Genomic DNA, 59101 nt, shown 5'->3' with positions numbered 1-59101 from the left:
ACTAAGAAAACCAACAGAAAAATATTAGTACCTGAGAATGAACTAGTGGTGGTTTTGTTTGGTTTGGTTTTGGTTTGGTTTAGTTTTCTCAGATGCAGCCCTAAGATTCCATATAGTCTCCGGAATAATTTAGATTATATCCCATCTCTGTTTCTGGCCCCTGGGTTTTTCAGTATCTGATTCTCAGAAACAAGTTACAGATATAATTGTATGGTTTAATCTTCTGACATTTCGTTTAGTCGGGGTTACTGAGAAAAATGTATAGACCTTTCCACCATTATATTTACTCTTAATTACTTCATGTCCAATCTCATACCTGATTAAAAATAGTTAATGGATTTTCCAACAGTCATTATACTCCAGCAATCTCAAAATACCTGCATTGTTTTAATTTCGTAACATACAATGTGAACACACAGATACACACACACAAGCAGACACACTTACACACACTACTATTAAATGTACTGTGGCAATTATGGAAGATTTTTATAAAGACAGAAAAATCCAATTCAAATCATACTCCCTTAGAAAGCCATGTTTCCTGGCATATACAATCAGATTTTTAAACAAAATTGAGATCATTATGAACACATTTACACATAAAAGATTATGAAAAGAGGCATATACAATAATGGAAAGAAAACTTTGCATGCATAATTCTTTAAATCATAAACAACTCTGAATTGAAAGAAAGTATGCCTATATAATCCATCATATCCATGAAAATCCTTAGAAATGGACTTGACGAGGAATTCCCATTGTAACTCGGTGGGTTAAGATATAGTCTCTCTGAGGATGCGGGTTTGAACCCTGGCCTGGCTCAGTGGGTTAAGGATCCGGTGTTGCCACCGGCTGTGGTGTAGGTCTCAGGAGCAGCTTGGGTCCAGTATTGCTGTGGCTGTGGTGTGTATCCTTGCACCTGCAGCTCTGATTGGACCTCTAGCCTGGGAATTGACATATGCCTCAGGTATGGCCATGGAAAGAAAGAAAAAAGAAGAAAGAAAAGAAAAGAAATGGACTTTAAGAACAACAGGAGACCATTTTGAAGTTGTTAGCAAAAACTAGGAGTTTTCATATATCATTCATTACTAAAAAATACCATCGATTTTATACATTATCTCATATATTTTAAATGTTTACGAAGAACCTCCTTACAGAGTTGCAGAAATTGACATCACAGATATTAGGTTTTCCTGGCTGCAAAGCACATGCTCTCAGTAGGCTCCTGATTACAATGTAGTGAAATAAATCCTTCTTAAGAAATCATTGTCTCTTGGCTAATCTCATGGAATGCTAAAGTGTGTTTACAAACACTGGTTTACAGAATCAGGGCTCCACAGATTTCCAGAATTCTGAGCAATTGAGACGTCATCTAAGTCTCACTTCTAAAACAAAGTAGGGTTTCTACCTTGGTGGTGGATGACATGATAAGAAGGGTCACCAGATGTCAAAGAGGTCTGTTTCATTTGTTACAGATGAATACTGAACATGATTAACATCTGTGCGAAGAAAAATTGACATGGAGCATGGCTGCATTGCACAGTTCCAGGGCGGCAGTAGAAAATAGGAAAATTAATGATTCATGATGTTGTGCAACACAGCCGCTCCAGGGGGACACACTCTGTATCGGCCACATTCTAAGTGATATTTTACAGTATGTTGCTCAAGACACTATGCTTAAAAGCACAGATTGCTGTACACTCATTAGATGACTACTGTTGATTTATATTTCAATATAACATATAATAATCATACTCATCGGCTGAATTTTCTGCGACTTTATGAAGTTAATTTAATTGCCACTAAGCCAGCAAATGCAAAAGTAGAGGGGGATAAAGAATTAAGATGACTCAGTCATGTACTAGTTTATGTTCCTGAGGATGCCATGCACTTTCTTTTTAATCAAAAACCTCACATGGGAGTAAGTAGGGACCCAGTATTTCTTATCATTTGTTCCTTTGGGATTTTTTTGTTTGATTCTTTTGTTGCCATTTTCCTTCCTTGCTTTCTATAAAGCTAGAACACTCGTTAGGCTAAAATCAGTGAAATTAGTACAAATTTAATTTGGGGAAAAGTGATCTAAGTGACAACTGTTGATGTCTTTTTCTATTCTCCTCATTCTTGGCATACTGATCCCAATCCTAAGACATAAAAATGGTCTCTTGTAAGAGATATTATTGCGGCAAAGTTCGTATCATATGAAGTATTGCTAATAATAGTCTACCAGTTAAACTCAATAAACTGATGCATTCGCATTACTCAAATTGTTTGTTACCATTTTTTAGTTCTCCAGTACATACTAGGAGAATGTGGAGTTCTTCTTGTCTTCCAACTCACCCAAGTTTATTTTCCCCAGGCGTCTCCCTCTCTTTAGGGGATGCAATATTACCTTGGGTTACCTCCTTTGGGTTGGCTCCTTGTCATAGGTTAATTGACTATATAAAGTGTGAGTTTATTTCTGGCCCTCAATCCAGTTCCATCAATCTTTGTGTCGATTTTTGTGTCAGTGGTTTGTGTTTCATCTTCAGCATCTTTCATCAGTGCCATATAATCTTCAGAGTAGAGCTCTTTTACCTCCGTATGGAGAGAAACACCTGCAAAATGTTGCTTGCCAGAAGAGTACCCAAACGAGCTCTCAGAAATGATCGCTGCCTGTATCTTTGTTTCTATGGGGGAATCCCAGTTGCCTCCTGCTTCTCTGGGAGGTTCTCCAAGATCAGCAAATGGGTTTGATTCACACTACCTTCCAATTTCTGCCTCTCTGCTTAGACTCAGTGTATGTGAGATTTTGCACGGTTGCTTTAAGAGTGGAGTCTGTTTCCCTTAGTCATCCAGCTCTTTCATAGGCAAGCCTCTCTGGCTTTCAAAACTAAATATTCTGGGGCCTTTTTTTCCCAGTGGAGGAACCCTGGGCTGGGCTGAGGAGCCCAATGCAGCACTCAGAACCCTTGCTTTCTTGGGGAGAACCACTGCAATTGTCCTTATCCTCCCCTTTGCAGGTTGCCCACCTGGGCAGGTGGGTCCTAACTGTACCATGTCTCAGCCCCTCCCACCCATCTCATTGTGGTTCCTTCTTGATATCGTCAGTTGTGGAAAATCTTTGCTGCTAGTCAACATACTGTCATCATAGACATTTGCTCTGTAAATGGTTGTAATTTTGGTGTGTCCAGGGGAGAAGGTGAGCTCAGGGTTTTCCTAATCCGCCATCTTGGCTACATGTCAATGTGGAAATTTTTGTACATGTGTTTTGGGAAAGATATGTATGCATTTATCTGATATAAAAACAGGAATTTAAAATTGTATGGTCATGTGTGTGTATAAAATTTAGTAAATATCATCATACATTTTCTTTGAAATATGCGAATCCACACTTCCATCAACATGCTGTCATGGTGTGAGTCCTCTGGCTATTAAACATCATCACTAACATCGCCTTTTATTTTAATTTTAGCCATTATGCAGAATATTTTATTTCCCTGATGGCTTAATACATTTGATTATCCATTTAAAATAAAAATGTTCCCTAAAATAAAAATGCAAAGTGGAAAGCTGGTTAAATAGGACCAGCTTGATGGTGTTAGAACTCCTACAACCCATTCATCTCATGATGGCTACTTCCATTCTAGCTCAAATTGGCGTAGGGATGTCATGACCTCCATTAGTATGAATATAGTTCATTCATAAGCTTTTTTTTTTTATTATAGTATAGTCGATTTACAATACTGTGTCAGTGCTTGCTGTACAGCAGAGGGACCCAGTCATACATTCTTTTTCTCATGCTAGCTTCCATTACGTTCTACCCAAAGAGACTGGACGCATTTCCCTATACAGTACAGCAGGACCCCATTGCTTATTCATTCTAAATGTTATGGGTTGCATCTACCAAACCATCCATCCCACTCTCTCCCTGCTCTTCCCTGACAACCACAAGTCTGCTCTCCATGTCTGTAATCTCTCTGTTTAAGCACACCAATAGAATTGGGTCCTGCATTGATAGTTTCACATCAGTATAGATACCGAATGCAGTGGCAGCAATACATAATAAAGATTATCCAACTTAAGCCCATCTTTTTCTGGTAAACACTAAGTTCCAAAGAGTAAGAGTCATTTGTTGGAGGTCACAGTTGTAATGAACTGAAAGTACAGATTCAGACCCAATTTTATTCTTGCTTCTTTGATTCATAGCATGTTTCTGCAGATGATTTCAAACTAGTTTAAATCTGCCTCCTCTTAAGAGAGAGCTACACATCTATTGATGTAGTGAGTATTAATACATACATAGAGTCATCACATATATATAGGCACAGATATACGTACTACATTTCTTATTTATTTATTTATTTATTTATTTTTGTCTTTTTCCCTTTTCTGGGGCCGCTCCTACGGCATATGGAGGTTCCCAGGCTAGGGGTCAAATCGGAGCTGTAACTGCCAACCTACACCACAGCTCACAGCAATGCTGGATCCTTAACCCGCTAAGGAAGGCAGGGATCGAAACTGCAACCTCATGATTCCTAGTTGGATTTGTTAACCACTGAGTGACAACGGGAACTCCCATACTGCATCTCTATACTTTAAAAACATAATCTAAATATTCTTTAGAAAATTACATTATACCTGATCAAACAGAAATTTAAGTGTTTACCATCTGGATAATTTTCTTCAAATTGAAACACAAACTAGAATCCCCCAAAAATCTTATTTTCCTGGCCATGTGTAAAGGCTATTAAAATAGTATCTTTAAATAAAAGGGTAAAGAAAAAAAAGTACTAAGGAAGGGAGTTCCCACTGTGATGCAGTGCATTAAGGATCCGACATCACCACAGCTGTGGATTTGCTCCCTGGCCTGGGAACTTCCACATGCTATGGGTGCAGCTGAAAAAGAAAGAAAAAAAAATATTAAGGAATATCTCCTTTTCTTAAATATATATGTGAAAGATAGTCATTGAATCCAATTTTATGTAATATGAGTAGGTTTAATTTTTATAGATATGAATATGTTTAATATGTTTTTAATAAAGTAAATTGAGTGTGGAAGGACTTTGGACAATGATTAAGAGGTCCTTCCTGATATGTCAAATATTGAGTGGACAAAAAATATATTATTTGGGATATAAAATAAAATATTGAGTAAAAAATATATACATCTTTGTTTTAAAATTCTGTTCAATCAGTAATCAAAGGCAAGTAATCTGCTGATAATTACATGTTTTAATGTGTTGCTTTGTTCTTATGATGCCTTGAAGTACATAATATTCAGCATATGTTATAACTAAAGGGATATATAAAATTAGTAACCAAATTGAAATCCTTTTATATCTCATTGCCCTGTCCACCAGAAAAGAATGTCTCCGTGTTCTTTTCTTCACAACATAAAATAAAATGAGTAGTCTTTACAACCTGATCATAGTGTTATATTTTTCATAAATGGGTTAACTGGTAGTTTATTACGGTGAAGACAACACAAGCAATTAATTATGTTAATGGTACACAGTGACGATTAGTTAATATTTAGCTATCGACAATGACCAATGTTAAAATTATATTTACAGCATAGTCCCAGTTTATTTCACAGCTACACAGAGAGTAAATACCATTATATACAAATGAAATATAAAAGTAAATGCTACTTCCTTCTTCCTTTTACATGGAGCACGTATTTTTTTTAATAGTGATTCCTTTACAACTTAAACTGTACAGATTGGAACAAATCAAAGAAGATGGGAGTCCTCTTTTCCAGTGGCCTTTAGAGAAGGTCCAGGGGCAATCCTTCAACTCCCATCCATGCAGTTTCTGCAGAGTGGTCCGTGGTACCATATCTGTTCTCCCAAATGAGGGCAAGAAGGAAAATCCACAAACCGATGAGCAGTCCATGCGATGCTGTAGAAATCTAGAGCTGCTGACTCTGGGGTTACCTGCTGATGTAATTGGGGCAGAAAGGTGAGGAATAGGGGTCCAAGATGGTCTCTACATCTAACCATTGCTGTCTTGATACTTATTCAGCCAGTGCCAAAAGACATAAGCACAAATGGATTTTGTCTTAAATGGATACACTGGAATAAACTAAAATACAGGGAGAATTTTTTTATTTAAAAAATTAACAAAGCTCCTTTTCACATTGGTTTTTCCAAGGGACAGATTTAGTTATTCACTAATTATTTCTACATGGCATCACGAAGCCAAACTTTTTAAAATACCAAGTAGAAATATGGGTAAATAAGACAGATAAGGGCCTTGCACTTAGGGAACTCTGAGTTAGGAACTTTGCACTTATAGGACTTTTAAATTATTTTTATGTATTTATTCACTCCTTATTCACTTCTAAGTATTATGATGGAGCACTTATGGGTGACACCAGTACATAGGAAAGACCGAAACAAAGCTTTTAACCTACTAACACTCCCAAAGTCCCGTAAGCCCATTGTTTAAAACAAATATTGGAATATTTGGAAGATATGTTGAATTGATGTTAGGGCAAGGATTGCTCTGCCCAGGATATCTCTCTGAAGCATATATATGAACAGAGGAGAGGTAGAAAAAGCCCTCTGAAAATCAGCAAAGTGAACCTATCACTATCTTTGCATAGAATGGAGAAAAGATGAAGATCAATAATTACTGACCCCTACACTCAACTGGCGCACAAAGATAAGTCATGGGAAATATCTAGAAGTTGTATTGGTGAGACTAGAAGAATCTATGTCAAAATGCATGAACTTTAGCTCTCAGAATCTTTCAGTAAATACTTTGGGGTGAAAACACAAATTAGTGCCAATTACTTTCTTCATGGCATCTTTCACATCTTTATTCCTTAAGCTGTAGATCAGTGGGTTTAACATGGGAATGACCACTGTGTAGAAGATAGAGGCTATTTTGTCCGTGTCCATGGAGTAACTGGAGCTGGGTCTGAAATACATGAACAGGAGTGTGCCATGAAACACAGCCACAGCGGTTAAGTGGGAGGCACATGTGGAGAAGGCTTTGCGTCTCCCCTCGGCTGAGTTCATTCTAAGGATGGTGGTTAGGATGTAGCTGTAGGAGAGGAGGACAGTGACGATGCTACAGCCCACAACACAGCCAATAAAAGTGAACATCACAATCTCATTTATAGATGTATCTGAGCAGGAGAGGGCTAGCAAGGGTGGAATGTCACAGAAAAAGTGCTCGATGATATTGGAATTGCAGAAGGATAATCGAAATGTACAACAGGTGTGGATTGCTGAATCCACCAAGCCTACAATGTAGGCAGTAGCCACAAGCTGGGTACAGACTCTCCTGGACATGGCCACTGTATAAAGGAGTGGATTACAAATGGCTACATAACGGTCATAAGCCATGACAGCCAACATGAGACATTCCACATCTGCAAAGGTCCCAAAAAGGTACATCTGGACAGCACATAAATTGTACGGAATCCTCTTTTGCTCAGATAAGAAATCAGCCAGCATCTTGGGAGAGACAGAGGAGGAGTAGCAGACATCGCAGAAGGACAGATTGCTCAGGAAATAGTACATGGGTGTGTGGAGTCTGGGGTCCATCTGGATGAGCAGGATCATCCCTAGATTGGCCACCACGGTTATGCCATAAACCAGCAGGAAGAGCACAAAGAGCCCCTGCTGCACGTCCTGCCTGCTTGAAAGTCCCAGGAACGTGAACTCAGTGAACCTGGTGCAGTTCTCAGCCTCCATCGCTCAGACCTGGAAAGCCCTGTTGTGAAAGAGGAAATGGAAGTGGAGGGTAACATCATCTTACTATCTTAACTGTTCACCTACTAGTCTTTTCTCTATTTCAGTAATTAGAGAAAGATACAATGCTAGGACTGCATGAGGTAAACTTGACTCATTAAAATATATCCAATTTAATATAAATCAATAAATGATAATAATAATATCACTTACATTCATGTAGTGTTATACTGCTTGTGGCCCCGTTTTATTTAAATTAAATTATGCTAGTTTCACAGCAACATCGTAGTATTTAGGATCATTTTTGCTACTTCTCTCCCATATTAAGGAAGTGATGTCTTCAGAATCAAGGGAGTAGTTCTTCAATTAGTTGCTCCAGATAACCCACATCTTGCAACAAGATTGTTGTTCTTCTTTTAAATACCGTAAAGATACTGTTTGATCCTGTAACAGAGGAGCCTAGTATGAGAGGCACAAGTAACAGATATATAGTCCTTTTTTATTTCCTTATTGTCTACCATTCAAGTGGACAGAACTATAGCATGTTCCTGGGTGCATGTCCCTACTTCTCCATTCATCCCTCAGGTTCCGTTCAGGATCCACGAACAAAGGAAAGAGATATTTGGGGGATTCAGGATCCACTGGAGCAGGGAGGGAACCAAAGAAGATAGAGCGATTCTGTGAGCTCTGTTTTGGAGAACTCAGGTAGGAATACTCCAGGGCTCACCACGGTCCTCCTGGCACTCGTTGCTCAAGGGAAATTATGAAGAATATTGGAGCTTTAATTGCAGGGCTACTGGTAGGTCGGGTGGCACAGAGGCAAGAAAGACAGTGTGGTTTCCTGTGAGTCCTTCTGCCATAACAGACTGCAATCCACATGATGTAGTCACCAACAGATCAGACATATAAGAGGCTTGATAAGAAGACTCGAACGTTCACAATCCCCTACATCCAGAGAGATTCGTATCTGAACTGTGCTGCCACCTCCATTCTTTAGAAAGTATAATAAGTTATACTATTGCTTAATTGTCTCCTCTGATCCTATTGCTTGTATTTCTGAAATCTGCCTCCCTCTGGTTTAAATGAATTGGTGTTCCTTGAAATTTTTTGCCCCCTTGTTACATGCTACTCAACCGATTATCTTATGTGTAACATTATACATCCCCTTCTCTGTTCTTGGAGACTATCCATGAATTGGAGTTGAAAGTAGATAAAGAACTGAAAAAGAGTATCTGGGGAACGATCTGGTCATCAACGTGCAGGTCTCTAAACCCTTGGCTTAAACTTATTTGCGTATCTGCCCATGTAGACAGATCATTTATAAAATGGTTTCTTTTAAAAATTAAAACTTCAAAAAAATATGAAAGGATAGGTGACACATTGAAAACAATATGTCTGACCACCACATACTTGCTTTTTTTGTTGGTATTCCCTGCTCTCTCTATATAGACATATTTTCATTAAATAGACAAGGTAATGAAAATAAAAGTTTGTATAATATTTCATACACTTCTTTGGTTTTATAACATGCTTTCGGTTGAAAAGGACAGAATAACTAAAGGAATCTAAAATATAAATCTGAGAAACAGTAAAAAAAAATTACTAGTACCTGAATCAGAACTATGGAGTTTTTTGTGTGGCCTGCAGTTCTGTCTGTAGGAAGGTTCAGCGTTGTCTCCTGTCTGACTTAGATTATATAGCATATTTGATCCCTGGTTGAATGTTGAACACTTGGTCTCTGTGGAATAAGTGACAAATATAATAGCATGGTTTAACACCTGTTACTTCTTACACGCCAGGTGATTGAGAGAGAAGAAAAGAATTTCTTAAAAATTTTACTGTTTTTACATTTTTTCTAGTCCCTCTCTACCTTCCTGCCCAAGTTTACTTATTTACCAGTACTAAAATGAGTTCCATCAATGAGCATTCCTTATTTATCAGCTCAAAAATCCCTCTACTGGCATTTCATTTTATTTCCATAATTTAGAAAACAAATGCACACCCGTTCATGCTCACACTTGACATACACAAACTCTTAAAAGCATTTATATTTAAAATATTTATAAATATAGCAAGAAAAATGAGCATACTCATATTGCTTTTAAGAAAAACTAGTTTTGTTTTCTGTGTTAGGAGATTTTTGAACAAAAATGATGTCAGAATAAATATACTTTATTTGTAAATAAGTATTAGGAATCTAGTCAATGCATTTCTTTCTATTATTGTACGTTGATTCATTAATTCTATCCTCTGATAATAGCCACTTGGTTTATATACAATTTTCATATCATAGAAATGCTGATATGAAGAAAACTACATGTATGTAATTTATCAAGTCTTAATTTTTATAGGAAATGGGCTTTAAGAACAAAGATATTTGACTTTAAATACATGTATCTGGCCTTTTTTTCCCAGTTGGATGTTTATATTATTTAATTAGCATCACCTTTATATTTTATATTGTCACACATGTCCTGAGTTATCTCAGACAACCTCACTATATGATAGAAAAAATGAAACACAGAGATGATAAACTTCTACAGCTCTGTAGACACGAAGTTTGACTCCATAGAAATTGCTCACAATAGACTCCTGAATAGAGTGCAGTGATTCAAATTTGTCTTAAAAGATAACTCTCTTAAATAGTCTTGTAAAAATATGATAGTATCTTTATGTTAAAAGTAATGTTTGAAAACTCACACAATCAATGACCCAAAGAAGCCTCGATTTCTGAAAGGACCGGGAGACCATTCAAGCCCCACTTCTAAGTCAAGGTAAAATCTGAACAGTGCAGAGGAAAGCAATTAGGAAGGCTTGTCACATTAGGGGATGATCTGATTTATTTATATCATCTGGATACTTAAACGTAATTAACGTTGGCATGAAGAGAAATTGATGTGGAGAGGGCTTGCATTGGAAAGTTTAAGGAATCAAATAGAAAATAAAGAAATAGCTGTCCCTTGAAGTTGTGCAATGTAGCAACTTGGGGAATAATCTCTGTATAGTCCATTTGGTGGGCAAAATTTTATCTGTGTATGAAATACTGTCAAACACTAACAAGCATAGGTTGCTATGTGTTTTTTTGTTTTGTTTTGTTTCTGGTTTGTTTATTTGTTCTGATTTTTTAGGGCTGTACCTGCAGCATATGGAAGTTCCCAGGCTAGTGGTCAAATCAGAGTTGCAGCTGCAGGCCTACGCCATAGACACAGCAACATCTGATCTCTGTGAGGCCAGGGACTGAACCTGCATCCTCACGAAGGCAGTGTGAGATTCTTAACCCACTGAGCCACAATGAGAACTCCCATCCTGTGTTCTTTAAATGCATACAGTTTGTAAATGTTCCCCTAAATGTACAATAATCATGTACATTAGCTATACATCTTTAGTCTTACTGCAGTTAATTTTTGAAGACATGTAAATGTAAAATTTCTGTTTAAAAAAAGTGTGAAAAGCATGCACCAGTTGATGTATTATGATACTTCAGGTAGTTTCATATTTTTTCTAATGTTTACCTTGAACAGAGAGAAAAAATAGGGTTGGCAGAGATTTTTGTTTACTTTTTTTGTGTTGTTTACTTGTTTGTATTAAGTTGACATTTTCATTAAAATAGTAATGGGAAGAGGAGCAATAAATGTTTCTGAGAAGTATACATCTTTGCTTCTTACATTTGTACACATTCATTATGTGTGTCTGTGGGTATAGTGAGATATGAAAATTGGGATGTGGGTGGTAGTCTGATTTTTATTTTTTCTAGACTTAGGCATTATGGTACTTGGATACCATAAACATTGTGGCATGGACTTGGATTTACCTATACTATTATTTGAAAAAGACAAGAGCAAAATTGCATGTACAATGATATCACTCGCACAGTGATAAACAGTAGTGGTTCATTTATCCACTTTGATTAAAGCATAAATAGTTAAAATATTTAATATCCTTCTACAAATTACAAATGAGGTTTGTCAAACTCACATAGGTCTAACAAGATAATATTCTTATTTAGTTATTAGGTTACAGTGTTTATTTAACTGAGTAAGCTGGTATAAAGTGGTTAGGCTACAAATCCTCAGGGTTGATTCCTCACTTTTCCCATCCCATATTCTTTAAAATTAGCTATTTAAAAACCTACCTGGAATGAGCAAGTCTTTCTGTCTTTTCTCTCTGGTACATTCACAACAGGAAGATTGCATTTTATTTCTATCTAGTGATTGTCGGGAAATATCTCTAAAGCCTCAGATTGGATACTTCTGTGTTATGAGAACATAATTCATTACATTTCTGTTCCTCTAGTTCCCCTTGTGAATGGTGCATTAACTTCGGAAAAGGCTGAGTTTATAATTCTTCATTCTTTTCACCAATTTGATCAATGTCGTAAATTAACCAGAATTTAATTATATGCAAAATGGCCACCATACACCTACATTCTCCTCCAGTGAAAACAGATGGCTAATGAAATTGACATAGGTTCTCTACTAGTGATTTCCATCTCATCTTCATTTTTGATCCAGTTTCTTCCATTTCTGAAATATCTCCCTCACTTCCCATTTAGAGTTATGACAATCTTACTTACTGCTTTCTTTCATTAGTCTTTGTATGAACCCTGTTCCCCAAGTACATAACAATCACCCTATTTCAATGATTTTTTGATTGTGTAGCTGCAGAAAACTTTTCCCTTCTTCCCTTCTAAGTTCTTCGACTAGCTGAATAATTAAATTGCCATAAAACAGAGTAACAAGAAAAAAATTACTTTTCTATGTGTGGAGATCCCATTAAAAGAATGAGATGGGAGTTCCCGTCGTGGCGCAGTGGTTAACGAATCCGACTAGGAACCATGAGGTTGTGGGTTCGATCCCTGCCCTTGCTCAGTGGGTTAACGATCCGGCGTTGCCGTGAGCTGTGGTGTAGGTTGCAGACACGGCTCGGATCCCGCGTTGCTGTGGCTCTGGCGTAGGCTGGTGGCTACAGCTCCGATTCGACCCCTAGCCTGGGAACCTCTATATGCCGCGGGAGCGGCCCAAGAAATAGCAACAACAACAACAACAAAAAAAAAACAAAAGACAAAAAAAAAAAAAAAAAAAAAAAAGAATGAGATGAAAAGTGACTAAAGCAGATAATTTTTATTCCTTTTAGACAAGAAAACAATGCATTTGTGAAGAATTGACAGGACAAAGGGGTTTAGGCCCTGGGTAGTAATTAGTAAAGAACTAACAATGTTTAATTATATAGACTTCTTGGTCCTAAGTTCTCTGTTTCTGGTGATGTGAATATCTTTTAACTTCCCGGCACAGAGAGGAGAAATTTTTTTTTTTAATCTAATTTTTAGGGCTGCACCTGAGGCATAAGGGTCAAATGGGAGCTGTAGCTGCCTGGCTACACCACAGGCACAGCAACTCGGGATCCGAGGTGTGTCTGCAACCTATACCATAGTTCATGGCAATGCCAGATCTTTAACTCACAGAGCAAAGCCAGGGATCAAACCTGCATCCTAGTGAATACTAGTTGGGTTCTTAACCCCCTGAGCCACAACAGGAACTCTGAGGGGAAGATTTATTTCCTGATTTCTGGAGTACAAATGAAGGTCAGCATGTCCTTTTTCCATTGGCTTCTTTTTAAATAACTTTAATTGGAAGTCATTAATATGCCAAAGTGCTATATTTTGGGATAGCATATGCTGCTCTCTTTCAATTGTCTAACATCCATCACACATAGTACACTCTTTATTGAATTCTATACTTTATTTGTATACAGGCATACCTCATTTTATTGTGACTTGCAGATAGTTTTTTTTTTTTTTTTTTTACAAATTGAAGGTTTGTTTTAACCCTGCATCAAGCAAGTCTCAGTGCTGTTTTTTTCCAATAGAATTTACTCACTTCATGTCTCTGTATCACATTTTTTTTTTTCAGGGCTGCAATTGCAGGATGTGTAATTTCCCATACTAGGGGTTGAATTGGAGCTGCAGCTGCCAGCTTATGCCACAGCCATGGCAATATGGGATTGGAGCTGTATCTGTACCTATGCCACATCTCGTGGCAACACTGGATCATTTAGCCACTGAGGCCGGGGGTCGAACTTGCATTCTCAGGACACTGTGTCAGGTCTTTAACCCGCTGAGCCGCAATAGGAAATGCTAAAGACTCAGATGATGGTTAGCAATTTTTAAGCTATAAAATGTGGGTTTTTGTTTGTTTGTTTGTTTTGTTTTTTTTTGATTTTTAGGACCATACCCAAAACATATGGAGGTTCCCAGGCTAGAAGTCTAATCAGAGCTGCAGCTGCTGGCCTACTCCACAGCCACAGCAGCAAAAAGACCTGAACCGTGTCTTTGACCTACACTACAGCTCACGGCAATGCCAGATCCTTAACCCACTGAGCTAGGCCAGGGATCACACCCACGTCCTCATGGATATGAGTTGGGTTCATTACCAATGACCCACAATAGGAACACCTATAAAATAATTTTTAATTATGGTTTGTACATTTTTTAAACACAATGCTATTGCATACTTAAAAAACTACAGTGTAGTGTAAATCTAAATTTTTTTCATATGCATTGGGAACCAAAAAAAAAAAGATAAAACTCCCTTTATTGCAGTATTCACCATATTGTAGTGGTCTGGTACTGAACCCTTGATGTTTCTGAGGTCTGCCTCTACGTGACTTTGTACTTTCCTGCAATCCTTAGCATGAGATTTTCATAAGTAATGACTCAGTAAATGTGTGTTATTAAACATTTTCCTGTTGTGAAGCTGGTGAATGTTCTCTGTCTCTGGTGATATAAGGCTGGTAGATATTCCGCAAAATTAGAAATAAACAGCATTTGAAGATTGTATCTACTAGTATAATTCATATGAACAAGGACAATCTTCTATTTTAAAAATGTCTTGGGATAACACTTTCCAAAAAATAGCCAAGGTCTGTGTGTTCCCAAAATAGCTACTTTGTACACATAAAAACATAGTAGAGAATGGTGATGATCAGGAGCTGGAGGTGAAGGAACTGAGGAGATGTTGGTTACAAATTTGTGGGATGAACTAGTTCTGGAGATCTAACACACAGCATTTTGATTAATGTTACAATACTGCATTATATACTTTTAAGTTGCTAAGAGACTAGATCTTAAAAGTTCTCACCACTAAAAATAAACAATAATTATGTGAGGGATGCAGATGGTAGCTAAAGATATGGCAGTAATTGTATTCCAATGCATAAATGTATCAAATAAATACTGTACTGCACAATTCCAGGGAGCAAGGAAAATAAATAAGATGTTGCCCCTGAAGCTGTGCAACATGGCAGCCTTGGCAATTCTCTCCTTATTGGCTGTGTTCTGAGTGATAATTTATAATAGATGAGTCATTTCAGGATGCCAACAAGCACCCATTTCTATGTATTCTTTAAAATCGACTGCTGAATGTAACAGAAAATAATGTTTTACTCCTGGTTGTTCTGCGTTATTGTAATTAATTTAGTTCTTTACCATGAAGCAGGAAAATGCAAGATTTGCGTGTGTGTGCAAAGTAATTTACAAAGTGATAAGTATAAGCCAATGCATATTTACAAATATTATAAGAGGTCTGTTTATTCTGAACCTTCCTTGGGAACTAGATAGAAGCCTAAATTTTTTTCAGGGTCCTATAATGTTAGAACAAAATGTAGGCTAAAATCATTAAAATAAGATATTCTTTGATATGTGCTAAATGACGCCTTAGTAATATATTAATTTTTGCTTTATTGCAATTATTTGAGTGATGATGTCTATACAAATATACTTAATTTAATATTATAGGAGATATTTTGAGGCCAAGCCCAAACTAAGTAATTATAGTAATTTGCCACATATTAAATTGAACCAGCTAATGCATTTGTGTTACCTAAGAACTTTACCGCCATTATCAACTTCTCTGATTACGTATTTGAAGGATGGAGTTTGTCCTTGCTTCCTTTATTATGATTCCTTGTCAAACTCCTTTTCCCATCAGGTGCTTCTCTGTCTCCTGGGGTAACAAATCTCCTTGGGGTTCACTCTGTTGAGATAGGACCTAAATTTAGCTTCCTAAACACCACTGCCCCTGCAGACCATTTAGCATAACTTCTCTCCACCATGAGGGAATGAACTATAGTGACTACATTATTATTAAAAATTGGATAATTAACTTCCTAATGGGTTTTACATTTAATTGAAGTTGACTTTCTTACGTCATGGAGGAAAATCAGGTAGCTGGAATTTAATACATCAGAGACAAGCAAGTGAGAAAAAAAAGCTGTATCTACATGACTTGCCCTGTGCCACTGTGACTCTATATGTAAAACTTTATAGACAACTGTTTATTATAAACACCTGCCTTTAGAAAATAGTTGTGTGGCCCTGAGGCATGGACCAATATGTGTAAGTTCAGTCATGATAATCATACCAAGGAAAACCAGGTTCATTAAGCCTCCTTGTTGCTGGAAAAAAAAAACATTAGGTGTGCTCATAGCTTATATAATTCATCTCTGGACTTTTAATAAAAAGAGATAATTATTTACTAATTTATAAATGTTGCACTATAAATACATTACATTATTTAAAATATAAAAATAGACTAGACTTTTTGTGTATAAAAATGTTCTAAGGATAACAATGTATAAGCATAAAATTCTAAAGTTTCTTATAATCTCATGATGAACAGATTTTTTTGAAATATTTTTGATGTGTAATGCACATGCCGAGAATTAATAATAACTATATTGATATACATTTTCCAAAAAAATACACCTGTAGTCAAGAGACAAACAATGTAAAAATTTTTCAGAATCAGGAGTTTCTGTCATGGCTTAGTGGTTAACGAATCCGACTGGGAACCATGAGGTTGAGGGTTCGCTCCCTGGCCTCGCTCAGTAGGCTAAGGATCCTGTGTTGTAATGGCTGTGACATAGGCCGTGGCTACAGCTCTGATTAGACCCCTGATTAGACCCATGCCAGGTCCAGCCTATGCCATAGCCATAGCAATGCCATGTCTGCCACTTATACCTCAGCTTAGGGCAATGCCAGATCCTTAATCCACTGAGCGAGGCCAGGTATTGAACCCGCATCCTCATGGATACTAGTCGGGATCATTAACCATTGAGCCACAGTGGGAATTCCCTAAATCTAAATTTTATACACACATGTGTATACATACATTTTCAAACTCTGCTCTTATACACAAGATGAATATGTTTCTCTAACAAATGACATGTGCAAGAATTAGCATTACTAGCTAGCATTCCTGGTAATACAAAAGAGGAAAAAAATACTATACTGTCTATTAACATTAAAGTGGATAAATAATGACATAATTGCACAAAGAATTACTACACAACCCTGAGAATGAGTGTGCTGCAACTGCACGTGACAAGAGATGGATTGCACAAGTATGCAGTTGAGTGAAATGATACATACTGTAGGCATCCACTTATGTATGGTTCAAAAAAACACAAAATTAATTTACCATAACAAAAATCAAGAAATACACACTCTTGGTGGTAAGAGACCAGCAGTTTAGGAGGGAGCATATAGAAAGGCTTTGTTGATTCGGGAAATGTTTACATCTTGATCTGGGGTCCTGACTACAGGGGTAATTTTTTTTGAAAATGTATATTCATATAGTTATGATTTAAGTATTCTCTGTATGCACATTACACATCAAAAATATTTTCCAAAAGCAAAGTCATTTCATCATTAAACTATGGAAACTTTAGAATTTTATTATTATATATTGTTATCCCTAGACAATTTTACACACAAAAATTCCCAGTATATTTATGTTACATTATATAATATTATATTACATTATATCATATATTACTCCAGAGAATAATGTGGCACTAGATGATATCTTTATATCACTGAGACTGACACCCATCTTTGCTTGAACTTTATTCTAAATGTCTCATTCCTGCCATGATGCTGTTCAATATAGCACCGAGATGATAAATAAAATTTCAAAAGAGAATAAACTTCAAATGTGTTAATCAACAAAATAATACAACTAAAAAAGCATCCTCCACTTTTTTCTACTTTTATACATCCCCCTTCCAGGTCTGAGAATCCCAGAAAGAGTAGTACCCTGGAGTCTCATTGTCTTCCTTGGTTTTACTGGCAACCTACAATGTTTTTATTCAAAGGCATTTTATAAGGGGACCTAGATAGCCTTAGGTATTGAATGTCTTTTGTTTATTGTAGCAAACACTCAAAAGCACCCTTGATTCTTATATTGATTTTCAAATGCATGTCCTTGTCTTTGTTTACTAAACAAGCCACTTTCAGTGATTTAATCACCAGCAAACTACAGCATAGATATGCGAAGTTTTCCAATTTCTTCTCTCTCTCTCTCTTTTTTTTTTTTTTTTTTTTTTGCGCATTTTAGGGCCACACCTGCAGCATACAGAGGCTAAGGGTCCTATCTGAACTGCACCCGCCTGTCTGCACCAGAGCCACAGCAACACAGGATCTGAGCTGCATCTACGACCTACACCACAGCTCACAGCAATGCCAGAACCTTAACCCACTGAGCGAGGCCAGGGACCGAACCTGTGTCCTCATGAATGCTAGATGGGTTTGCTAACCGCTGAGTAATGATGGGAACTCCAAGTTTTCAAATATCTTCTAAAGGCCCGGAAAAGACCTTTTTGGTTCAATTATTTTTCAAAAAAAAATGTATCTGTAAGTCTTTATAAGTTTCTGCTACTTTTAGCATTCACAACCACTTTATGCATTTAGATATGAGATGTGGAGTTCTCATCGTGGCTCAGTGGTTAACGAATCCGACTAGGAACTATGAGATTGTGGGTTTGATCCCTGGCCTTGCTCAGTGGGTTAAGGATCTGGGGTTGCCGTGAGCCCTGGTGTAGGTCGCAGACCTGGCTTGGATCCCGCATTGCTGTGGCTCTGGTGTAGGTCAGCGGCTACAGTTCTGATTAGACCCCCAGCCTGGCAATCTACATATGCCACCGGAGCGGCCCTAGAAGAGGCAAAAAGACAAAAACAAAAACAAAAACAAAAACAGTATTTTTAAGATACATGCAAGAGCCTCAGTGATGTCTTTTGCCTCATATGAATATATGTTTAGTAAAAATTAACCTCTCTTGGCTTTCTTTCTTTCTCTTTTTTCTTTCTTTCTTTCTTTCTTCTTCCTTTCTTTCTTTCTTTCTTTCTTTCTTTCTTTCTTTCTTTCTTTCTTTCTTTCTTTCTTTCTTTCTTTCTTTCTTTCTTTCTTTTTCCCTCTTTCTCTCTTTCTCTCTTTCTCTCTCTCTTTCTCTCTCTCTTTCTCTGTTTCTTTTCTTTCCAGTTTGTGTCACAGACGCTGTGTAAATGTTTTGGGTAAGAAGGATGGGATACTTAGTATTTGAGCAAAAATGGTTGACAGTCTCATATTATAGGCAATGATTTAATCAAAGGGTGATATTAAACACAATGATTAAAGAAGATGTATGTAAACTATGAAAAGAAACATTTAATCAGAGCTGAGAAGTGGGAAGAGTTGATAGTTAATAATTATTGTAAATGATGTAATTTACCAGGCACTTGAATTGCTCTTTGTCATCTATCCATATTGGATTTTTTAATTCTAGAAAGGATAAAACTGTGTACCTCAAGACATCTGTAACTGTTGGACAAACTGCCTAGGAATTCTTTCCTTCCACAAATTAAGTATTTTTAGAACTGAGAATAAATATCTTTATCCAAAAAAGCCTTTTTCCTGCACACTAGATTTTGACATTTGTTTGTGGATTTTTAACCCTATGTCTTTTTGTACTTAATGAAAATTTTAAACCTTCTTAAGAATTATTTGTGTCCTTAGATAATTCGTATTTGTTTATTCCTCTAGATTATAGTATTTATTTTTATATAAGCTACTGGATTCTTCATGAAATGGAAAGTATTTAAAAGAAAAAAATACGCCCTTAGTGAACACTCTATGAATCTATTTGAAATAATGTTTTGATGAACAAAAAACCAAATAAAAATATGAGAAAATTAGAGGAATCAGGAAGGTATGCACAAAGAGGGGGTTTCATAGATAAATTCAAAGCCCATAGTAAAGCATGACAAATTTGGTAAACTGCAACATTTTCTTATTGTGTGACTCTAGTATAGATACTCATTTATTTAATAATTCGAGAAAATTATGTTTCTCATATACCATACCATGCGATTTTATAAAAACAATAATTATTATATGTGTATGCATATGCATAATATCTTTAAAGCCATCTTTTTTTTAATTTTTCAGTTTAGTTTTCAATTTTTCTAGAGTTTTTTTCACATCTTTGTTCCGTAGGCTGTAAATCAGAGGATTTAACATGGGAATCACAAGGGTGTAAAACAATGAGGTTATTTTGTCTTGATCAAGAGAGTAGGAAGAACTCGGTCTGAAATACATGAAGAGGAGAGTCCCCTGGAAAATTGCAACTACAGTGAGGTGGGAGGTGCAGGTGGAGAAAGCTTTGAACCTCCCCTCAGCAGAGTGGATCCTCAAAACTGATAGGATAATATAACCATAAGAGACAAGGACTCCGGAAATGGAACTCAGTTCGATGAAGCCATAAATGGTGAATATCGCTAACTCATTGATCTGTGTATCTGAGCAAGACAGCGATAGGAGAGGAGGAATATCACAGAAGAAATGGTTAATCTCATTAGACCCACAGAAGCATAAGCGGAATGTTAATGTTGTGTGTATCAAAGCGTCTGCCATTCCCACCACGTAAACCCCAGCCATGAGCAGGGAGCACACTCTGTTGGACATGCTGACCGTGTAGAGCAAGGGGTTGCTGATGGCCTTGTACCGATCATAGGCCATCACTGCCAGCAGTAGACACTCAGAATCTGCAAAGGTGCAGGAGATCAGGAATTGCAGAGCACAGCCAAAGAAGGGGATTGACTTGTTTTCGGCCAAAACGTCGAAAAGCATCTTGGGTCCAATTGCTGTAGAATAGCAGAGGTCACAGAAAGAGAGGTGACTGAGGAAAAAATACATGGGCGTGTGCAGCTGGGGATCCATTCTTATTAAAACGATCATTCCGAGATTTGCCAGAAGGTTAATGAGATAAATAAGTAGAAACGTGGTAAACAGGGTGACTTTCATCCCCGGAGTACTAGTGATTCCCAAGAAAATGAATTCAGTCACTGAGGAGCAATTTTCTTCTTCCATTATTTTTTATTTTTTTTTATCCTAAATTTTGGATAAAATGATCAAGAAAAGGATAGACAAATATCTGGACATCTACAAAATATCTGTAAAACAGAACACAGTTTCTTTCTGTAATTGTCTTTTTATACTCAGAAAATTATCCAGCATGTACCCTCTCTTTCAGAGAAGAAGCATTATAATCTACTTAGTAAAAACTAACAAACAAAAACTATGATAGGCATTGAAAAAAAGCTTTTATCTAAACCTGCATGCCATCATAGTGTATATAATTTTCTATGAACTTTTCATTTTTCTAGGAGATTTCTTATCTCTAGAAGTATAGTTGAATGAATGCATGTCTCATTCTACTTTCAAAATACCATGAACAAGACACCGGTGTTAGAAATACCAGGCTGTAAGGTACAGGACTAGGCATTTTCTATGTTTGAAAGTACTCACATGGACACCAAAAATGGTTAACATTGTTATGTTTCTCAAAACACAGCTCAAATGAACATTGGTGTAAAGTGTTTTTCTGTTAGTTCTAGGAACCAGAGCATATGGGTAACTAATTATAATAAAGATGATTATGTTACTAGTCCTGCTCTAAGTTATCTCCAGAATTTGGTGAGACATGAAGTATTTTTGTACTTTACTCTAGAAATATATCATTGCTTTGCCACTATACTTGCTCCATCTCTGGAGTGGTCTGGTGCCAAAGGATGAATTTCTGGATCCATCAAAGAAAAGTGATTTTAAAAAAAGTGCATACAGCAGAATTTAACACACACATTTGCATATCTTTAATTTCAAAGATTTTCATATTGTAAAAAGGTGAAAATAGTATGAAGGAAAATAAGTGCGTCATATACAGATGTGTGTGTGTATTTGTGTCTGCTGTTTTCGCATGTATGTATATTTCTGTTAAGAGAAGAATACGAATGTCAGAGATAGATATTACATATGAGGGGTCTAAAATGTGGCACAAATGAACCTCCTACAAAATAGAAACAGACCCACAGACATAGAGAACAGACTTGTGCTTGCCAAGGGGGAGGAGAGGAGTGTGATGGGCTGGGAGTTTGGGGCTAGTAGATACAAAGTACTGCATTTAGAACGAATAAGCAATGAGGTCCTGCTGTATAGCACAGGGAACTATATCCAGTCTCTTGGGATAGAACGTGATGGAAGATAATACAAGAAAAGAATGTGTGTATATATGTATGACTGAGTCACTTTGCTGTACAGCAGACATTAACATAATATAAATCAACTATACTTTAATTAAAAAAGAAAAAAAAGAATGTCAGTAATTTTTTTAACTTGAATATATATGGCATGTGGTTTACATGGAGTTAAATTTGCAAATATTGCTCTTTATAATGTGGTAACTAAATTTTTTTTAATAAAATATTTTTAAAAATCTTAAGCTCATGTATATTGTTCCAACGATAAAAGAGTAAAGGCTTTCCTGTGTACCTAGACTAAAAAATAATTAAAGCAATCATTTTATGGATACTAATAAATTGAGACAGATTCTTCCCGTTCTGCAACGAAAATATTATTTTTTGACAACTAAATTGATGAGTTTATTAAACTGAAAAGGCAAGGGCAAAATGATTAATTTATGAGCCTCTCATTTTTAATGTAAATGTTTTCTCTTATGTTCTTAAATCTGGATAATCAGGAACCTACCTGAGATGAGCAGATCTTTCTCCACTTGGTACTAATGGCAAAAAAGTAAACAAGCGGCATTTTATTTTACTAGGTAGCATTTGGGACTTAAATCTCTGAAGCTTCCACCATCTGGTTCAATATATGCTAATATGTGATTTAATTATATTTTCTATTCTCTATTTCCCCCTGTGAATATAGCAACGACTTTAGCAAAACTGAGCTTTATTTCTTCCCTCTTGTCAACACTTTGATCTGACAAGAAGAAAACCACAAATTATTTTTAAGCTGCACAGTTGTGTTGAATCTATATCTAGTCAAAGCAAAAATCCAATGAAATACGAAAAGACTCCCTACTTAGTAATTTACATTTTCTTCCCTTTATTCCATTTTATTCATTTGATTTCTTCCTTTTTGAAATGTTCACCTTCCCCACATCATTTACGAATATTTCCAGTACTAAAAAGTCTATGAAGAAAAGTCAAAAGCAATGCATAAAAGGGCAACAGATTTTAAAAAATCTGTATATGAATTCAATTCTTAAATTAATTCATAGTGAATACAGGTGTGGTTTGAGGAAATACCTGAATTCCATTAACAATCTTTAGATATGAAAAATGGGAAAAACGTTCTTGTTTTATACCTGTGCTATTTCTTCACTTTTGGAACAGTGATTGACTCACAAGTATTAAAGACTGATTCATCTTATAATTTCCTCTGTATTTAGTGGGTCAAAACCAAAATTTTTATTTTATTTATTTATTTATTTTTGCTATTTCTTTGGGCCGCTCCCGCGGCATATGGAGTTTCCCAGGCTAGGGGTCCAATTGGAGCTGTAGCCACTGGCCTACGCCAGAGCCACAGCAACGCGGGATCCGAGCCGTGTCTGCAACCTACACCACAGCTCAGGGCAGCGCCAGATCGTTAACCCACTGAGCAAGGGCAGGGACCGAACCCGCAACCTCATGGTTCCTAGTCGGATTCGTTAACCACTGCGCCAGGACGGGAACTCCCCAAAATTTTTATATAAATAAGAATTGATGATGTATTAATGACATGTTCCCTTAAACGTCTTTTTTTTGACTTTGCCCATGGCATGTGGAAGTTCTCAGGCCAGGGATCAAACCTGTGCCCCAGCAATGACAATGCTGGATCCTTAACCTGCTGCACAACAAGAGAACTCCAATAAGAACAGTTTAGATTCATTACAGTCAAGTAGTAAACTAACGGCTTGAAGAAGAACTGCATAAAAAATTACTCCTATAACACTGATTTGTATATAGTTTGGCAATTTTATCATTTGCCATTGGAAGAAAAGTGTCAGCAAGCCATGTCCTTTGCTTTACAGAAACAATATGAATGTATGTGTATATGTGTGTGTATCGTATTTACATTCATTTGAGTGTGTTTTTCTATGTGCATGGACGCACATATTGAAATGAGGTGGAGGAGACAGGGTGGTAGGTCTTGGTATGTAGTTTACGTATGTAGCTGTCATATTCCTTTAGTATTCCTTTAATTCTGCTTAATAATTGGCGGGGGTAATGTTTATAGTCATTCCTATAGCACACACACATATACTCTTCAGGAAAGACACACACACATATATATACATTCTCTTGAATTAACATCAAATATCACTTATGACTATAATGTAATAGTGATTAAACATGAGAGAAAGGGTGGGGGAAAAACTGTAATTGTAGTGTATACATGTAAGGATAACCTGACCCCCTTGCTGTACAGTGGGAAAAAAAAAAAGTGATTACTTTTACAATTGGTAGCATGCATTAAACATAGTAACACTAGAAAACCTTTATTTTGAGTTCATGCCTTTATTATAAAAAATAACATTTTTTTTTCTTGCTTTTTAGGGCTACACCCATGGCATATGGAGGTTCCCAGGCTAGGGGTCTAATCGGAGCTGCTGCAGATCTGAGCCATGTCTGCAGCCTACACCACAGCTCACGGCTACCCCAGATCCTTAACCCACTGAGCAAAGCCAGGAATCGAACCTGCAACCTCATGGTTCCTAGTCGGATTCGTTAACCACTGAGCCACGATGGGAACTCCAAGATCACGTTTTTCATGAAATAGTTGTCTATGCATGAAACACTGAGTATTATGACACAGGTTTTATTTCACAATATTGTTTCCAAAGTACATGAATTCCTTTGCTTCCAGAGGAAAGGTTAGAATGGCCTGTGTGTGGACAAAGATGCAGTTGTTCTACAAGCAACTTTTAATAATATGATGTTTTTATGAACACACTGTGAACAAGAAACTACTAGACTGAAAAATAAAATCTTATGGTTGCTTACAATCTGATAGAGAAAACATTTTGGTTTTGAAAAATCTATTTAGAGTGTAATATACGTATAGAACATTTTCATTTGAAAAAGTACCCCATAGGAGTTCCCATCATGGCTCAGCAGAAACAAATCTGATGGGCGTCTGGGAGGACGCAAGTTTGACGCCTGGCCTCACTCAGTAGGTTAAGGATCTGGTGTTGCCATGAGCTCTGGTGTAGATCACAGATGCAGCTCGGGTCTGGCATTGTTGTGGCTGTGGCTTGAGCCAGCAACTACAGCTCCATTCGACCCCTAGCCTGGGAACCTCCATATGCTGTGGGTGCGGCCCCATAAAGACAAAAAAAAGAAAAAATTACAAAAAAAGAAAAAGAGAAAGTACCCTGCAAATAAGGTTTCAGAAATGAAAAGGGTCCCTTCAACTAGAACTAGGACAAAAAATGAACATGACTAACATCTCAGAAATCATCTCATAGACCCATCTCAAGTTGATGTCCAATATGATAGGGTAGTTTGTAATTTTGTGATGGTTAGGAGTAGAATCATACAGTTTTTTCCCTTTTTTGTCTTGCTTATTTTACTCAGTATTATGTTTGTGAGATTTCTCCATGTTGTTGCATGTGGAAGTATCTAATTCATCTTCATTGCTGTATAGTTTTCCAACATACAGGTTTACCATGAAGTAGTTTATCTAATCTGGGGCAGGTGTCAGGAAAATATGGTGTGTATAGTTTTATTGGATTTGGGAAACACCATTTCTTAATATATGCTCTCAGGAAACTGGTACCTAAAGTTTCATTGGAGTTGAGGCATACCATTTATGTATTTATGCTCTAGGATAAGACATGGGCAATCATAAGTGGTTATGATAACAAGTTTAAGGCTTAAAAACTATAAAATATACAAAAAGCTAACACTTAAAAAAATTGTCAACTCTAGTACAATTCTTTGATGAGATTTAAGCTGCTTTCGGTTTTATACTACTGAAAATAATTCCATGATGAATATTTCCATGCATGTTATTGAGTGAATATGTTCACTCATTTTGCTTTGCTTTGCTGTGTTTAGGTCATAGAATAGTTATACGTACAGTTCTAGCAGACATAAGCATAAGGTTTTACAAAGTACGGTGCAATTCTCATTTCTGTTCTCAATGTATACAAATGATTCACATCCTCACCAATACTTAATATTTCAATTGCAGTTGTCATAATCCTACATTTAGATATTCATATTTATTTCCCTGAACATTAATGAATGTGGCTATCCCCTTCAAAGTGACGGCAAAATTCTGAATTTGAATAACAGACCACTAAAACGTGTTCCACTTATAAGTATTTCACCTTCTGAAATTTTTACCATCCCTCTGGCTTCAAATTCAGGGAGAGGAAGCCTACAGTTAATTGAATCAAGGCTATTTTTAGAAATTCATTTATAGACTTTAAAATTCTTATTCTGTAATGAATATGCACTAGATCATATAAAAGAGTCAATATGCAGATAAAATCACTATTTAGTTGATTATAACAATAGCTATCATAAGGGAGGGAAGTGGGTTAATCAGATTACATATCAACATTCTCTAATTTTAAACAGTAATCCACTGATACTCTACTTTTATTGAATTTGTATTTTCCAAACAATTTTCTCCCATGTCATAAGTGACAGTTTCAAAAGAGTATTGGTTAATTAAGAGTATATGGTATATTGGAAACCCTTAAATCCTATTATAAAAATATGTATTATTTATGGTTTTTTTTTTTTTCTGGTATGATACCTTGTGATCCTACAAATGCTCCCTTGAAAAGCAGAAGAGTTTCTTGGGCTGTACTTCCTTTCTGAAAGATTTTCACTCAAGGGCATTTAAAAATGGCGGCTAGAAAAATCTAAGACATTTGGTGGATTTTAAATTGTAATGTCTAAAATTGTAATGGATAATTAAAAATGTCCTGAGTCTTATTTGATCCTTCAACTATATGGACATATCTATGTATCTCAAGAAACTGATTCAGTGCTTTAATCATCAGAAACTAGAGCAGAGACAGAAGAAATATAGATATTAAGAAAATAGATGAATGCTCTTTACTTCTAGTGTAATTATTATGCAAGTTTTTAAAGATCAATTACCTTAGTATCCAGAAACATTTTATGTACCTTCTTAAAAGACATAAAATATGTATATACATTATATAACATATTATGTGTGCATACATATATTTCTGTATTTGTCACACAACTTATACATACATAATTGAGTTACACACACACATTCAAAAATGTTATCTGGTATTTTAAATTTGTTATTCAATTGTTTGTTTTCTAATGTTGTGTTCCAGACCGTATGCAGGGCTTTGAATAACAGAAATGGAATCCCCAATCACTGTGCAAAGAATGCTCACCATCTCATAATAGAGACAGTAATTTGGTAAACAATGTATTATTAAAACAATGCTTAAAGGCATTGATTTATTAGGAATTACAAAAAAGGAACATTTAAATAGGATCCAGAAGGAGCAGGAAGGGAAGTAAATTTTCCTGGATAGTTGATAAAGGAGTTGACTGTTGTAATTAAAACACAATGATATAATTTGCCAAAGCACTTTCCATTGCTCTTTATAACCTAACCATTTGGACATTTTTTCTTCTCTTTTTCCCAGTTTTGTTGAGATGCAACTGACAACGAGTTTCCTTAAGGTGCACAATGAATTTTTTTGGTATATCTGTAATTTGTGAAAAGGTTGCTACTATAAGGTTAATAAACAGATTGATCACCTCACATAGTTTCCTTTTTATTTCTGCTGTGTTGAGAACATTTAAGATCTACTTTCTTGGCAAGTTTCAACTATAGTCAGCATATTGTGGATTAGATCCACAGAAGCTACTCATGTTACAACAGAAAATTTGTACCCCTTGCTCGGCATCACCATCCCCTTACCCCCAGTCCTCCAGCCCCTGGTAACCACCATTCTACTTGGTTTCTTTGCGCTCATCCTTTAGAGTCCTCATACAAAGGAAAACATACGGTAGTTTTCTTTCTCTGTTTGACAGATTTCAATTAGCATAATGCCCTAAAGGTCCATCCATGTTTGGGAACCATGATTTCGTAGGGGAGCAAAATTTGTCACCCCAAAATATGCCTCTTCGGCATGAGGGTTATTTTGAGTGGAATATTTTTAAGAAACAGACAATTCAGAAAGTTTTTTTCTTTTTTACCTCCCCTTTAACTGCCTAAAAGTATTTAGCTAGAGGATCTGTTCCAGGAAGGGAAATATTCTGTAGATGGCTATAGAATAATATGAACTAGGTCTATGGACAGGGAGGAGGAACTTAGCAAAGCGAACTAAAATTTCTCTCTATGCCTCACTGTTTCTGTGCAACCAAGGAGACATTTGTTTATATTGTCTTCCTCTGCTTTTAATTTTCAGACCCCTGCCCCTTTCTCCTTTGTTAAAGATAACATATATACCTCATTTTTACCTGTCTTTGGAATCTCTCCTGTTATAGAGATTTTACATAGGTTTCTTCTCATGTACATGATGAAATTTGCGGGTTTTTTCCTCTTGTTAATCTATCTCATATAAATTTAATTTTAGATCAGCCAACAGAACATAGGAGGGTAGAATTAACTTTTTTTCCTTCCTCAAAACTTCATTACTTCTAGAAAGTCTACATCTGGAGTGGAGGCTTGTCCACCTCCCGACCTCTCTAATTGTCATACTCTCTGCCTGCTATATTTTCCTACCCCAACGTGCATCTTTTTTATATTTGAGAATGAAAATCTGCATTCAGTTAAGACTCTTTTTACACTAAATTTGGAAACTTTCCTTGGATTTAATACCCATTGTATTTACTTCATGACGATATTGAGATTAGAATGAATTATTTGGTACTTAATGTCGGTTACTTCAAGTAGCTCATAAGATTCATTGGTATGGATACTACTTAATGTATTTTGTATTAAGAGCTTAATACAAAGCAATTAAATGTTCCAAGTTCACTTAGTAAACATGCATAAATTTCAATATATCAAATTATGGTTTGAGTGAAATAATGAACCAAAAAATGGCAACATAAGAAAAGTCGCCTCTACAAAGAGGAAGTAATATATATAAATTCTAGACACATAATGAAGTATGATATATTTGGGGTATTGAGACATAAATTAAAATTGGGCTTTAAAATAAATACCCGTTTTATCAATAAAGTATTTGAGACATGATCGCTTTTCTGGAATCATGAAAATTAATTTTACAAATACAATAAATACAATGTGTGTGTGTGTGTGTAGTATAAATATTTAAAACCACCTTTTAAGCTTCAGCTTTTCCAGGGCCTCTTTCACATCCTTGTTCCTTAAGCTGTAAATCAGAGGGTTTAACATGGGAATCACGAGGGTGTAAAACAATGAGCTCATCTTGTCCTGATCTAGAGAGTACGAAGAGCTTGGCCTGAAATACATGAAGAGCATAGTTCCTTGGAAAATTGCCACGGCAGTGAGGTGGGAAGCGCAGGTGGAGAAAGCTTTGAACTTCCCCTCAGCTGAGTGGATCTTCAGCACAGACAGAGCTATATAACCATAAGAGACAAGGACTCCTAAAATGGTACTCAGTTCAATGAAGCCAAAAACAGTGAACAATGCCAACTCATTAACCTGTATATCAGAGCAGGAAAGGAGAAAAAGTGGAGGTAAATCACAGAAGAAATGGTTAATCTCATTAGACCCACAGAAGCATAAGCGGAATGCTAGTGTCGTGTGTATCAAAGCGTCTGCCACTCCCACCACGTAAACCCCAGCCACGAGCAGGGAGCACAGCCTGCTGGACATGCTGACCGTGTAGAGCAAGGGGTGGCTGATGGCCTTGTACCGATCATAGGCCATCACTGCCAGCAGTAGACACTCAGCATCTGCAAAGGTGCAGAAGACCAAGAATTGCAGAGCACAGCCATAGAAGGGGATGGCCTTGTTCTTGGCCAGTAGGTCCACCAGCATCTTGGGCCCAATTGCTGTGGAATAGCAGAGGTCACAGAAGGAGAGGTGGCTGAGGAAGAAGTACATGGGCGTGTGCAGCCGGGGGTCCATTCGAATTAACGTGATCATTCCAAGGTTTGCCAGAAGATTAATCAGGTAAACAAGTAGACACATGGCAAATAGGGTCCCTTTATTCTCCGTGTTATTAGAAATTCCCAAGAAGATGAATTCCGTCAAGGAGGAGCAATTCCCTGCCTCCATTCTTCTCTGTTCTTGTCTAAACTTCTGAGGAAAATGATCAAGACAATGACACATGCAAATGTAACATTTCTGTACATCTGCAAAATATCATAAGACAGGATATGATTTCTTTCTATAAGTGTCTTTATACTCAGAAAATTATCAGTCATGTATCCACTGTTTAAAGAGGCATTGCAGTCTCTTCCCCAATAGCAAAAATTATCTGAGAAATAAAGTTGAGAAATTTGACCTAATCTAATCATGTCACTCATGAGATATGTTATTTTCTATAACTCTTCTCTGGCTTTACTTGCCTTACCTCGGGGAGGAAATTTGGATGAATTTACCTCTCTTCTCCTTTTCAAAATTATATGGAGGAGACACCAGTGATAGAGACACTAGGCTGTTAGGTTATAGGACTAAACATTTTCTCTGCCTGAAAATACTCACATGGATACAAAAAATGTTTAAAATTTTTGATTCTCAAAAACATGATTGGTTTAAGAGTCTTTGTCTAATTCCAGAGACAGTGAGTGTATCACTGCCCAGTGATGAATAAAATAAAATAAATAAAATAAAATAAAATAAAATAAAATAAAATAAAATTTTGCTTGTTTTAGTTTATGTCGTATTTAGCATTTGGTGAGACATGGAATAGGTATTATTGTATTATTGACATGTTTTCTTAAAGTTTATTATTAATTTTCCACAAGAATATTCCCTCTTTATGGTGTGTTTATTTTCCAAAGATGAATCTCTTGACTAATGGAAGAAAAGAGTTAAGAGAAATTGAAACAACAGAATTCACCACCTACGTTGCATCATTTTAAAATTTTAAGCAGTCCTTCATATTATAAAATGGAAATGAAGTGAGCAGCAACAAATGCTTGTAAGATGCCTAGACTTATTTCCACTGTGTTTGTGTCTATTTACACCTGTGTCATGTATTTGCACGTGTCATATTTTTAATGTATAAGAGAAAACAATGTAAGCAATGAATTTTTACTTAGACCTAATTAAATATGCAAATGGTTCACAGGAAGATGAATTTTACATGTTTTTATCTTAATGTTGTAGCTACAATATTTTTTAATAAAACAAAACAAAACATACCTTAACTTCATATATACATTTGCCCAATAATAAATACAGAAAAGTCCTGTGAATGAAGAGCATATTAAAATGAATGGAAAAATTATATTGTGGATATTGAACCTTCTGATAGATTCTTCCTGTTCCGAGAAGAAAATATTTCTAGCCATTAAATACAAATTTTAATGAGTAAGCAGGCATAAAATGCTCTATTCACAAATCTCCCTTTCTCACTCTTTTTTTTTTTTTTTTTTCTCCAGAAAGGTAAGCTTTTACAATCACTTAAATTAGGACCTTGAAACTTACCTGGCATAAGGAGGGCTTGAGTACCTGAACAATAGGCAGTTGGCATTTTATTTACCAGGCACACTGGGACTCAAATCTCTGAAGGTACTACTGCCCTTAGGCTTTGTTGTTATGCAAACACTTCGTTAATTATACTTCCCCTTTTGTATATTCCCCTCTGAATTAAAAAACAAATCAGCAAAGGCTGATCTTTTAGCCTTCACTACTGTCACTGAGTTGATCTACGGTAGGAAGAAAATTGCAAATAGTTTTTATGGTTTATTTCACAGTTACCTTCCATCAATATCCTCCTCTAGTGAGAGGAAATCTAATGAAAATCAAACAGATCCCCGCTTAATCTTTTCTAACTCCATTGGATTGTTTACTGTGTTTTGGAAACATCCTCCTTCACAACCTCGTTTAGGAAAATTACACCACTTTGGATCATCATTTTTATTGAAATGTAATGCACATACCATAAAAGTCAACCTCCTAATGTATAGAGTTATTTGGTTTTAATATATTTCATCACCAATTTGAGAATATTTTGATCACTGCAATAAGAAATCCATACCTATTTCCTGTCACCCCCCCTTCTCCCATCCCCCAACCCTGGCAACCACTATTCTACTTTCTGATTCCATGTGGTTTCCTCTTCAATCATCTCCTGTAAACAGAATCATCCAGTAGAAGACTTTTTATGGTCAGGCTTCTTCAGTAAAAGCTTTTCAAAGTTCACCCAAGTTGTAGAATGTGTTAGAATTTTGTTTCATTACAGGGCAGAATCATATTTAATTTTATGGATATAAAACACTTTGTTGACCTGTTCTTTCATTAGAGGAAATTTGTTTTTATCCTTTATTATATTAAATGGTGTTATAAGTTTCCTGTCAATTCTATCTTTCAAGTCTGCTTTTATCATCACACATTGTCTCACTCCCATCCACCAACCACGTATTTGAGGACAATTAATTGTCTTTGTGACTCCTCATTCTCTCAATAAATCACTCTTCTCTGAATTATATATATTCATTTCAGAATACTCTACAGCATTTAAGCCTCAAGAATCAGATCTGAGGTTATTTTGTATTTTCTAAACTGCATGGCAAAAAGCTTTGAAAGGTAGTGCTTTCTAAATATTCATTGTTAAGTCTTTCTGTCTATTAAAGTAGAGAATGATGTAAAAAATAGAAATATTCTATTTGGGAGTTTTTCTACTCATACAACTCATATGTGCAAAGTTGATTTATATAAAAATTGTGCATGGGGATGATTTTTCTAAATCAGCATGTTCTTATTTTTTCTTAAAATAAGTTGCTTGCTATTACCTTAGTTCTGTGCAAAATTAAGAAAATCCAGAATCTTCCTTTTCATGTCTTCTCCTAATCCTCTCCAACATATAGCAATGGAATTCCTTATACTCTATGAAATTATGCATCACATCATTTTCACAAATGTATAATCAATACTCATTTTGTACAAGAAGCTGTTGGATTAAAAAAGTAAAAATTAAAATTTGCATGCAATTTGACAATGAACATATTTATTTTTAGAATCCCTTTTTAGAGTATAATTCACATACAGAAAACTTTCATCTGTAAAAGTATATTGCAAATAAATATTCTGGAATGAAAGAGTCCTGCTCCCAGAATAAGTCTAAAGGAAAATCATTACTAGCATCTCAGAAATTAACCCCACACCTGTCCAGAAGTGATGTCCAATATGACACTTTGTTTGGATATTCTTTGAGGTATATAGTAGAAAAATCATACAGCATTTTAAACTTTTACTTCTGACTTCTTCCACTCAATATTATTTTTATGAAATCTTTCTATACTTCTCTATGTCATGGAAGTTAGTTCATCCTCATTGTTCTGTATTTTTCCTAGGTACAAACTTACCATAAAGTTATTTATCTCATCTAGAGTAGGGGTCAATATACCTGACCTATAAAGTCTTATTGGTGCTGGACACACCATTTATTTATATAGTATTCATGGTTGCTTTTGTGGCACAGGGAAACCCTGAGTAGTTGTGGTAAGAGTTAATGAACCCCAAATCCTAAAATATATACTATTTGACACTTTGAGGAAAAGTTTGTCAAGTCTTGACCTAAAGTGTTAAAAATTTTTGAGTTGTTTACAATTCTATATTGCTGGAAATAATGCAAAGGAGAATATTTCTTGAATGTCTTTTGTGGTTATATTTATTCATTTATCTTGGATATAATTCAGAGAATGGCATTTTTGAGTCACAGGACATTTCTATGTCCAACTATATTAGAGACAGCTAACAGATTTATAAAGTGTGGGGCCGATTTTCATTCTAACATTAATGGGCAAAAACCATGGTTGTTTCATATCCTCACCAACAGTTAATAACCAAACATTTACTTATTGCCATGCTTTAGATGAGTCATAATACTACTTTTATTGACTGGTAATTTTTTATTTAAGTTTTACTTACTGGAGAGCTCAGTTTGATATTCATTTCTAAGAGGACCCTATGAGATTCTTTTTTTTTTTTTTTTTTTTTTTTTTTTTTGCTTTTTGCTTCTTAGGGCTGCACCAATGGCATATGGAATTTCCCAGGCCAGGGGTCAAACTGGAGCTAGAGCTGCCGGCCTATGCCACTGCCACAGCAACTCAGGATCCGAGATGCATCTGTGACTTACACCACAGCTCACAGCAATGCTAGATCTTTAACCCACCGAGCGGGGCCAGGGATCAAACACGCATCCTCATGGATACTAGTTGGATTTGTTTCCACTGAGCCACGAAGGGTACTCCTGAGATTCTCCTTTGAATATCAGGCCACATAAAATGGTCATTTTAAAAGTATTTGGCTTTCTGAAACTCATATGACTTAGGTGGTTTCATGTCAACACTATTGCCAGTTAAAATAGCCAAGACACATAGTATAATTCATTTCTTTTAATAAATTTTATTGGAGTATAGGTGATCCATAATGAAGCGTTAGTTCCAGGTGTACAGTAAAGTGAATCAGCCACATACATACATCTATATCCATTCCCTTTCAGAGTCTTTCCACACACAGGCCATCCCAAAGTATTGAATCGATTTCTCCGACCCATACAGTAGATGCTTGTTATCAATCATTTGTATATCTCATATTGTGTATACCCTAATCCCAACCTCTCCATCCAATCCCTCCCTCAGTATTTCCCTTGGGTGACTGTAAGTTTGGTTTTGCAATCTTTGAGTCTGTTTCTATCTTGTGAATAAGTTATTTTGTATCTTTTTTTACTACACTCCACATATTAGTCATCTCATATGGTGTTTGTTTTTCTCTGACTTTCTTCACTAAATATGATAATCTCTAGGTCCATCATGTTGTTGCAAATGGTATTATGTCAGTCTTTTTACGGCCAAGTAATATTCCATTGTATGTATGAACCACATCTTCTTTATACAAACCTCTGTCGATGGACAGTTCAGTTGCTTCCATGTCTTGGCTACTGGAAAAGGCACTGCAGTGAACATTGGGGTACATCTATCTTTTCAAATTATAGTTTTCTTTGGCCAGATGTCCAGGAATGGGATTGATGGATCATATGGTAGTTCTAGATTTAGTTTTTTAAGAAACCTCCATATTGTTCTCCACAGTGGTTGCACCAACCTTCATTCCCACCAGCAGGGTAGGAGGGTTTGCTCTCCTCCACGGCCTCTCCAGCATTTATCCTTTATAGACTTTTGGTGATGGACATTATAACTGGTGTGAAGTAATATCCCGTTGTAGTTTTGATTTGCATCATAGCACCATTCTTCATTAGAAGATGGAGTAACTCTTTTACATTTTTGCAACTTTGGTACTTTCCAATATTGGAAGGATTTACATAGCAGTAGAGTCATATTTTATAGAGACAGGTTGTTTCAGCTAGAAAATACCCTAGAGGTAATCTCGTGTAAGTCCCTATTTTACACAGGACAATCTGAGGGATCAAAAGGAATCGTGACATATTAAATTTAGCGTGGCAATGCTATCTGGTTCTTCACGTGGTTCTAGAGAAAGAAATGTTCAGGGAGATTAAAAGCTGCAGCCTCTGTCCTAGACGCAGAACTTCATACTTATTGGGTTATTGAATATTATTACTGCTCTATTTTTTACAAATGTAGTTATACAGCCTATGACATATGTATCTCTCTGTTCTCTGTCTTTGATATATACCTTATCTACTGTTGTTATGCCACATTCGTACTTATGTATTTCAGTGGCAAAGATGAAGAGGTCAAGATACAATAACTTGACTGGAGTATTAGCCTTCTACCCATTGTCAATGATAACATTGCATTTGGACAATGATATTTTCCATCAGTCATTGGTGGATGTATGAGAAGGATGTGATATAGAGGTACCAGGAAGGGAATTGCAGTGATGAGGATTGAAGTAGACAGGCTAGAATACATCAAAATCTCTAGCAGAGATTTCTTATTTTGTGAAATCCCAAGATAGAAGCGTAATTACACATTCTTGCTTAAACTTCTATTTGAGTTTTGAATTTCTTTAAAAATAGTCTCACAATTTGTTATTTAACCTCACAGAGTCTGGGAGAAATAGCCTACAGTTAACTAAATCAGTCAATACCATTTTTGGTCTTCCATTTAATGGGCTTATCTTTTTAATTTTATGTCACAAAATGAGATCTTATAAAATGGGCCATTTGGGGGAGTTCCCATCGTGGCGCAGTGGTTAACGAATCCGACTAGGAACCATGAGGTTGAGGGTTCGGTCCCTGCCCTTGCTCAGTGGGTTAAGGATCCGGCGTTGCCGTGAGCTGTGGTGTAGGTTGCAGACGCGGCTCAGATCCCATGTTGCTGTGGCTCTGGCGTAGGCTGGTGGCTACAGCTCCGATTCAACCCCTAGCCTGGGAACCTCCATATGCCGCAGGAGCGGCCCAAGAAATAGCAACAACAACAACAAAAAGACAAAAAGACAAAAAAAAAAAAAAATGGGCCATTTGGGATAAAATCAGTCTTGAGGTGCTGTAATAAATTTGTCATATGGATGGAATTTATTTAATTTAATGACATGTATATAACCTTTAAATTCATGGCAATCTATGAAACTGTTTTGTTTGGACTTTAATTGTATTTCAGACAATGTTTTTTTCTGCCAGATTGTAGCTCATAAACACTAATTCCTAAAGATTTTGGGTGAATCGATGAAATATACTAGAGATAGACTTTTAAGACTTTTATCTAAAACAAGAATTCTTTGTAGGCTTTTATCCATTGTGAGATCTATTCCCAACATATTATAGCATTTTATAAATACCACCCACAAGAGGGACTTCTTATGATTTACTTTCATGCTGAAATATTTTCAAATCAGGAAATGTTTAAATAGCAGTGAGAAAACCTAAGTGTCAGTGGTTTTTAGTGTTTAAAATTTTAATGGATAGTTAAGAATGTCTTTCAGAAAATTATGGTTACCAAAGGGACAGACGGTGGGGGAGAGAGGGACTGGGGGTTTGGTATTGGCATTTGCACGCTGAGGTGTATGGAATGATTGGTCAACAGGGACCTGAGGTAGAGCAGGGAGAACTCTCCTCAATATTCTGTGTGAAACTCTACCTGGGAAAATAATCTGAAAGACAATAGACGTGTGTACATGTATAAATGAATCACTGTGTTTAACAACAGAAATGATCATAACATGGTAAATCAACTTTAAAAAAGAGAAAAAAAAGAATGTCTTTCAGGAGTTTCCTCTGTGGCTCAGTGAGTTAAGGACCTGACATTGTCTATGTGAGGATGTGGGTTCAATCCCTGTCCTCGCTCAGGGGGTTAAGGATCCAGTGTTTCTGCAAGATGTAATGTGATTGCAGATGTGGCTTGGATCTGTGTTCCCCTGGCTGTGGTGCATAAGCCCCAACTGCAGCTCTGATTCCAGCCCTGGACCAGGAACTTCCATATACCACAGCTCTGGCGGTAAAAAGAAAAAGAAGAGAATATCTTTCAGTGTTATGTGGTATTTCAAATATATGGTGGCCACATCTACATGTTTTGAATAATCAGATTCAGGACTCTAGCCTTCAGGAAACATGAATAAAACCAAATGAAATACTCAGAGACCAAGAATTTAAAGCTCTTACTCCTTGTATAATTAATATACATATCTTTATGGATCCATTAGTTTAGTATCCACACAATTTTATGTACTTTCCAAAATATCTGATAATTTTATGCATACAATGCGTATTATATATACTGATGTATGTGTATATGTGTGTATAAATACCATCCCTCTATTAAGTTTGCTGATGAGATATAATGGACACTCAAAAAATGTTATCTGGTATTTTATTTTACTTTATTTTATGTCTTTTGTCCTTTTAGGGCCACACCCACAGCATATGGAGGTTCCCAGGCTAGGGGTCTAATCAGAGCTGTTGCTGCTGGCCTATACCGGAGCCACAGCAACGCCAGATCTGAGCCACGTCTGCAACCTACACCACAGTTCACAGAAATGCCGGATCCTGAACCCACTGAGCGAGGCCAAGAATTGAACCCGCAACCTCATGGTCCCTAGTCCGATTCATTTCTGCTGCTCCAGGACGGGAACTCCCCAGCTGAGCCACGACGGGAGCTCCCTGATGTTTTAGTTTATTATGGATTTGCTTACTTTTGTATTGTGGTCCAGACAACACAGACTGTTTTGAATAACAGGAATGGAATGCTCAGTCTTTAGCAAAGAATGCTCACAAACAGGGTGAAATAAAATCATGCTTTAGGTAGATGACCGTGAACCACAAAACAGAAAAGAGAGACATTCAACCAGTGCTGAGAAGAAGAAAGAAGGGAAGGAAATTATCATTGAGGAAGTGGCAGAAGAATCAATAATTGATAATAATAGCACCATTATGTAACTTACCAAATTTTTTTCCATTGGCCCTTATAACCTTCGTTTCTTTTGTTTTCCAAGTTTAGTCACATAAAATTGACAAATAGCATGTTTAAGGTATACAAGATTCCATATATGAAGATTCAATATATGTATACATTATGAAATGACTTTGACAATAAAGTTAGTTTAAAAATGGATGAATTCCCATAGTTATCGTTTTGGGTGTGTGTATGGTGAGGACAGTTAAGATCTAATCTCCTAGCAAATTTATAATGCCGTATTGGTAACCAGAATCACCCTATATATTAGATCCCCAGAATTTATTCATCAAATTACAGAAAATATGTGTGCTTCAAGAAATATCTCCCATTTCCTCCACCTTCCAGACCCTGGAAACTGCCAGTCTACTTTCTATGGGTTCAAACTTTTTAGATTCAACACATAAGCAGGGCATACAGTATTTGTCTTTCTCTGTCTGACTCATTCCACTTAGTATAATGCCTTCAGTTTGCATCCGTGTTCTGGCAGACATGACTTCTTTACATGAAGAAGACACAGGCTTGCCCACCTCAACACCTGTCTAGTTATCATACCCTCTGCCTACTATCTTTTTATCTCCCAACTGGAATAATTGTCAGATAAAGACTGAATACATCCATCCAAAGATACACTACTTGTAGATTTTGTTCTGGATTTAAAACCCTCAATTTTTTTTTGAATTTTATGATGATTTGGAACCTTTTACATATTATTTAGCTGTTTAGTTAATTCATGCTTGTTATTAGCACTCACTTATGTTCATTAGTATAGAAATTTCAGTGTGTGCCACAGCCTATAAGGGACCTAAATATTCAAAGATCTCTTGGTAATCACACAATTTTCAGGTAATTGAACTATTGTTTATGTATTTATTTTTTTTTTGTCTTCTCTGTCCTTTTTTTTAGGGCCACACCCATGGCATATGGAGGTTTCCAGGCTAGGGGTCTAATTGGAGCTGTTGCAAGCCTACACCAGAGCCACAGCAACACCAGATCCAAGCTGCATCTGCGACCTACACCACAGCTCACAGCAATGCCGCATCCTTAACCCACTGAGCAAGGCCAGGGATCGAACCTGCAACCTCATGGTTCCTGGTGGGATTCATTTCCACTGCGCCACGACAGGAACTCCTGAACTGCTATTTAAATGAAAGAATGGATCAATAAAATTGACAAAACTAGAAAACTCCTGAAACTTTTCTACAAAAAAGGAAGTGCCATATAGAAATATATATATATATATATTTTTAAGGTTGCACCCATGGCATGTGCAAGTTCCCAGTCTAGGTGTTGAATCACAGCTACACCTAATGGCCCATGTCCCATCCACAGCAATGCAGGCTCTGAGCCATGTCTGCGACCTACACCCCAGCTCATGGCAACACTGGTTCTTTAACCCACCAAGCAAGGCCAGAGATTGAACCTGCATCCTCGTGGTTACTAGTCATATTTGTTTACATTGAGCCACAACAGGAATTCCTAAATTCTTGATACATAATGAGGGAAGCTTTACTTAAGAACAGTAATATTTCTAAAATTGGGGGTTTATAACAAATAATCATTTTCTTAATTTGAAGTATTTGATACAACTTTTTCTATTGCATCATGCACAATAATGTTACAAATGCAAACCCCACAGCATCTGTGTTTCTCTCTGTGTGTCTGTGTGTGTGTGAGAGAGATACACTTTTAAAACCACCTTTTAAGCTTCAGCTTTTCCAGGGCCTCTTTCACATCCTTGTTCCTTAAACTGTAAATCAGAGGGTTTAACATGGGAATCACTAGGGTGTAAAACAATGAGCTCATCTTGTCCTGATCTAGAGAGTACGAAGAGCTCGGCCTGAAGTACATGAAGAGAATTGTTCCTTGGAAAATCGCCACGGCAGTGAGGTGGGAAGCACAGGTGGAGAAAGCTTTGAACTTCCCCTCAGCTGAGTGGATCTTCAGGACAGACAGAACTATATAACCATAAGAGACAAGGACTCCTAAAATGGTACTCAGTTCAATGAAGCCAAAAACTGTGAACAATGCCAACTCATTAACCTGTATATCAGAGCAGGAAAGGAGAAAAAGTGGAGGTAAATCACAGAAGAAATGGTTAATCTCATTAGACCCACAGAAGCATAAGCGGAATGCTAGTGTCGTGTGTATCAAAGCGTCTGCCACTCCCACCACGTAAACCCCAGCCACGAGCAGGGAGCACAGCCTGCTGGACATGCTGACCGTGTAGAGCAAGGGGTGGCTGATGGCCTTGTACCGATCATAGGCCATCACTGCCAGCAGTAGACACTCAGCATCTGCAAAGGTGCAGAAGACCAAGAATTGCAGAGCACAGCCATAGAAGGGGATGGCCTTGTTCTTGGCCAGTAGGTCCACCAGCATCTTGGGCCCAATTGCTGTGGAATAGCAGAGGTCACAGAAGGAGAGGTGGCTGAGGAAGAAGTACATGGGCGTGTGCAGCCGGGGGTCCATTCGAATTAACGTGATCATTCCAAGGTTTGCCAGAAGATTAATCAGGTAAACAAGTAGACACATGGCAAATAGGGTCCCTTTATTCTCCGTGTTATTAGAAATTCCCAAGAAGATGAATTCCGTCAAGGAGGAGCAATTCCCTGCCTCCATTCTTCTCTGTTCTTGTCTAAACTTCTGAGGAAAATGATCAAGACAATGACACATGCAAATGTAACATTTCTGTACATCTGCAAAATATCATAAGACAGGATATGATTTCTTTCTATAAGTGTCTTTATACTCAGAAAATTATCAGTCATGTATCCACTGTTTAAAGAGGCATTGCAGTCTCTTCCCCAATAGCAAAAATTATCTGAGAAATAAAGTTGAGAAATTTGACCTAATCTAATCATGTCACTCATGAGATATGTTATTTTCTATAACTCTTCTCTGGCTTTACTTGCCTTACCTCGGGGAGGAAATTTGGATGAATTTACCTCTCTTCTCCTTTTCAAAATTATATGGAGGAGACACAGGTGTTAGCTGGTTATGAGCTGGGTCTAAGCACCTTCTATGTATGAAGATTTTCACATGGGTACAAAAATGATTACAAATTTTGGTGTCTCAGAAACATGATTGCTTTAAGAGTATTCGTATAAGTTCCAGAACAAATGGACATATGATTGACTAAAAATAATGAAAATAATTATGTTTCTGGTTTTGGTTTGTGTTGTTTTCAGTATTTAGTGGGACCTGAAATAAGTAATATTGGCCAGGTCTCTAGACCTGTATTATCATTTTGTCACCTATTTGTGGGAATTGTCTGGTGCCAAAGTATGAATCTTTTGACTTATTGCAGGTCAATGCTTAAAAGAAGTTAAAACAACCTTATTTAACACAGACATTTACATCTCTTTGGATTTTAAAAGGACTTTCATATTGTGAAATAGAGATTAAATAAGTGGTAATAAATGCTTCTGAAATATTTAGGCTTATCTATCTCCTGTATGTGCCTATTTATGTGTGTTGCATGTTTGCATTGTGCATGTCTCTGTTGACATATAAGAACTGGAATGTGGTGATGTGTACATATATATTTTTTTCTTTTTGTCTTTCTAGGGCCACACCCATGGCATATGGAGGTTCCCAGGCTAGGGGTCCAATTGGAGCTGTAGCTTCTGGCCTACACCACAACCACAGCAATCCCAGATTCGAGCTGCATCTGCTACCTACACCACAGCTCACGGCAACACCGGATCCTTCACCCACTGAGCAAGGCCAGGGATCGAACCTGCAATCTCATGGTTCCTAGTCAGATTCATTTCTTCTGTGCCATGATGGGAACACCAAATGGAGCAAAGTAACTATGACACATGATTTACATGAAGTTCAATTTTTACATGATGTTATTTGTAATGTGGAACCTCCATTACTTTTACAGTAAGACAACAACAAACCCCTTAAATGTATGTTTATACTTTCCCAGTGATAAAAGGAGCAAAGGCTTTTCAGTAAACCTATGTTAGAATAAACCATTGGGGGAAGAGAAGAACTGAGAGGGTGGGAATAACTTATACACACTACTGCTTAAAATAGTTGATTAACGAGAACTTACTCTATAGCACAGGAAAATCTACTCAAAAGTTTGTAGTAACATATATGGGAAAAAAGAATGGATATATTTATAAGTATGACTGATTTTTGAGTTAAAAAAAAGTATGACTGATTCAGTTTACTGTATACCTGAAACTAAAACAACATTGTAAATCAAATATACACTAATAAAATTAATCTTTAAAAAGGGGTAACTATTTAAATGCTATTGTATTCATGCTAATAATATCAGAGTCTTTCAGTTCTGAGAAGAAAATACTATTTGTGGCCATAAAATTACAGTGTTTAAATTGAGTTAAGAAGTATAAATGATTCATTTATAAATCTCTCAAATTTTTTTTTCTGAAAAAGTACCCCCCCACATTATTAATTTTGGAGACTTAAGAACCTACCTGAGATGAAGAGGCCATGGGTAGCTGAATAATGGGCAGGTGGCATTTTATTTTACCAGCTACAGTTGGGATTTAAATCTCTGAAGCTACTCTCCTTATGCTTTGTTGTCATGCAAACATGTCATTAATTATATTTCTGGTTCTGTATATTCCCCCATGATTACTGAAACAACTTTAGCAAAGGCTGAACTTCAGCGGTTCACGGTGGCAACCAGTACAATCTGTGTTAAGGAGAAAACTGAGAATTATTTGTAAAATATGATTCACAGTTACCTCCTTCTCAATTGAAAGTAGGAATATGATGGAACTCAAATAGACCTCTACTTGATCATTTGCAACTGTTTTCTCCTGCTTATTTTGTTTTTTCTCTTTTTGAAATATCTTCCTTCACCATAACCATGAGTATTACTACCTTCCAGTGGCATTATTTCTTTTTCGAAATATTATATATATACTATAAAATTCACCCCTTGAGCATGTATACTTTTTAAAGTATATTTTCAAGGTCGTAGAGCCATCACAACTATCTAATTCCAGAATATTTTTTTCACTTTAATAAGGGACCCATAGCCCTTAGCGATTGCTCCAGTTTCTCACCTCTCAGACCCTGGTAACCACTAATCTACATTCTGATTTTTGTGCTTGCCTATTCCAGACATATCACATATGCAAAATCACATAGTATGTGTTTTGTGTGTGTGCCATCTTTCTTTCTCTCAGCATAAAGTTTTCAAGGTTCATCCATGTGGTTGCATGTGTCCATTTTTTTTTTTCATTTTATGGTTGAAAAATATTTCATTTATGGATCTATTGTTCTGATCAGTTGGATATGTTTCTACTTTGGGGATATGACGTATAATGATGCAATAATCATTCTTGTTTCAGGACTGAACATTTGGGTTGTTTCTACTTTGGGGATGTGATAAATAATGATGCCGTATTCATTCTTGTTTCAAGGGCTATTTTTGTTACCAAACATTGTCTTATTCCCACACTCCAACCAGACAGCATCCATGAGTATTACACTGACTTAATGACTCTATCACATGCTCTACACTTATTGCATTCTTTCTTGAATTATGTTTACTTTGTTCATAAAGGAGTATCGCTACTGAATTTAAGGCTTTTGGGGTATCAGTGTCTATTTTTGGTATTTCCTGAAGTCCCTCAGTATAAGGATTCGCCAAGATCATTGTTTATTTATTCTTAAGCACTTAAGCCTCCTAAAAAATGGAGGGTGGTGGAAAAACAAGAGAAAGACACTGGATTTTTCTTTTCCTAATGATACGGCTCTTATGTGCCAAGATTTAAAGTTTTGGGTATAGATAATACTTTTTCTAAAAAAAAAAATCAGAGTTCTGCTTCTTTTCCCCTAAAAATAATTTTACCTTGCTATTATCCATATTCGTTCTTGGCAAAATTGAGTACTGGAAGTTTCACTTCCTCAGCATCTATAAATCCTTCCCAAAAGTTGGCAGTAAATTTTCCATACTTATTTTACTTTGATAATATCTTGATGTCGGGTGTGATTTGGCAACTTCCAAAGGTCGGAGACCAAACCCTGCTTTCACCATGACCTGGATGATTCATGTGTCTGTCACTCTCCTTTCTGTGTGTGTGCTGTTCAAGCGTATTTGCTAAGTTCATGGACAGCATAGAACAAAAGATCACACACACAAACTCATTATTTTTTATAAAATGTTAAAAGCTCTTCATAAAAGAATCTGGGATATGTAATTTAGAGTTCTATAACAGGATGATGATAGTTTGGGCAGATTAAAACTGGCAGTACGTATTTTTAACAGAATTTCCTTAGATAGTGCCTATTTATCATCCCTTTGGATTTTTGCTATCCTTTAACTGCTATAACTACAGAAATTGGAGGAAATACTGGATGTCACCCCTGAGTCTAGCCTTTATAAGACAGTTTCTGAAATCCATGAGCTATCATGTAAGAATTCCAACTAACCTTCTGAATAAACCATGTGACAGGCCATGTGACTACCTGGAGAGAACAAGGGAACCAGGTGAGTCCACCTTTCTAGCTGTTTGTATCATTGTGCCATTACAGAGACCCTGTAGCATAACCTAGTCCCTCAGTGAATAACACATGACCTCATTCAACATGCGGAACAGCAGAATACAAGCCAGTAGTCATTTTTTTAAACCATAGCCTTTTGGGATAATGTTTATATAGTAAAAGAAAACTGAAGTAGTATGAATAGAATATAAGCAGGAAGAAAAATTTTTTCACTGATCATTTTTATTACTATTCTATATTTTTATAAAATATTATTACTCCTATGTACTACTAGATAAACTGAATAAAAGATTAGCAAACCACATATCTGGCAAAGAATCCGTAGCCAAGATATACAAAGAATTCTCATAAATAATAGCACAATCTACTTAAAAATGGGGAAATATTTCAAACAGAGAGCTCACCAAAAAAGATATATGAGGCAACTAAGCAATAATAATAATAAAATCAGTTAGGGAAATATGTCTTGCAATGCTATATGTTCCCTAAGTTCAGTCTTCAAATGCACATTATGGGTGTTGTCTGACTTTGATCTGCCCATGAAGACAGGTTTTATATGTGGTAGCTGACAGTGTTTCTGAGATGCCAGAGAAGGATGTTCCACGTTTTCAGTAATACTTTGATATACAAAAAAATCAAATATAGAGAGGAAAACAAATACTTTGCCCTGCAATTAACCTACATTCTTTAAGCTGCTACTTAGAAAAATTTCTTTAAATTATTTTGGAGCAGATTTGGTATAGAAGTTTGTTCAACATTATTAAACTGCACCTATGAAAATGTATTTAATTTTGTATTATAGCTTTTCTAATATTCCTCCCTCTCACCATTTTCCTGTAGTATAGGCATTTTAATTAAATATATATATATTTAATATCCCTCAAGTGCTTCAAATAGTTCAGGCACTATTCTCACCATTTAGTCAGTTAAACATGCAACAATCAGTGATAAAGGTACTCTGTTCTCCCCTTTTCACAGTTAACAAATGAGTCCATTATTCAAAGTGCAACTCACTAGCTGGGTACAAGCACTGGCTTGTGAAGCAAAGGAATCTGGATTCCTTCCTGATCTAGCAATCCTGTAAAAGTAATCTTGTAAAGGAGATAGTCTGTACATGAAAGCACATGCACGCGCGCACACACACGTGCACACACACATGTGCACACACACACATGCACATACACACACACATTTCTAAAGTATTTGCTATATCCCTTAAGACATCCATTACAACCCATTCTAACATGAACTCCAGGCTCCTAATGGTCAGACAGTGGTCCAACTACTATTTGGAAGCAATTTTGAAAATTTAAAATGTTTTCACGTATCCTGGGACTACGAAGCGCATTTGGCTGTGTGAAGGAAAAAACAAACAAACAAACAAAAAAACCAAGTGTTTGATAAAAGCCCTTGCGGGAGATGTAGTGTATGTGCTGGTAAGGTTGCAGCAGGCTCCTCCTGTGTTAAGTGAGGATTCAGAGGAGTCTTGGAACTTGATATTTCAGGAGGAATCTATCTTTGATCTTAAGACTTTTTTAGCGGCGTCTTTTACATCTTTATTCCTCAAACTGTAAATCAAGGGATTCAACACAGGGATGATAATGGTGTAGAACACGGAGATAATTTTATCTGTGTTGGGAGAATACAGGTAGCTGGGTCGCGAGTAAATAAAGAGAAGCGTCCCCTGGTAGATGGCGACTGAAGTCAGGTGGGAGGCACAGGTAGAGAAGGTTTTCTTCCTCCCGCTGGAAGAGCGGATCTTTAAGACAGAGAGAAGAATGAAAAAGTAAGAGATGATGATGATGACGAAACAGATAATTTCCACCGAGCTGCCATACGTGGAGAGAAGCAACTCATTAAGTGATGTGTCTGTGCAGGATAACTTAAGCAGGGGAGGGAGGTCACAGAAAAAATGATTAATGACATTTTTATCACAGTACTTCAGAATAAACGCAAAGGACGTGTGAACCAGGGAACTCATGTTGCCTCCAAAGTATGACAAGACAACCAACCATAGACAGATGCCCCGAGACATCACCACCGTATATAGCAGAGGGTTGCAGATGGCGACATAGCGGTCGTACGCCATGGCCGCCAAGACGAAGGATTCTGTATCTGCAAACATACAGAAAAAATAAAACTGCAGTGCACAGCCATGGTAGGAAATTGATTTGTTCTCAGAGAGGAAATTGACCAGCATTTTGGGAACAATGACTGAGGAATAACAAAGGTCTACAAAGGATAAGTTACTAAGGAAAAAGTACATGGGTGTTTGAAGGTGCGGATCGATCCTAATTAACGTCATTAATCCAATGTTCCCCATTAAAATCATACTGTACAGAGTCAGAAACAGGAGAAACAGGACAAACTGCAGTTCGGGGCGAGTTGGAAACCCTAACAGAATAAACTCAGTCACCAAGGTATAGTTGCCATCTGCAAATTCCATATTCTGTGTTGTTTTCTTCTTACGAGAATTCTATCATCCTAAAATATTATAGTGATGAAAAGAGAAAAAAATGCATATAATTATAAGGTTACTTTATTGTTTCAACAAACAAATTGGCAAATAAAGAATCCCAGCCCAAACATTCTTCCAAAAGTAAACTCTGAGAAATATATTTCAAAATTACTGGTTATATCTCATGATTGCTGGTTTTATTTGACTTTGATTAATGACTAGTTCTTCCACTGAACAAACATGTCACGATTATGTTTGAATTTTCCTACCTTTCTGTATCCTAAATATAGTTCAAAGGCTGACCCAGAGAATTAAAGGAAATAATGAACAGGATGAAGATATGAAGAAATTATATATATTATTTAAAATTACATTTAAACATTTTGTAATAATAACTGTAGAACAAATAGCTCTTTCTGTCCAGGATTTAGTAGATAGTGGTATTCTGTACTCTTGACCGATGTGGTTGGAGTGGTGTAATGAGATATACTTAAGCTCATTTTTGAAAAATATAAAGTAAAAGTGATATTAATGAAATGAAAGAAAGTCAGTAAATATCATCTGTAAGGTTGTTTTTGTTTGTTTGTTTTTTGTCTTTTTAGGGCTGTACCCATGGCATGTGGAAGTTCCCAGGGTAGGGGTTGAATTGGAGCTGAAATTGCCAGTCAATGTCACAGCCACAGCAATACCAGATCCTAGCCTTGTCTGTGACCTACACCACAGCTCAGGGCCACATTGGATCCTTTAACCCACTTATCAAGGCTAGGGATCAAACCTGCATCCTCATGGATACTAGTCAGGTTTGTTACCACTGAGCCACAGTGGGAAATCCTGTAAGTGTGTTTTTGGCAGGAAAAAACTTAGTGTAATTCCATAAATCCTGTCAAGATATTATGTCAAGATGTTTTTCTCTTTGGGATTCATTACAGTTCTTGGCCTCTAGGAAGCAGTCAATGAATTTTAGTTGTCTAAAGTGGGCAAAAAGTTAGTCATAAGTTAACTTTTGTTTTTTTAAAATATGACTATGTAGCATTATCATTGATATATATGAACAATTAAAAATAGTGAACAATTATTGATTTATATGTTAGTATAATTCAGGGTGATGAGTCTAAGAATGATGTCAATTCCTTCTTCTGGTGTTGCAAAATTTTCTGGGAGTGGGGGGATTTGAATCTGACTTTACAATAAATTTTATCTCAACCTTGAAAAATGGGGAGTTCCCATTGTGGCTCAATGGTAATGAACCCAACCAGTATCCATGAGGATGAGGGTTCAATCCCTGGTCTCGCTCAGTGGGTTAAGGATCCAGTGTTGCTGTGAGTGAACTGTGGTGCAGGTAGCAGACAGTAACTTGGATCCCACGTTGCTGTGCTCAGTGGTAATGAACCCAACCAGTATCCATCAGGATGAGGGTTCAATCCCTGGTCTCGCTCAATGGGTTAAGGATCCAGCGTTGCCGTGAGTGAACTGTGGTGCAGGTAGCAGACAGTAACTTGGATTCCACGTGGCTGTGGTTGTGGTGTAGGACAGCAGCTTTAGCTCTGACTCGACCCCTAGCCTGGGAACTTTCATATGCTGCAGGTATGGCTCTAAAAAGACAAAAACCAAACAAACAAAAAAACCTTGAAGAATGGACTTGAAATACATAAAAAAAAGTGAACACAATATCCAGTGGGCTACGTTAGTGCTGCCACAGTGTGCCAGAACAGAATGGTTACAGGTCATTCTCTCAGTTATGTAGATATCATTGTGTCGGTGATAGTGCTAAGAACGTCATCATTCCAGAATCTTCTAATCATTAAAACTGCCCTTTGGCGTAGGCACAGAGAAGCCCAAGAGAATCACAAGAGTCAGTGTGCTGACTTCTGGCCTCAGAATGACACTACATTAGGTTAGCAATTAATTCATTCTTATTTTGCCTGTTTTCAAAGTAATCAGGGTATTTATAAATGATAAGAACAGACTTTAGCGTTAATAAGAATTTTATTAGAATCTCATGTTGGCCACATATTGGCTGTGTGGTCTTGCACCCATATAGCAACCATGTGAGATATGTATTTTCATTAGTATAGTACAGAATAAAATATATTTTTATATATGCTTCATAATGTTATAATACAGATGTAGTAATGTAAAATACAGTACAGTATAGTATTATACATTATCATACAGGTTAAAATAATATATATCATATATATGGTTATATTACTTTAATCTGTATATAACATATAGTACTATACTGTATTATATATTACTATATCTGTACTATAACATATATAGCATATATAATATATATTTTTAAATCTGTACTAATTTATGGGAGCAGGGGAGATTTGATAATGACAACAAATATCTCACATGGCTGCTATATGGGTTGAATTAGGAAAATTATCAACTAACTATCATTTATTGATCGATCAATCTATCGATCTATCCCTTATTGTTGTCACACTTCAGACAGATTGACACATAGTAAGTAAACAGTAAGGATTAGTTTTAACTGCTCCACTGCTCTTATTCTTTGTTTATGATTAGCATTGTGTTGCAAAGTTTTATTAATAATGGTTACCATTTTATAATGATTATGCTGTGAAATGCAATATTCTAAACACACAATAGGTAATCCACTTACTTATCACCAAAAAAATCTAACAAAACTACAATGCAGTTACTACCATTATCATCTTTCTTTTACAGATGAGAGAATCAAGGCACAAAGAGTTTGGGAGCTGAGATGTAATGAAAACAGGTTTGGACCTCAAGCTCCTGACTTCTAGATTGGCTTTCTGTAAGCTAGATTCGCATTACTAATTTCATATTGTGCATAAGAATGTGAAGCTTAGAGTAATGTTCCAAGTCATGCAGCTAGTAGGTGACAAGCATAATTCAACTTCAGGTGTATCTGAAGCCAGAGCTCCTGAGAGCAACACGAGGGTTGTAAGAGCATCAATAGTGGGGCCACTGTGAGACAGGCTGAAGTGCACAGAGCGGCTGAAGGAAGAGAGGAATGATGCACATATTTACTGAAAACACAGAGCATTGCTCTTGGGGACTTGTGCTGAGCTTTCATGTAGCCTAAGAATTGCAGGTAGAGAAACGGGAGAGGGAAGAGGAGCACATGGTAAAAGTAGAAGTTGGTGGAACTTGGATTCTTGTTTTAAAAGGGAATGAACAGAAAGAACCAATCAGAATGCTGTGATTCTCTAAATTCTTCCCCAAGATATAATAAAACCATGTTAGAACAGAAAATAAATTAATTGAAACTATCAGTAGACAGCACTGCTTCAGTTCTCTTATCTGTAGCAGGAAATCTTATTTAAACAAGTGTTTCAGATCCCTGTGGAAGCTATGTAAGAAAGAGTGGTACAAGCTAGATTTTTTGTGGGCACAATACTACCTGATACTTGTGGTTTCTTAGCTGTTAGACCAAATCAGTGGTTCTTGCTCTCAGATCCACAAAAGCCTGTTTCTGCACCAATAAAGCCATCTGGTAACCACCAAAACTACTTACCAAGGAAGGAGCTGCTTTCCAGTTACCTAGATGAATAATTTCACCAATAGAACCAAGGACTTTAACATACATTTTCACACCATTGGGGACCTAATAATCGAAGGGCTCCAAGTGTGCTCATTTCCAAGGTGCTCCTAGGGAATAATTTGCAGGTTACTACCATTGTGAATTATTTTTTGAATACCTTGATAATTATAGTAACAACCCTGTTAGTCTTAGTTTGACTAAACAATTTTGCTCAGTAGTCTTGTGCTTGTTTTTAATGATATTTGAAATCTTACCCCCTCTTTATTGCAGAGGTTATTATTTTTTTTATATTTTGAGAGTTCATTGCAGAATATTCTTTATATATTGGCCCAAATTAAAAATAACCCTAATGCCCACCCATAGGAGATTGGTTTTGTTTTTGTTTTTTGTTTATTTTTAAATTCAATGAATTTTATTATATTTATAGTTGTACAACCATCATCACAACCTAATTTGAGAACAGTTCCATCCCAAACTCCAGTCCATCCTTCCCACCCCTGGCTGTCCCTTGTCCCTTTTAGTAAGCATAAGTTTTTCAAAGTCTTTGAGTCTGTTTCTGTTTTGCAAATAAGTCCATTTGTAGCCTTTTCTTAGATTCCACGTGTAAGTGATAGCACGTTTGTCTCTCACCATCTAACTTTATTTATTATGTTAATTTCTAGGTCCATCCATGGTGCTACAAATACCATTATATTGTAGAAGTTCTTTGTAAATAGATCAGACATTTTAAAAAGTAACTATCATTATTTACATTATTTTAAAAACCACATGGAAACTCAAAAAAATTTTACCTGATATTATCAGTATTGAAAGTTGATATGTTGGGGGTTGAAGTATGAGCCCAGTGGAAGCTTCTATAGAGCTTGTTATCAGCAGCTGTTTTCTGAGAAGATGGAAGAACTTATAAATAAGCATCTTATTCCTGAGAACATGGGAGTGAGGCAAAACCATCCCAGTTAGTAAATACAGGTTCTCATCATCAACTTGATTAATCTTACATACATTGAGTATGACTGTTCCAGTAAAACGAAGATATTTAAGGGCTAGCTGCAATTGGTAGAACTATAAAAATTATAGGTTCTACAATTTTTTTTTTCACAGCACAGAATTAATTACCCTTCTGTTTGCAGAAACTTAGAGGGAATCTTGTCAAAATTTATTTCCAATGCAAAAATTCACTTCCAAATCAAGACTGAAAAATGGTCAGACAACTTCATTTAATTTAATTGTTTCTCAGGGCAAGAATTTAATGACTCCACTACAATGTGGAAGTTTGAACTACTGAAATAAAATTTTCATTTTATGCTAAGCTAAAATCTGAATTTATTTTTCCTTTTTATTTACTGTGGGATTCTTGCACAGGATATTGGACTTAGTTTGTGATTTGGGGCAATTTAGTAACAGAGTTACTATGTATATAGTACTGTGTATATAGCACAGAGAATTATATCCAATCTCTTGAGTTAGAACATGATGGAAGTTCCAGAAGATGTGGTGCATATACACAATGGAATATTACTCAGCCATCAAAAAGAACGAAATACCAACATTTTTTGCAACACGGATGGACCTAGAAACTATCATGCTAAGTGAAGTCAGCCATACAATGAGACACCAACATCAAATGCTTTCACTGACATGTGGAATCTGAAAAAAGTACAGACTGAACTTCTTTGCAGAATAGATGCTGACTCACAGACATGGAAAAACTTATGGTCTCCGGAGGAGACAGTTTGGGGGTTGGGGGGATCTGCTTGGGCTGTGGGATGGAAATCCTGTGAAATCAGATTGTTATGATCATTATACAACTATAGATGTGATAAATTCATTTGAGTAATAAAAAAAAAAGAACATGATGGAAGATAATATGAGAAAAAGAATGTATATGTATATATATATGACTGGGTCACTCTTCTGTACAGCAGAAATTTGCAGAACATTGTAAATCAGGTATATTTTAATAAAAAATTATTGAAAAATAAGGAATTTAGCAGAAAGTGACAAGGTTAAGAGTGTTCATATTAGAGATCTTTGGTTTGGAACTTGCAACTAATGTGATATAGAAGTTCATCAGCAAAATGTATGCTGCTTTCACCCAAATACCTACAATGTTCACCAAGAACCAGCCTTAGGAAAACAGACTTTCCCAGCAAATGCTCTTTCACATTGGCACGGCTTGAGAATGACTGCACTTAAAAGTACTTCCAATTTGCCATAGAATCTAGAGGTTTTACGCCTTCCAGACACTAGATGGCACCAGAGACAACTATATAATCATCAAGTTAGTAAATCTCTCAATCTTAAAGAATTTTCTATTTTTTCAGGGTTTCTAGAGATCTTTGGTGTAATCAGGATATCTAATTATGCTAGACAGTATTCTTTTTCTCATTCTGCGTGTATGTTTTCCATATTTTAAAATTTTCTTTTAAGGAACTCTTCTGATACTTCAGTAAACTGATTTCGTTCTTCTCTCTGAAACTCTGACTTGCACGTTGCAGTAAACCATCATCAAACAGAAACCCCTGATTCTATATTTCCCATGCTTGGTATCAATACCCCAATGGGTCTGGGTTAACTTTATGACAGATCAGTTAAGTACAATTGAATTAAAGTTGAACTCATGTTCTAGCACAAGCATCAAACTAGCAAAGGCTAACAATAATGTAACCATAAAGCGGTCCTAGAGAAACTGTCCAATCAAGGTGAAAATGTAGTTTACATGAACTAGCAAATGCTTTTTAAGAGGAGAAACTCTTCGTTATGGAATATGCAGGCTACTGTAAATTCCTACTACTGGGATCCTAATAATGGAGACATTTCACTCCTAGAGCATTACAGGAAGTGTATCTTAGGGGGTCTTTGAAAGAGAGTACCCAGGCCAAAGAGCTTAAACAAAATTCAGGCGTTACACCAAAAACCCAAGCATGGTCCATCAGAGTTTATAGAAAGAATTTATCAAGCTAATTGGTGCTACACAGACACAGGCTCTGAGGAGTTAAATATGAACTCACTGGTCAAAGTATCCCAGATATAAGAAGAAAATTACAAAAGTGAGATGGTACATTTGGCCCTGAACCCTTCCCAATTGGTAGATATTGCCTTTAAATTGTTCAACAACAGGGAGCAATGACAGAAGAAAGAAGACGTAAAAGGGAATGCCACTTTTCTGGCAGTGGTACAGGATTCTTGGAAGTCAAGAAACCCCAAAAGAGGTAAGCCACCACTGGGGAGGGTACAACGTCTTTACTGTAAGGAGAAAGGGCATTGGGAAACAATGCTGCTCTAGGTTAAAAAAAAAAAAAAAAAAAAAAAAAAAAAGAAGAAGAAAAGAAAAACAATTAAAAAAAAAAAGAAAAACAATTAAAAAAAAAAAAAAAGATGGGAACCTCTCCTGTGTTAGAAAGAGAGGACCAATCTGTTCAGGAATGATGAGGTACCCAATTCCAAGTTCCCTTCAGGTGCCCTGGGTAACACTGACACTGAGGGAAGAGTTGATTGATTTTCTGTTACATATAGGTGCAGCGTATTCCTTGGTAAACAGCAAGGTGACACAGAAAACATCTCAATCCATCCCAGTTATGGAAGTTTCTGGACAGGCACTAAATTGTTCATTATTACAAGCTCTAAAATGCCAACTAGGGGAACTCACCCTGAATACAGTTTCTTTTTTTTTAATGCTTAATTTTGTCCTATTTACTGATCTATAAGTTACACAAATAGATATAAATTTTACTGTTTTTAAAAATATTTTTATTAAAGTATAGTTGATTTAAATATTGTGCCAATTTCCACTGTAAAGGAAAGTGACCCAGGCATACACACACACACACACACACACACACATACACTTTCTTTTTCATATTTTATCTTCTGTCATAGTCTATCCCAAGAGACTGGATATACTTCCCTGTGTGTACAGTAGGACCTAATCACTTAACCATTCTAAATGTAATAGTTTGCATCTACAAACTCCAAACTTCCCTTCCATACCACTCCTTCTCCCCATGACCTTGACAACCACAAGTCTCTTCGTGTTCGTGAGTTTGTTTCTGTTTTGTAGATAGGTTCATTTGTGCCATATTTTAGATATGACATATAAATAATATAATATGTTATTTTTCCTTCTCTTTCTCTCTTCACTTAATATGAGAATGTCTAGTTGCATCCATGTTGCTGCAAATGTATTATTTCATTCTTTTTTATGGCTGAGTAGTATTCCATTTTATTTATATATATATATATATATATATATACCACATCTTCTTAATCCATTCATTTGTTGATGGACATTTAGGTTGTTTCCATGCCTTGGTTATTGTGAAAGTTTCTTTTATATGCCAGAATGCCCAACCTCTCTTTTGGGTTGATGTCTGCTTTAAATTAAGTGCTCAAGTAACTTTTTTTTGCCAGAAAAGCTTGACGTTAATGTCCCACAAAAGCACAAATTAAGCCTACAGATGGTGGCATTTCTGTCATGGCTCAGCAGTAATGAACCCAACTGATATCAATGAGGGTGTGGGTTCGATCCCTGGCTTCGCTCAGTGGGTTAAGGATCTGGCATTGCTATGAGCTGTAGTGTAGGTGGTAGATGCAGCTTGGATCTGGTGTTGCTATGGCTGTGGCATAGGCCAGTGGCTACAGCTCCAATTTGACCCCTAGCCTGGGAACCTCCATATGTTGCAGGTGCAGCCTTAAAAAAACCTACAGATGGTGCTCAAGGAAACCCCCAAAAAAGAGACAGAGTTCTCGCCTCACGACTCCGAGGTCTATAAAAAGGTAAGGCCAGATGTGTAGATTGACAACACCCTAGGAAAGGCCAAAAACATATGGACAATAAAAATCCTATTAAAAAGGGCCTCTGGGACACCTAATCTAAAATGATATCTTGAGGCAAGAGGATCACTTCTCTCTCAAACTGATGTGTCAAAATGCCAGCCAAGTCATTCAGAAAAGGACAGAAAGGGACAAAGAGTGGAATTTCATTTGCATCACAACTCTCGGGAGATGTAGTTCCCAAGAAATTGGTTTGATCCCTGAGGTGCTCTTGGACACTGTGTGAAGCACACTCGTAATAGTGCCCATCATGGGAGAGATGCCCCCTTGCAGTAGATTCAAAAATACATAATGGTCCTACTACAAATGACCATCCAATTCACCACCCTGAGCTGCATGATTTGTGCTAAAAATAACCCCTCCCCAGATGAGGACCCAGCAAGAGGAACCTGCTTCCCTGAGGACTGGCAAATGGGCTTTACTCAAATGCCTCAAGGTACAGGAAATGTCAGATACATGCTAGTGTTTGTGAATGCCTTTTCAGGGATGAATGGAGCCATATCCTTCCCATACAGAAAAAGCCCTCAAAGTGGTCGAAGCCTTCCCAGATTTGGACTGCCTAACACTTTTCCAAGTGATAATTGGCCTGCTTTTATCTTGAGTATAACATAATACTGCAAATTAATTAAATTAATTTGCAAATTAATATTTACCTTGGAGGCCACAGTCAACAGGAAAAATGGAGAAAATGAATTATACCATAAAAAGAAGCATTACCAAAATAGGACAAGAGACTAACTTAACTTGGGCTAAGTCCTGGCCAGTTGCCCTGCCGTGGATCAAAGTGGCTCCCAGAAGCAGCTTAAATTAAGCCCCTTTGAAATATTGTATAGTAGGCCACTTCAGGTGTCTGCCTGGGTGGGAGAATCTATAAATGCTCCAAAATGACCTAGCTGGTGCCAATGATGTTAAAACTGTGAGCACTATGCTAACATCTGTTTATGAGTTTGCCTCCAACAGGTCTACTTATCCAACAGATGTAGCCCTACATCTTTTTTGACCTGGAGACCCAGTCTTCCCTAAAACCTGCAGAGAACAAGACTTAAACACCAACTGACTGCAGGGTGGGCAGCACCACATGTAGTATTATTACCATGCACTCATCTGTCAAGTTAGTTGGGGTAAAGCCATGGAATCATAACACTCAGATTAAAGCAGCAGCACTGTCATCAAAAAATAACCCAACTCTTGAGAGGAGTGGGAAGTGATGGGTTTGTGAGCCCTTAGAAGACATAAGGTCCTTCTTTAAAAATATAAAAAGGGTAACTTATTTGTTTAATCTTATCCAAATGGATAGCACAAGATTATAGAGTAATTATGGCACAGTCAGAAAGGTAAAATTAATGGATACGTATTGGGAACTGGAACAAAAGCCCAAGGTCAACAAAATACTAAGGGGTTTCTTCTGGTTCAAGTAGTTACAGATAAAGAAGGAAAGGAGATGGCACTACCAACTAAAGAGTCTAACGAATTTTCCCTGTCCAGGGCTGATCAGTTCCATTCCAAAATCACCCCCTCATCACCCCCATTCAACAGGAAGTAGCCAGAGTGGTCGTCACCCCTTTTCCCCCACAGGATTGTGGAATGGGCAGTGACAATAGAAAATTGTAATAGAGAACAAATCTGACTGCATATTAGATCTTTTGATTTAACCTTTGCATCTTATCACTTTTGCTTTGAATTAAGAATGTTGCAGAGAAAGACAAATATATAATATCACTTATATGCAGAATCTACAAAATTGATACAAATGAACTTATTTACAAAACATTCATGGACTTCAAAAACAAAGTTAAGGTTACCAAAGGGAAAACTGGGGGAGTCATAAAGTAGGAGTTTAAGATGAACATATACACACTACCATATATGAAACAGATCATCAACAAGGACCTACTTTAAGAAGGAAACTCTTCTTAATATTCTATAATAACATATAGGAAAAAAAATCTGAAAATGAATGAACATATGTGTATGTATAATTGAATCACTTTGCTATACACTTGAATACAACATTGTACATCCAATATAAAATAAAAGTTAAATTAAATTTAAAAATAATGTGGCCCACAGCCTGAAATATACAAGGTAGCCAACTCTTAAGGCTCTGAAGTTTAAGGGCATAATGGTTGTTCAATCATATAGAGATAAAAATTTGCAGAACAGACAATAACATTTGTCTTGTTGGAGGTTTATAGGAACATCATGACATGACCTGTGTGGACAGCTGCAAGAACAAAGGATTGAAACACCAAGACATTTGCAACCACTACCTACCCCCTTCATCCTTTTAGTATAAAATAAGCCTGAATTCTGACTTGAGGAAGATGGCTTTCTAAGACACCAGTTCATCTTCTCAGTCTTCTGGCTTTCCAAATACAGTCACCGTTCCTTGCCCCAACACCCCTGTCTTCCAAGTTATTGGCTTGCTGTGTGGTTGGTGAGCAGAATGAATTTGGACTTAATAACCATAGAACTGTTCTGTATCTTGAGTGCACTTTTGGTTCCATGGCTGTATGGATTTGTTGAAGTTCTCACAGAACTTAAAACAAAGAAGCACATTTTAATTTGCATGTAAATTTACAATTTACTCTATGTAAGTTAAAAACACTTTTTAAAATTCTATCAATTAACAAAAGCATCACTGTGATGTCATGCATAGCCATTCCCCTGATCCAGTCTAAATGGTACATTTTATACTCATTTACTAACCAATCTCTCTTGACAATTCTGCTTCCAAGGTCAGACTGCATGTTTAGAAATAATCTCAGTTAGATATGACAGGAGGTCTTTGCTGCTGCCCAGAGTCATTTATTTGTCACAGACACTCTCATGCTCAGATTACAGAGAGGGACCCATAGACAATGTTCATGATGTTAGAACAAAGTACATGTCAGTTTGCCACAAATGTTACAATATTTGCACAACGCTGTAAAATTAATCTTATTAGCATTCATGAGGATGCCGGTTCAATACCTGGCCTTGCTCAGTGGGTTAAGGATCTGGCATTGCAATGAAATATGGTGTAGGTTGCAGATGAGGCTTGGATCTGGCGTTGCTGTGGCTGTGGCACAGGCCAGCAGCTACTGCTCCAATTTGATCCCTTGCCTGTGACCTTCCATATGCTGTGGGTGCAGCCCTAAAAGGACAAAAAATAAAAATAAAATGTGTCAAGAAGGGATAATAACTCATTCTTCTTTACAAGGCCATTTATAAATAATTAGCAGATTTATTTGACAAAATTTTAATTAGAGAAATTTATTTTCATGATTGTATGAATGTTCAAAGGAAAGATTGGAACATAGCCAGGTATCAGTACCAATATAGATATTACTAATCATAAACTCTTGAAACAGTTTTCCCAACTTTGAAATATTATTTCAAATGATGACAAAGGGGTTGTTATTCTTTGTGTGCCAACTTGTAAAGACAATCTGCAAAGCCTGCAGATTTAA

General features: G+C 36.6%; 5 protein-coding genes across 5 annotated transcripts; all 5 read right to left on the bottom strand.

Moving 5' to 3' along the window:
* Positions 1-6725: 6725 nt before the first annotated feature.
* LOC146405180 (olfactory receptor-like protein OLF2) lies at positions 6726-7688 on the bottom strand. The gene has a single exon (XM_085011652.1). The coding sequence runs from the start codon at positions 7686-7688 to the stop codon at positions 6726-6728; it is 963 nt and encodes a 320-aa protein (XP_084867778.1).
* Positions 7689-15085: 7397 nt separating this feature from the next.
* Positions 15086-20866, bottom strand: LOC146405179 (olfactory receptor 5W2-like). The gene is made up of 2 exons (XM_085015178.1): positions 19971-20866; positions 15086-15107 (listed from the first exon to the last, which is right to left on the bottom strand). Exons 1-2 carry the CDS (start codon positions 20864-20866, stop codon positions 15086-15088), a joined length of 918 nt encoding a protein of 305 aa, XP_084871304.1.
* Positions 20867-26586: 5720 nt separating this feature from the next.
* On the bottom strand, positions 26587-30285 carry LOC146405178 (olfactory receptor 5W2-like). The gene has a single exon (XM_085010066.1). It carries the CDS (start codon positions 30110-30112, stop codon positions 29126-29128), a length of 987 nt encoding a protein of 328 aa, XP_084866192.1. The 5' UTR covers positions 30113-30285; the 3' UTR covers positions 26587-29125.
* A 9723-nt stretch (positions 30286-40008) lies between these two features.
* On the bottom strand, positions 40009-45446 carry LOC146405177 (olfactory receptor 5W2-like). Its single transcript, XM_085010065.1, has one exon. It carries the CDS (start codon positions 40993-40995, stop codon positions 40009-40011), a length of 987 nt encoding a protein of 328 aa, XP_084866191.1. The 5' UTR covers positions 40996-45446.
* Positions 45447-46318: 872 nt separating this feature from the next.
* Positions 46319-50861, bottom strand: LOC100627206 (olfactory receptor 5I1). The gene is made up of 2 exons (XM_003354392.3): positions 50816-50861; positions 46319-47301 (listed from the first exon to the last, which is right to left on the bottom strand). Exon 2 carries the CDS (start codon positions 47261-47263, stop codon positions 46319-46321), a length of 945 nt encoding a protein of 314 aa, XP_003354440.3. The 5' UTR covers positions 47264-47301; positions 50816-50861.
* Between the last annotated feature and the right edge of the window lie 8240 nt (positions 50862-59101).

Source organism: Sus scrofa, chromosome 2 (assembly GCF_054392235.1).
Source record: "Sus scrofa isolate SSC_HxYL_T2T_F1_AM1 chromosome 2, Sscrofa_HxYL_maternal_Yorkshire_Landrace_v2.0, whole genome shotgun sequence".
NCBI classification, from domain to species: Eukaryota; Metazoa; Chordata; class Mammalia; order Artiodactyla; family Suidae; genus Sus; species Sus scrofa.
Note: the sequence above shows the minus strand (reverse complement) of the source record. Positions and strands in the feature narration are given on the sequence as shown.

Bases quoted from the DNA above. Each gene is read 5' to 3' on its own strand.
- LOC146405180 (XM_085011652.1), bottom strand. From the start codon at position 7,688: ATGGAGGCTGAGAACTGCACCAGGTTCACTGAGTTCACGTTCCTGGGA.
- LOC146405179 (XM_085015178.1), bottom strand. From the start codon at position 20,866: ATGGAAGAAGAAAATTGCTCCTCAGTGACTGAATTCATTTTCTTGGGA. The intron at 15,108-19,970 runs AACTCTAGAAAA...ATTATTTTCTGT, and splicing joins CGGAACAAAGATGTGAAAAA to TACATTCAGCAGTCGATTTT.
- LOC146405178 (XM_085010066.1), bottom strand. From the start codon at position 30,112: ATGTGTCATTGTCTTGATCATTTTCCTCAGAAGTTTAGACAAGAACAG.
- LOC146405177 (XM_085010065.1), bottom strand. From the start codon at position 40,995: ATGTGTCATTGTCTTGATCATTTTCCTCAGAAGTTTAGACAAGAACAG.
- LOC100627206 (XM_003354392.3), bottom strand. From the start codon at position 47,263: ATGGAATTTGCAGATGGCAACTATACCTTGGTGACTGAGTTTATTCTG.